Source organism: Cricetulus griseus (assembly GCF_003668045.3).
Source record: "Cricetulus griseus strain 17A/GY chromosome 1 unlocalized genomic scaffold, alternate assembly CriGri-PICRH-1.0 chr1_0, whole genome shotgun sequence".
Lineage (NCBI taxonomy): Eukaryota > Metazoa > Chordata > Mammalia > Rodentia > Cricetidae > Cricetulus > Cricetulus griseus.
The window spans coordinates 260,843,339-260,912,736 of NW_023276806.1; the positions used below are offsets into that span (position 1 = coordinate 260,843,339).

Consider the following 69,398-nt stretch of genomic DNA (forward strand, 5'->3'; position numbering starts at 1 on the left):
AAATCCCCTTGTAAGGATGAGCCGATGTCACGTGGTTTCCCCTCCAAATCCCGGGGCTACATTCAGCAGTTGTGGGACGGTGACTCCTAGCCATAACTGCAGCTTTTGCCTTTTTCTTTTCTGTTTTTCTTCCAACTCGAAGGAGACCGTGGCAAGCCTAACTCGGAGTCAAGGTGCTGCGCAGGAATGTTCACCTGGGCCACACCTGCACAGCGGGCAGGCCCAGGATCCTGGCCAAGTAGGATTTAAAATGCCTGTGAGACTTGGCTTCAGGCTTCCTTTAACAGCATCTTGAACAGTTGTAAAACCAGCTTCCTGTACCATGAATTCCACATGCTCAGAAACTTCACTCAGGCACTGACAGCGGATTCCCTTGGTGGGGACGTCGATCCTAGGCGCTGGGTGGCTGGGGAGTCCGATTGTGTGCCTGGGGACCTCAGGTTCCGGAACTGCTGCACAGGCATTTGTGAACTGGAGTGCGCTCCGCCCTTCTAAGTGCTGTAGCGCTTCTCTCTCTCTCTCTCTCTCTCTCTCTCTCTCCTCTCTCTCTCTCTCTCTCTCTCTCCTCCCCCCCCCCCCCCCGGCAGCCACCAGAGAGGTAGCCAGGTCCCCGAGCCTGTCAGTCAAGCGTTGCACGGGGGGCGGAGCCGGGGCGGGGCGGGAAGAACCAGGCGTACTGTCGGCGGCACAGGGCGGGGACAGGCGGCAGCGGCTTGGAAGGCAGAGCGGCGGGAGAGGAGCTCGGGCTCCGGGTCTCCGCTGCCACCATGGCCACCGTGGACCTGGAGAAGTTGCGGATGTCGGGGGCTGGCAAGGCCATCGGAGTGCTGACCAGCGGTGGCGATGCGCAAGGTAATGGGACGCGAAGGCGTGTTTATGGATGGATCCCGGGTTTCTGCCTGTCCTCCGGCCCCTTCAGGTCGTCCGCCGTCCCTCGCTCTGGGATTTGGGAATACGAGGCCAGCCAGCCTCCTCCGATGGCACCACGAATCCAGGTCCCTGTCCCCAGACTCCACCCCCAGGTCACTAGCGTACGTGCTGCAGGCCACGGGCCTTGGCATGCCCCGCCCTCGCGCTGCCTAAGTCCGCCCGGCTTGGGGGTGTGTCCGCGCAGCAAGCAGACCCAGGGCACCCCGCAGCTCCTTTCTGGGCTACACGTGTCTGGACCTCACCGAGATGGCCCCGGCCGAATCCCAACAGCCCAGGAATTTGAAAGGACAAGGGACCCTGTACCCTCTCCATGCGGCCTCTGACTCCCACTCTGTCTGCACCGGGATGGGATGAGGGCAGGACAGGCTTGCCCACATGCCTTCTCCTGAGTTGCTTCCTGTCCCTTGGCTGGAGGCCTAGGTGGAGAACAGAGTACATGGAGCGGGAGTTAGGGGTGGGGGATTTTGGGGGTATTCCTTAGCGAAGTCCTGTTCTCACTCCCGTAACAGGCACGCACCACATGGTATTCGCACAGGGTCCACACAGCCCCTGCCTGACTTGGTAAGGCTATAAAAAAGCCTGGCTTGGGAGGAACTGCTTCCTCCCAGCCGCTTTCTTGGTGGCCTGGTTCCGTGCTGATTGCCGAAATCCAATCTCTGGCTGTAGTTGGGCACAGCCGAAGAGCAATACCATCCAGTTGACCCTGGGGACGCGGGGGGAGCTGAGGAAGACACGTGGGGCTTCCCGGGGCTTAGCTTCCCTGAGTCCTGCAGCTGGGCTTGGTCATTTCCTTCCAAAGAGTTTAGGAAATACTGATACACACACGCCTCTCAGTACAGGCTCCTAGCCGCCCAGCCCTTGCCTAAGAGAGGTGTGGGGATATGGAAGTCGACTGACACATTTTACAAGAATGGTTGCAAGCCCAGGAAGTCAGAAAAGCTCATACTGACTCCCAGCCTGTTAGAATTCTCAGATCCCTGTTGCTTCTCCAGGGGCTGGCCAAGGCTGCCAGTTAGTGTACCTCCTTCAAGGCTGTGTAGGGGCTACAAGAGAGGTCCTGACTAGATCCACCTCACCGGTTAGATAGGGTGTCAGTCCTGAATCAGATATGCAGGGCTCCTGGCTCTGGCAGGCATAGGCTATCCATCTAGGGCTCCTGTCTGAGCAAGGGAGGCTCCAGTGTCTAAGGGATGGTAATACTGAATGTTCTCTGCGGGTGTAGAGTTCCTGCTGCCTTCTTTCTGGGGAAGCTGCCGGGCCAGGGCCTCCAGGGTAACAGACATGTAGTTTTGGAGTCTGGTGGAGTGACTAGGGACAGGAGGCCCTTCCTGGTCAAGTGAAGGTAGGCAGAACCTGTGTACATTTTCACTTGGGCCCCGGGGCAAGTTTTCCTGGAGTCCTCTCTGGGTAGGGCTTGTTTATATCAGTGGACAAGGGGCAGCAGCCGGCATCACAGCAGAGTGGCTCCATCTGTTGTCTGAATTCTGGAAGCTGCTTGTGGGCATGTTCCCCGGGGCTGTCAGCTGGTGAGTTCCTCGTGCCTTCCATGTGCCCTCAGTGCCCTCATGAGCCCTAAGTGGCATTGCTGACAACAGCCGGAGAATGGGTACCTAGAGGTGTGCTCTCACAGCCCTATCTGCATGCATTGAACATGTGAACACCAGTTCTCCTCATTAGTGGAGGCAACTTGGGCCCAGACCCGGAGTCCTGGCCTGGCAAGAGATGGCCAGCTCCTTTGGCATGACCTAGGCACTTCCTCCGGCCTATGAAAAGGTTTCTTTTTTTCCCTCTTAGCCAGGCAGGAAGACCTATCCTTTTCAGGCCCAAGTCTCTTCCCTTCCTGTTGGCCAAGAGTCCTGTTAGGGAGCTGAGGAGGGCTGTTTTGTCCACCTATGTCTGTTTGTTTGACCAGAGTAATTTGTTTAAAAGTTACGGATAGGTAGAAAATAAAATAAAACCTATCAACCAAACAGTAGCACCAACAAACCAGCCTGGCTGGGAGGCCAGCCTCGGTCACATGCCAGCCTAGGCACTTCAATTGTCTGGCCATCTCTTCCAGCTCTTTCCCTGTACCTAAACAACTCAGCCATTCTGCCTTTCCCTGTGGTAAGTGTAGACACTGATTTCCTGTTTGTGTTGCGAGCTGCCTGCCCTGCTGGGTCTGGGATTGGACTCAGGCCTGTTAGCTGATGAGTAACACTCTGATAGGCCCGGGATATCTCTTGGTGCCTGTAAAATACCTTGTTTCCCCAGAGGTTATATCTGTGAGGTTCTTTTTTGCAGCAAATGTATAACCAGGTTTTGGAGCTGCAGAGGGCACTATGAACACCAGCTGACAGACAATTGCCTGCCCTCTGCTGGTGGCTCTTTGGTGGGGCCTGGTCTTTGCCCAGTTTATTTTGAGAAGGAAAAGCAAATTAAAGGGCAGTAGAAAAGGCCTTTTAGCTGGGTGTGGTGCCTCAGGCCTGTAATCCCAGTAATTGGGAGGCTGTGACAGGATTGCTATGAGTTCTGGACTAGCCTGTGCTAGAAAATGAATTGTGGGGGGACAGTGGAACACAGAGGGTGGGGCCCAGACCTCTGACACAGTCTAGCATATAGAGCAGGAAGGTGATATATATGGGCACCCAAGATGCCACCTCTGGCTGTAGCCTGCCGCTTGGGCCTCAGTGCTTAACACAAAGGGTCACTGAGTGCACCAAACTTAGGGGGTCTCCCTGTACTCCAACCCCAGACTCCCAGGCCCTCAGCACAGTGATTGACACTCTACAGAGTGGTTCAGCAATAATAGGAACTGGCTGGGCTGTGGTGGCACACAACTTTAGTCCCAGCACTTAGAAGGCAGAGGCAGGAGGATCTCTGTGAGTTTCAGGACAGCCAGGGTTACACAGAGAAATCTTATCTCAAAATCAAAACAAAGAAACAAAATCAAAACAAAAAAGCAGGAACCTTTTGCCAAAGGAGCTTCCTTGTGCTCTCCCAGGGCCCATTGCAAGGGCTCTGTTCCAACAAGGAGAGCAGTCTCTCCGTGGATGCTTGGTTTGGCATCTGTATTGTTTCTAGGGCTCAGTGTAGGTTGGATTTTACAGTGTCTTAAAGTCATTTATATGAAAGGGGTACACTGGGCTGAAGAGATGGCTCAGTGGTTAAGAGGTCCTGAGTTCAATTCCTGGCAACCACATGGTGGTTCACAACCACCTTGAATGAGATCTGGTGCCCTCTGCTGGCATGCAGGCAGAAGACTGTATACATACATACATACATACATACATACATACATACATACATAATACATCTTTAAAAAAATTAAAAATAAAAAAAGAAAGGGGTACACTGAATCTGTTATGGTAGCATAGCCTTGTAAGCTGATACTCCACCCCCCCACCTGGCTGTCATGAGATGAGATGACCTTGTCAGCTAAGACTGGCCTTCACCGGAGCATGTAGCTTCTCCCTGGAGCTAGAGATGACGAGGGATTAGACTCTGGGTCCCTGCCCTTTAACATCTCCAAACTCTATCCCAACTATTGGGTCTCCTAACCCACATACCAGGGCCCTGGACCCTTCCTCTGGGCCTGCTGGCATGAGCTAAGGAGAGGGAGGAGGCATGGTGGTGGCTGCCTCGTTCCCACTCAAGTGAGAGCAAGGGGAGCCAGCAGCTCATGCCCAGCCTCTGATGTGGACGCCTGAGACTTTCTAGGCTTTAGTGCTCAGCTATCTGGGTGTGTGGGATGTTCCCGGCGCCCTCCCACATCAGTCTCAGCAATAATATTTCCATCTGCTCCTTTTGGACCATTTCCTCTTCCCGCTGTAGGTCCTGGGAAGGTGTGAGGCAGAGCAGAAGCAGTATTTCCAGTCTGAGATTGGAGGATGGGGGGGGCGGGGGACAACCTCTCAGCTAGATATATCCAGTGACCCTTTGTGAGGCCCGGGCATGTTTATGGCCAGAGGGAACAGCATGGTCCTTGTCACCTTCCTTCCCATAGACTATGCTAGTCTATGGCAGAGGTCTGGGCCCCATTCTCTGTGTTCCGCTCTCCCCATATTTTATGCCTAGGCTCCATGGTTAGCACCTGATTCTGTGGGCCTGCAAGAATGGGACTCTGCTGACCAAGTCCAGGGCCTTCTGATTGCCATGGTCAGGGCAGCAGAGGCCAGAGACTAGGATGGAAGGAAGCCAGGCCCACTTAAGAGCAGCTGCCACTCTCCTCCACCTCTTTCTAAGTATCCAGGGAGTATTTAATGCCAGACTCTGATTTCCTGGCGCTGGGCCCACTGGGATGGGGGTGCTAAGGGAGTGTCCAGTTGTCCCTGCCTGGACTGATGGCTGTTACTGATTCCCTCACAGGTATGAATGCTGCTGTCAGGGCTGTGACTCGTATGGGCATATACGTGGGGGCCAAAGTCTTCCTCATCTACGAGGTAAGGCCATGTGCAGTGGGGGTGTGGTGGGGAGAGCCTATGCAGAGGTAACCTGTGTGCTCCTAATACAGGAAGCACGTTTTTCTGTGGCACAGGACGGTGTGTTCCGTTCCGGTCACCTTGGAAGCTTCCAGGTGTCTGGGCCTGGACTAACAGCATGTATGTTGTCTGGGGGAAGGGGTTTGAGCCACTGCAGCTGTACAATGAGACATATTTTGGAGTTGGTGCCCACTGATACTTGTACCACAGTCAACACCGGCCATCGTTCAGACCTGGCAGCCTAGGTTATGGAAAGAAGGTCACTAGGAGACCAGCCAGGACAACAAGACCAATGGGGGAGGGGCCAGGCCCTACCTACACCTGCTGTGACCCTTGCTGGCCAGTAGCACAGTCCATCTCCCCAGTCTTAGTCAGCCTAGAGCCTTAGGGACAGAGGACCCAACCCCCTGGGCCACACTGTCCTGGTTTGTTCTGTCATTGTGGCTGATAGGAGGCAAGGTGTGGGTGAGGGGCTCCCTGGTGTTGCTTCAGGTGGACACAGCAGTCTGTGAGCCATTTTCTCTTTTCCTCTCCCCACTCACTCCCTGGGTCTTGTCTTCTTTCTCTCCCACAGGCTCCGGAATTCCCTCATGTTACCTTGTGGTTATATTGTTTTTACCTTTTGTACACAATGTATCCAACCCCAGCTCTGACTCTTCATAGGACTTCTGCCCCTCCCTCTCACTGCTGGGTGTGTCCTTGTCCCTTTGCCCTGGCCCCAAGTTATGGCAGGGCCATACCCAGTCTTCTGCTCTGCAGATGTAGGGGAGGGAGAGATAGTGGGGGCCCCCTTGGTATAGGAGATACTACTCCCTCTGAGTGCAGGCTTCAGGCTTGGATGAAGGGGGGACCCTGCCAGAGATCTCAGGCACAGGAGCCTGGCAGATGTGGCTGGTGACCTGAGCAAATGGGGGCTCCAAATGGGAAGATCTGGGCCCAAGACCTCTTTCCTCAGATCCTAGCTTCTTTTGTGAAATGGGAATATGGTGTGTGCCTTTAATCCCAGCACTCAGTCAGGTGGTTGCGCCCACCTTTAATCCCAGCAATTGGGAGGCAGAGGCAGGCTGATATCAGTGAGTTCAAGGATGGCCAGGACTGTTACACAGAGAAACCCAGTCTGGACAAACAAAAACAAACAAAATCCCAGCACTCCAGCTGCAGAATCAGGAGGATATCTGTGAGTTAAGAGATCAACTTGATCCACATAACCAAATAAGTAATAAATACATAAATACATAAATATGAAATATGTCGTTATGGGTAGAGGTGTTTTTGTTTTTTCGAGATAGGGTTTCTCTGTGTAGCTTTGGAGCCTGTCCTGGAACTTGCCCTGGTAGACCAACCAGGCTGGCCTCAGAGATCCACCTACTACAGCCTCCTGGGTGCTGGGATTAAAGGTGTGTGCCACTACCACCTGGCTGAAGTTTTATAGTTTTATGGAACAAAGAAAGTCATAAATCAGCCGGGTATTGGTGGTGCACACCTTTAATCCCAGCACTTGGGAGGCAGAGACAGGCAGATCTCTGTGAGTTTGAGACCAGCCTGGTCTACAAGAGCTAATTCCAGGACAGCCTCCAAAGCCACAGAGAAACCCTGTCTCGAACCCCCCCCCCAAAAAAAAGGAAGTCATAAATCAAGGCAAGTTTAACATACGTTGCTGGGTACCTCAGAGAAGCAGTTACAGTGTGTTGGGAAGCTTTTCTATGGGGCTCGGGAGCTCTCTGATACAGTCTTAGCTTTTGGGTCAGTGGAAGCTTGTGGTCTGCTAAGCTAATGAATTCCCAAGGTTTTTATCTGCTAGACACAGGATGTTAGTTCTGACATTGGATGGGCAAGGCCACATACGGTGATTAGCCTCTGGACCCGCAGCAGTCTGACCTCTCTCCACATCCCTAAAGCCCTAACCGATTGGTCTCTGCATCTACAGCTGCTTCTCAGGAATTCTTGTTGACACTTAGAAGGTGATTTTGTTTTATCAATGGTGTCTGAAGTCTTCCGACTTGCACATTAATGGCCCTACTTTTCCTTTTATGACTAGAGGTGGCCTGGCTTGAACTATGAAAAGCTACTTTCTCCTCAGACAGGGGTGCCTTGTCCACCCGTGGCTCCTGAGAACATTCTGGTTAGATCCCAGGAGTGAAGGCAGAGCTGCTCCTGTGGCTGCTGTGGCCTGAGCTAACCCTCTGCTGTGGTGTTCATTGCCCACCCTCTGGGGCCTTACCACTTAGCAAAGGAAGAACACAACCCAGAGGTGAACTGGACAACCTAGCCCAAGCATGGCATGCCCTCTTCTCCCTGGTGTTGGAAGGCCAGGGGTGCCCCCAAGGAGTTTGGAACTGCATGGTAGAGGCTGTCCATCTTGTCTTACTATCTTTTTTTTTTTTTTTTTTTTTTCGAGACAGGGTTTGTCTGTGTAATTTTGGAGCTTATCCTGGCACTCGCTCTGTAGATCAGGCTGGACTTGAACTCACAGAGATTCACAGCCTTCCAAGTGCTGCGATTAAAGGCATGCACCACCAATGCCCGGCAATGGCAACTCTTATAAAGGAAAACATTTAATTGGGGCGGCAGCTTACAGTTTCAGAGGTTCAGTCCCTATCATCAGATGGGGAACATGGCAGCATGCAGACAGACCTGCTGGAGAATCTGAGAATCCTTTATCTTGCAGGAAACAGGAAGTTGACTGACAGTCACATTGAAGGAAGATTGAGCAAAAGAGACCTCAAAGCCCGCCCCCCACAGTGACACACTTCTTCCAACAAAACCATACTTCCTAATAGTGCCGCTCCCTTTGGGGGCCATTTTCTTTCAATCCATCAGACTTACCCATGCCCATTGTGTATAAAACCAGATAGTGCTGTGTGGTAGAGGCACTTGGCATCTTGCTGTGTGATGAGCAAAGCAGAGGTCAGTAAAAGAAGCTGAGTTGCATCCCCACGAGAGTCTGATACATAACCTCCAGGACGGAAGACAGTTAGTGTCTAGTACTGTGGGGTGCACTGCCCTGTACTTCCACTGCTGTGCTCTGGGGTATTGTCTTCTCTTGTTGCCCACATATCCATGGGACTTGTGAATTCAACCCTTGGGTTTGGTCCACCCCCCCCCAAAAAAAATGTGTGTTCCCATGGGGAGACGTTACATACACTACATGTGTATGTCCATGGCAGCCTGACTTCTGCCTTTGAAACTAGGTGTCACACTATGTTGTCACATAGCAGGAAGTACTCACAGTCCCCTCAGTCCACAGCCAGGTCATTTCTACCACTCACACTGGACATATCTCTTCTGAAGGACACTGGGCTTCCCTAGGGGCTTCTGTGTCCTGGCCTTGTCTCTCTGATTTGAGTGCAATGACAGGAACTGAGCTTGGGGATAGTCCTCAGCTGTCTGCTTGCACCACAGGCATGCATTGCGTGTTTTCCTCTGTAATAAAAAGACTCCTGGGCATGTAGAGCATGCTTGGAGTCCCACCTAAGCTGCTGGGCCTGCGAGTAGCTGGGCTGACGGTTGGGCCCCTTGAGCCAGCTGACTGCTAGTGAGCACAGAGCTGCAGGCTGCTTTGGGGCTGGTATCTCATCTGTACTTCTTTGCTTTCAGGGCTACGAGGGCCTTGTGGAAGGAGGTGAGAACATCAAGCCAGCCAACTGGCTCAGTGTTTCCAACATCATCCAGCTGGTGAGGCTTGAAGTCAGGTGGCTCCTTCCCACCCTGGCAGTGTGTGAGCATGTGTGGGTGTTCTCACACACAGATGCAGAGATCTCATGGGTGCACAGACACAGAGAGATGTCTAAATAACAGACAGACACATACACACACCAAGAGGCAGTAGTCTAGACCAGGGAGGCTGTGGGTGGAGACAGGATGGGTCTGTTCTGCCTGGTAGGTGGTGTGTGTCATGTGTGTGTGTGTGTGTGTGTGTGTGTGTGCGTGTGCCCACACACATGCATGCACATGCTCTTTCTAGTTATAGGATTTGTGGAAACTCCCCAAGCCCAAGGCTTTGCACTCAACAGAAAGGTCAGAGTGGGGGGAGTCACACAAGTTTCTAGAGACTTCCCTCTCTAATTCTGTGGACGGTGGCATCTCTCTGATGTGCCACCCCACCCAAAGGCCCCTTCCTCTTCCATGCAGGGCGGCACCATTATTGGCAGTGCCCGCTGCAAGGCCTTCACTACGAGAGAAGGACGCCTGGCAGCAGCCTACAATCTACTCCAACACGGCATTACCAACCTGTGTGTCATTGGTGGGGACGGCAGCCTCACGGGTGCCAATGTCTTCCGTAGCGAGTGGGGCAGCCTCCTGGAGGAGCTGGTGAAGGAAGGTGAGTCTGTGCAGAGCTGGCCTTACCTGGCTCTGTGGGTGGCTGGAAGTCACCCTCCTCCTGGATAGCTTCTCATGTGGGATGGTCTGCTGGTGGTGAGGTCAGCATGAGCCCAAGGCTCCTGGCCTTGAGGAGCCTTCGAGGTCACAGGTGGTGCCCGAGTTCCAGCATAGCACGCCCTGGCTTGTGATGGCCTTGCTTGTAACTGATTCCTGAGAGAGTCTGAATTGGGACACAGACTCAGTTTGTAGAGGCGTAGCTATGGTTTGGGTGATGTTTGACTCGAAGTCCCAAAGTTGCTGCTTGGAAGGTGACATCTCAGCCATTCTGTGCCTCCCGTGGGAAACCTGGAGCACAGTGCCCCTGTGGTCCCCTGGAGGCTCCCAGTTGGGTGATGAGGCATTTGAGAGGCGCTGAGCTAGGTTGGGTGTGTGTGCTGCTGGGCTATATCCCTTCTTATGTAGGTGGTGGATGAAAAGGGTGTGGTGGCTGAAGCAGCTGGCCAGGTCATGGCCCTCATCAAGCCTTTGTGTCTCTGGTGCAGGTAAGATCTCGGAGAGCACGGCTCAGAAGCATGCACACCTGAGCATTGCTGGACTGGTGGGCTCCATCGATAATGACTTCTGTGGCACCGACATGACCATCGGCACAGACTCGGCCCTGCATCGTATAATGGAGGTCATCGATGCCATCACCACCACTGCCCAGAGGTGAGTGGGGACTGGCTTGGGGTCTCTGTCCCCCTCATGGTAGTGAAGTTGGCCTCATGGGGGCTGCCACAACAGGGGCAGCTGTGCTGGTAACCAGTGGGCTCTAGGCCAGTGCCTTCTGCTCAAAGAGATGCCTGGGATCAGCTCCCACCCTTCCAGGTGTCAGGGGATCTTGGCAGTGCACCCTAGCTGTCAGAGGCTACTGCACTCCGGGATGGTGGTACACCTGAAGGAGGTTCTCGGGCTCCAACCAGGGATCACTAGGTTTGGGTCAGTACCATGCTCTCAAGAAGGTTGAGAACTGTCTTAAATGCTGATGGGTGTTTTCTAGCCCAGGGAGCAGGTAGCCCTGGACATGAAGGGATGGGCGCTGTCCTTAGTCAGCACCCCTATCCTCTTGGAGTAGTCTGGTGGGTGAAAATGTATGGCCTACAAGTCCTGGCATTGATATTTCCACCCATTTCATCTCCACAGCCACCAGAGGACCTTCGTGCTGGAGGTGATGGGGCGTCACTGCGGGTGAGAAGGACTGTCGTAGTCGTCAGGGAGTGGTGGGGCACCTCAGGGCTGCGGGGGACAGTGGGATAGGGACACACAGTGTCTGGCATGCACCAGTTGATCCTCTAATGTTATATGAGTATGAGGGAGCCCTGGCGGGCAGCAGGGACAGAAATAGGGAGGAGGTCCTGAGCGGGCTTGGCCCCTCTGCTCCTCCAGATACCTGGCCCTGGTGTCTGCGCTGGCCTCAGGGGCTGACTGGCTGTTCATCCCTGAAGCACCCCCTGAGGATGGCTGGGAGAACTTCATGTGTGAGAGGCTGGGTGAGGTAAGTGGCCAACAGGGATTTCCACTTCAGTCACTAGAGCATCTAAGAGGCAGGTGTCCCTGGAACCCTGTTCATTCACTCACTGGTTCAGCAGCTGGCACCCTCTGGGGAGCTGGGCGGTCATAGTGCTGACTGTTGGATGCGCGTGCCTTTGTGAGAGTCTTGGCGCTGACCTCTGGATGTGCTTGATAAGGTCATAGCACTGATGGCTGGATGTGCCTGTGGAAGGGCCACACTGCTGACTTTGCATGTGCCAATGTGAGGTCCATCGCTGGGCACACTTGTGGTCTTACCCACCGTGGGCAGAGCCAGTAGACAAAGATGTTCAGGCCACTGTCTGGATTCATCTCTGTGGCCAGTGCAGGGAGCATGGCAAATTTGTTTCTTGGAGTGCTGGCGCTAGATCTCATTCTCTGAGAGGTGGCCTCATAAGCCAGGGCCCACAGCTATGACCCTGTAAGAGAGGTAACCCAAAGGGTTACCCTGTAAAAGTCCAAAGGGTAGGTGAAGGCTTGGGGACTTGCCTACCAGGTGTGGGCTCCCCTGAGGGTGGTGAGTTCTAATCCAGGAAATAAATATCTAGAAACATTTATGGGTGATGTCTGCCAGGCCCTAACTGGGGGGGCGGGGGCTGGAGGCAAAAGAAATGGGGTGTCTGGTAGGAGAGATCCTTCTAAGAGAGCTGGGGAAGGTGGCTGATCCCTTGGTCTTGAGCAGGCTATCTGGTACATGGCTCTTGATGAAGCAGAGGTGACTGTGGCATAAGCAGGTATACTCTGCCTTGCAGAGATCCCATACAGACAGGGTGGGGCCACTTACCTGTCTGCCTAGTAACATATATGTGTGTGTGTGGTCATACACACACACACACACACACACACTTATATATATGGTTTCTATATCCTAAGAAGCCTGTGTTTTGAAGGAGAGGCAGATCTGTGTGACCAGCCTCAGGGCAGAGCCAGCCGTCCCTGTCCCCAGGGAAGATAGTACCTCCTCCTGTGTCTATGCATCCTATCCAGGCAGTAGAGTTTCCTGGGGCCATGATCTGTTTGTAAAACCTTCTCAAGTGAAGTCAGAGGCAGGATGGAGGTGGAACAAAGTAGGCAAGGCCTAGCTGCCCCTTAGAGGCTGCAGTGCCACGTGGGGCCTGAGCATCTGGGGTCTGCGTGCCTAGCTCTCATCTGCCTGTGTAAGGTGATGGCTTTCTGTGAGCCTCAGTTGTTTTCCTGAAGATGCAGGTATTTCCTTCCTTGTCCATTGCTCCAGCTCAAGGAAGGGGAGGAGCCTGACTATCACACTCTACTGCAACCTTGGCCTGAAGGTCTGGCTCCCTGCCAGCGTCACCTCCTCCATGCAACTCTCTAATGCCCTCTACTAGCCCTAGGCCTCTCACAAGCTGCTTCCAGCTTCCTGAGGCAGGAGGAGCATGAGTTCTATGCCAGCCTGGGTTGCAAACAAATTCTAGGCTATCCTTGGCTGTATCATGAGACTTTGTTTCACAAGCTGCTTCCACCCTGTTCTCACTGAGACTCTGGGTGTCAATGCAGCCTTGTGGGCTTGTGCATCACAGCAAATCTCATGAAGGTCTGTCTGTCAGATCACTGAAGGGAGGAGCCGAGGAGTGAGCGTGCTCTCTGTGATGGTTAGACTAGCATGTGACACCAGGGAGAACTGTTGTTCCAGAGTAGAGAGTGTACTAGGACCCCTGGGTATTGGTTGGCATTGGAAATTTCCCTCATTAAAGGATGCAGAAACAGCCTGAGATGGGATCTGAGGGTCCCTGGTTAGCTGCCTGCAGGCATGGCTATATCTGATCTGCTCCCTGTAGACACCCTACCCAGTATCCACTCATCCACTGTCCCCACTACCTTAGCCTATTGCTTGCTGTCCCCTGTGAGCACAGTGTGGTCTGGTTGGCTGACCTCAGGTCTACCATGCACTCCAGATCTGCTTTCCTCTAACAGAGGTGGGGAAAGGTACTGTCCTTGCTCAAGTGAGTTGTAGACACAGTGTCCTAGTCCCCAGTGAGGCTTGCTGTCCCTAATGGCCACATGCAGTGAGTGGTCCATGGCTGGAGAGTGAGCCCAGTGTCTCTGATAGACGCGGAGCCGCGGATCTCGATTAAACATCATTATCATCGCAGAGGGTGCCATCGACCGGCATGGAAAGCCCATCTCGTCTAACTACGTGAAGGACGTGAGTACAAGTGCCTCCCAGGGCAGGGCAGGGCAGGGCAGGGCAGGTCCTCTCCAGTCCCCCAGCTGCAGCCGTGTGCTGAAGTTGGCACTGGGAGATGCTTCCTCATCCTGACATTGTTGGTTGTGGGGTGGCCGGCTGGGGTCTCCGGAGAAGCTGAGGACTCAGGTGTGGTCCAAGGCACTGTCTTCCATATTGTGAGCCCCAACCCTTTGGGTCCTGACTTCATTCAGTCTGTCTCTGGCTGGGCCCCTCAGCACCCCAGTGTTAGGTCTTAGCTCTGTGAGCTCTCCAAGTGATGGAGTTATCCACCCTGCACTCCCGACTCAGCACCCAACAGTGTGGATTTGCCAGATGTTTGGCACACCTATAATCCCATGAGCCAGAAGGAATGTGAGTTCCATGCCAGCCTGGCAGCCATACAAATTCTAGGCCAGCCCTGGCTGGATAGTAAATTTTATCTCAAAACAAAACTAAACTAAACTAACTGGAACAAAACTAACACCTGGGCCTGAAGAGCGTTCCTCTAGCCTCTGGTGGTGGCGGGCATCCCTTGGGGAAACACAGCCCCTGCCTGGTGCCCCTACCTTTGCTCCCACCTCTGCCAGTGATTGTGAGCCTGTATCTTCTGATTTGTTCTAGGACTCTAACCTATTTGCTGTTCTCTCTGTACCTAGGCACCCAGAACCACTGGTGTCCAGTGGACACTGAGCAGAGGGGCCAGAGAGTACATTCAGTGTTGAATAGCCAGGGCTGCAGAACATGAAACATAACCAGTCATGTATGCACAGATATGCCTCCCTATGCATACACATACACACTCCCAGACACGCATGATCTTCACATATTCATCACACTCACCTGAACCCCATACTCGGATGCTGTAGCGTGTTTCCTAGACTCAGGACTGTTTGTAAACCTAAGTCTACGTGGGTGGACCATGGAGACTGGGCCCATGGACAGCCGAGCAGAACTACTGCAGGAACCTACAGACCGTCTGGTCTTTTTGGTTTTTCGAGGCAGGGTTTCTCTGTGTAGCCCTGGCTGTCCTGGAACTCACTGGATAGACCAGGCTAGTCTCGAACTCAGACATCTGCCTGCCTCTACCTCCTGAATGCTAGGATTAAAGGCTTGCACTACTGCCTCCTGGCTGATCCTCCACTCTTTTGACACATAGCTGGTGGTTCAGAGGCTGGGCTTTGACACAAGAGTGACCGTGCTGGGCCACGTGCAGCGAGGAGGGACGCCCTCAGCCTTTGACCGAGTCCTGGTATGTTTACAAATTTCTGCAGGGACATTGTGTGTGTGTGTGTGTGTGTGTGTGCTGAGGGACTGGGCTGGCTGTCTTTCAGCTGCTCCAGATTCCTTCTGAGACCACACTACAGAATAGACATGTCAGAGTCAAAAGGAAACAGGTTCTTGGCCATGAAGGCCCATGCGTGTCAAAGATGGTGCATGTGAGGGCTGGTACTCTATGAAGAGCCATGGCAGAGGTCTCCTGACGGACAGGACTATGTAGATGGTGCTGGCTTGGCCCCTGTGTGCACCACATCTACTTTGCTAAGCCAAGAGCTCCAGTGCGCCATCTTCCTCAGCCCTATGGAAGAACTGGCCACCGACCCATGGAAAGGGGCCTCACTGTCTCATCCAGGCCTCTCCTGTATCCGACATGAAACTTGAGTCTCTAGAGAGGCTGGGGAGTCCGAGACTTGGGCACATAGCTGATACCACCCCACCAAGATCTACAATGTCCTGAGATCACCATGCCCAGCCAATGCCTTGGATACTGGTGGGAGTGCAGGCTGCCCAGGCAGAGGCAAAGGACAAAGGGACATCTCACTACAGTTTGGCTATCACCAGAGTGCCAGCATTTTTATACCAGTTCTGAGCTCAAATGTCTACTGGGTGATGCCAGAGGCTACCTACCCGCTTGAGGAGAAACTCTTCCATGAGTCCTTCATTTTTGTTTGTCTGTCTATCCTCTCTGCTGTACCACTATCTGCAGCTGTGGTTTGTCCCCTGTAGCACAGTGCTTGGAATTTTAGGTGTACCAGCCTGTCAGCCCATGTTTATCACTCCTATAAATGAGAAGAGTGTGACGCATGAAGCTCCAAGTGAAGACTGTTGGGGAAGGAGCCCTGGCTGTAGTCCTTCCCTGCCACTTTCGGTCCTTGAGCAAGAGACCTTGAGCAAGCCCTCTCACCAGACCCAGGCTGTGGGGACTTTGCTGGGAAATGGGACCTGACTGGCCCTTGTTGTGACTATTGATCATGCCAAGGCACCGTGATCTGAGAACCTGGACCAGCTTTGAAAGCCGGGGTGTGTGTATCTGCAGAGGGGCTCTATTGGTTTGCAGAGCAGGTGGGCGACTGAGTGCATGTGTGTGCAGTGGGGTGGGCTGTACCAGCCTGAGCCATGCTGTCCCCTCTTGTGTGCAGAGCAGCAAGATGGGCATGGAGGCTGTGATGGCATTGCTGGAGGCCACACCCGACACACCAGCCTGTGTGGTCAGCCTCTCCGGGAACCAGTCAGTGCGGCTGCCTCTCATGGAGTGTGTGCAAGTGGTGAGTGACACTGTCCTTTCAGGGCCTCCTCTAAGTCCTCTGCTTTGGTGTATATTATGGGGTGGGAGACAGGGGTTTTAGTAGAGGAGGAAGGGGTTTCTGGGCTTCAGAAAGCCCAGAGAAGGTGGCCAGAGGGAAGTTTGGAGGTAGACAAGAGTAGTCAGGGAGCAGGGAGAGTGAGATCTCAGCTTCCCGGGGGCAGTGACACTAGGTAGTGGCATTAATTAGGGATTAGGATGGGAAGGAAAAGGATGGAATACTGGGTATGGCTCTGGCAGGTGTGGGGAGGGGGGTTCATTAGAGTAGCCAGAGCAGGGACTCTAGGATGGAGTACAGGTGAGGGCAATAGCTGTGAGGCCAAGCAAGGAGATGCTGGCTTTTGCTCAGGGGTGATGGTGGTGGTGGTGGGGGCGCTCTGTGGCTGGGGGTAGACAGGGTACAGTAGGAATGCTGGATTCAGGAGGGAAGGTTGGTCCTGACCCTCTTAGGAAATCTACCATGCCTGACCCGGCTTCAGGCCATGCTGGCTATTGGTTATGTGTCTGGGAGGTGGGGGTGGGGTGCTCCTATTCCCAAGGCTCTGGCCAGGCTCTGAGGGGTTTGATGCACAGTGAAGCAGGTGAAGCAAAGGACTCGTTTGTCCCTAGTTAGGGGAGGGCTCATGTCTTGGGCCTCCTGAAAACTGGGCTTAGGACATGAAGGTGTGGGCTAGGAGTCCCTTCTTGAGCCCAGCAAGCTGCGTCTGTGTGCAGTCCAGCCTCCTTGACAGCCTGGCTCCCTTTTCTCTTTAAGACAAAGGAAGTGCAGAAGGCCATGGATGAGAAGAGGTTCGATGAGGCCATCCAGCTCCGTGGCAGGTAAGGGTAGCTGTCCTTTAGGGCAGAGGGGAGGCAGGCGTGAGCATGGAGCTGCATTCTCTGACAGTGCTCTGCAAGCACTGGGCCCCACTCCCCTCGGCACTCTGTACTAGTACCCATTGTCACAGGAGCTGAGGGGAGGTAGTCCCTGTGATGACGAGGCCAACCGTGAGGTGTGGGGCTGCTGTGCCAGGGAGGGACCTACAGGGGATGTGTGGTACTGCCAGATGGACAGGGAGGGCCAGCAGTTAATGTGGACTCTAGTACTTGGTGGCACGGGGTGTCACCTCCTACAGGCACCTGGCCCTGTAGGCCTGACTAATATATTCTGGCTGGATGCCCAGGCCATGGGCTTTGTCACATGACGGACACACCCTTGTGTCCTGTTGGATCTCTTGTGGCTGTTAAAGATGCTCATGTGAGATGTAGCAACAAGACAAAGCTGACTGCACGGGTTCTGGATCCTCAGGGTCTGAGAATACACTGAGTTTCAGAGTCACACGCGTGCTGGTGCCCCGCTCTGACTGTTGAGCTGCTGGCCCCATGCCTCACTAAGTTCATGGCTATGTGTGGCCGTGGGGATGACGTGGGGCATTGAGCTTGACCGTCTCCTTCCTTTCCAGGAGCTTCGAGAACAACTGGAAAATTTACAAGCTCCTTGCCCACCAGAAGGTCTCTAAGGAGAAGGTGAGGAAGATGGCAGAGCCCATGGCTGCAGTGGTTCCGCCACTGTCTGCTTCATCCTGCCTCACTGCTGCCCTGCTGCCTGCCTCACAGGGAGCTGAGTTCCCTGTCTGGGGTTGGGGTGTGGCTGGCAGCAACTCCTCCTTAGGTCTTAGCCATGCACTGAACACTAGGCTCAGCTTTGCTTGTGGCTGCTAGACGGGACCCAGACTGTCACAGGCTATTGCTTCTCAAGGACTGTTGAATGACGTGGCCCCATGGGACTTGGGGGATGGTGCCGGTGCATTGAGCTGTTCCCCCACAGCTGAGACCCTGGGGAAGGATATCTCTGGAGTAAGAGCAGTGAATGAAAGGGCTGGGTCCTGCTCCTCCAGGGACCAGGATGGGGCCCACTCAGATACTCTGAGCTGGCACACTGGGTCATATGGATTTATCACTTTATATCAACATAGCACCAAAGCCAGTGCTCCTGATCTGGCTTGATACAATGTAGCTGCTGTAAGACTGGGTGGCCCCTCTCCCACCATGGCTGTACCACCTGTCTGAAGGGCTGATGCCTGGGGGCTATGAAGCAGCTGTTTACCCAGCCCATCAGGCTATGCCTATGAGCCTGGCTATCACGTGGTATCTATCCACTTACCATGCCAGGGGACCTCGAGACGTTTGCAGGACTTGTACTCTCTCTCGTCTAGTCTTTCCCAGAACTTTCTGGAATGAATAGGAAAGATCTATTACTTCCAAGGCAGTTGACATGGTGGATGGATAGCATTCGGGCTGGCTAGGGATCCATCTGGCCCTGTGGCTTACATTTCTGTCATTTCTCTTTTTTTCTGCAGTCCAATTTCTCCCTGGCCATTCTGAATGTGGGAGCCCCCGCTGCTGGCATGAACGCAGCTGTACGCTCAGCAGTGCGCACTGGCATCTCCGAGGGACACACGGTGTACGTTGTGCATGATGGTTTTGAAGGCCTGGCCAAGGGTCAGGTAGGTGTCATGGTGATGCAGGTGGTGGCTGGGGCCATGGGTTCAACACTCACATTCAAAGATCCGAAGGGTGTTGGGTGTGTAAACACAGCAGTCCTATTTGGGGACATGAAGAAACGTGAGAGGCCACAGGGAGGGGCTGGCTGCCCTGGTAGTGGAAACTGTGGGACTCTGTCCTCTTAATCAGCCCTGAGACCTTGTCCCCTGCCTGAGGAGTCAAACTGGTGAGACCTTGGGCCACCTTCCTGAAGCCATGTTCTTCCTGGCAGGTTCAAGAAGTGAGCTGGCATGATGTGGCAGGCTGGCTGGGGCGCGGTGGCTCAATGCTGGGGACCAAGAGGTGAGTAGCTGGTTGCTGGATGGTGCACAGCCTTAGCTGATGGGACAGACAGAGACTCGTCCTGAAGTTCAAGGCTGGCCCCTTGGGGCTATATCCCTGGACCTCCTAGTGAGCTGGCCAGTGTCTCATGCCTGCCCTGCAGTGTGGGGATACCCAGCCGGAAGGCAGCTGGAGCAGAGGTGTTCTTTATGAGAGATGGCCTGTTCCTTCTGGCTGTGACTGTGGTTTTTATCTTAAGGCCTGGTGGTCTTAGGATGGGTTCAAGATCCTCTACAGAGATGGCATGGGGTGGTGTGGTTACATTGTGTGATGGTGGGAAGCTGTCCTGTCCAAGTCTGTGGAGCTGCAAAAGCTGGAGAAAGTGTCCCTTCCTGTCACCACATTAGCCAGAAGGGACAGGCAGAGGCTTGGCCATTGCTTGCCAGTGCCAGGTGAGGTTATCCAGTAAGCACCCAGGCCTCGAGGTCACATGGAGCCTCACTGAGGAGCCCTTTGGTGATCAAGGCCAAGCCACCTACCTATTTTCTGGGGTGAGAGACACTCTTGTTTTGTGAGCTGCATGCTCCTCTTCAGGCTTATGTATCTCTCCAACCACAGGACGCTGCCCAAGCTCCACTTGGAGGCCATTGTGGAGAACCTCCGCACCTACAACATTCACGCCCTGCTGGTGATTGGCGGCTTTGAGGTGAGGCTTCTCATCTTGGGTCATTGTGGGTGCTGCTGTAACCTAGGGCCAGAAGTGTAGTCTCAAACATGGACCTTGGGCTGGGGCAGCCAAAGGGTCAAAGCTGTCAAGTGTAGGGTTGGGGCTGTGGTTTTTACCTTCTGAGTGTCTGGCCTAGCGTTCTGAGTACAGCTAGCCTAGTGCTAGTAAGTCACGAGCGAGAAGGAATAGAGGCCTAAGAAAGGAGTTAGAGGGAAGAAGAGGAGGGACGAGGCCTGGAAGGTTCACTGATGCCATGCCCTGCTGCTTGGTAAGTCCTTGCCAAATGACAAACATGACATTGGGTGGCTCTGAACTGCGCTCAAGCTAGAACCCCCTGGTCCTCATTAGGATCCTGATTTTCTAGTATCTCTAGACAGCTTCAGACTTCCATCCAGCTTCTAGGGTGGGGGTAGATTGTACCAATCCAATATCAGACATAGCCATCAACAGGGCCAGGTGGAACCCTGCCTCACCTCCTCCCACCTCCCCCCCCCCCCCCCCCCCCCGCCCTGCAGGCCTACGAGGGTGTGCTGCAGCTGGTGGAGGCACGGGGGCGGTATGAGGAACTCTGCATTGTCATGTGTGTCATTCCGGCCACCATCAGCAACAATGTGCCTGGCACTGACTTCAGCCTGGGCTCAGACACAGCTGTCAACGCTGCAATGGAGGTGAGGTGTTCTGGAAAATGCAATCAGCCCATGTATGGGTGACTTCGTGGGAATGCCTGCCCATGGGAAGACAGTGATAAGTGTTTCTTGGCTACTGTCTGTACCCTCGGGGGCAGGCACCCCCAACTGTGAGCCCCTGGATCTGTGCACACCCAGTGGAGGTGGCCCAGGCTCTGTCCTCTCCAGCTGTGTGGGTATCTTGGGAGCCCTTGGTACTAGATAAAATTGTTGCTGCCTTGTGATCCTGTCATGGGTCCTGTGGTCTGTGGGGGGTGAGAGGAATGGACATAGAGGATTCTAACTGCCTCCCTACCCTTTTGTTTTTGAGAAAGGGTCTTATTCTGTGGTGATATATTATTTATGAACTAATAAACCCACTGAAGATCAGAATGCAAACTTAGCCATAGAAGCCGGGCAGTGGGGGCACACATCTTTAATCCCAGGACTCAGGAGACAGAGGCAGACGGATCTCTGTGACTTCAAGGCCACCCAAGGCTACAGGACAGTGAATCAGTCTTAAAAGAGTAACAGAGCTCACGCCTTTAATCCCAGGACTGGAGAGTTTATAAGGAGCTCAGTGCAGTCTCAGAGGGCAGTCTAGGATTCTGAGGCTTGGTGGAGAGCAGCGCAGTCTGGAGATGCAATTTGAGGTTCATTGGATAATCCCTTTGGTTTGAGCATGGTAGAGGCTGGATGCTTTGCTTCTCTGATCTTCAGCTGTAACCCCGATATCTGTCTCTGGGTTATATTATTTGTGTTATATCTTTCTGTAGCCTAGGTTAGATTAGAATTCACTATATAGCTCAGGCTGGCCTTGAACTTCAGTAGCTCTACTTAAACCTCCCGATTATAGTAGTGAGCTGCCATACTGGGCTCGAGGACTGACTGGCCCGCTTGATCCCTCCAGAGTTGTGACCGCATCAAGCAGTCAGCGTCGGGGACGAAGCGTCGTGTGTTCATTGTAGAGACCATGGGGGGCTACTGCGGCTACCTAGCCACTGTGACAGGCATTGCGGTGGGGGCTGACGCCGCCTACGTCTTTGAGGATCCTTTCAACATCCATGACTTAAAGGTGAGCCTGGCCCCACCCTTGTGCTCTGCAGCCACCTGAGCATCTGACCAGGCCCCTCCTGAGACACTCGGAAGCAGAAGGGAGTCCCTGCATGATTGACAGCAAGCTGTGTCTTAACATCCTTGCCTCACCCTCCCACCGAGGCTGCTGGGTGCCACCTGCCCTGTTTTCCTTCCCACCTCTTAGCTCACCTCTTCTCCTTCGTAGGCTAATGTGGAGCATATGACGGAGAAGATGAAGACAGACATCCAGAGGGGCCTGGTGCTCCGGTGAGACTGCTGCAGGTGCCGGGCGGGGAGGGCACAGTGACTGCCCTTCTCGCCTATCCTGCTCTACCTGTGCCTGGCCTGGGGGGCCTGGACATGACGCAGTCTCGATTACCTTGTGTGCCTCCATAGGAACGAGAAATGCCACGAACACTACACTACAGAGTTCTTGTACAACCTGTATTCCTCGGAAGGCCGGGGTGTGTTCGACTGTAGGACCAATGTGCTGGGCCACCTGCAGCAGGTACAACTCCGAGGGAGGTTCCCCAGCCCCAGCAGTACTCACCTACCGGGGTTCCCATCTCCACCCGCATTTTCTCCTTGGGGATCTTGGGAGGCCCCTTGAGGGACAGGCTATCCTTCGTGCATGCCCTGAGAAGGTGCTTGCCAAGCGTTTTTTTTTTTTTTTTTTTAATTCTCCAGCACTCTGGGGAGTGGGGGTGGGGTGAATGTCTCATCTTTCCTTCATGGAGAGAAGACCCAAACCTGGCACTTGGGCCCTGGACTGAGCCCTCATTTTCTGGGAGACAGCCCAAGCCCTGGTCATCCTGTATTCCCTCGCCTACTAAATAAACCCTATTGCCTCATGGTGGCTTTCATGGGGCCTGGGGTGGGGCCATTGCCTATGGCCTATGGATCCTGAGTCCCAGGGACCATTTCTGGCTTCTGGAATGGCTTCTAGGCTGCACTTTGAGGCCTTCCAGGTTATAGGAAGAGGCTAGGATGAGGAGGTCAGAAGTGGCAAAGTGGTCATGCTCACTGCCAGGACACAAGGAGACAGTCATGGCTCATGTGCTGGCTTAGGGCCCCCTTTGTGTCCAGTCCTCTTTGGAGCTTGGCCAGCTCCAGGGATGAGATTTTGCCTGTGTTTCCAGGGTGGTGCTCCAACTCCCTTTGACCGGAACTATGGGACCAAACTGGGGGTGAAGGCCATGCTGTGGATGTCAGAGAAGCTTCGCGATGTCTATCGCAAAGGTAGGTGGGGTGAACTGGCCCGGCCTGCCCTCTGAGGGTCTCTGGGGGCCTGGTCTTGCTCACCACATGTCCGTCTCCATAGGGCGGGTGTTCGCCAATGCTCCCGACTCAGCCTGTGTGATTGGCCTGCGGAAGAAGGTGGTGGCCTTCAGTCCCGTCACAGAACTCAAGAAAGATACTGATTTTGAGTAAGCCCTTTTGGGACTGCATGGAGAAGGGAGGGCGCTGGGAGGCCCAGAACGTCCCTGGACAGGGTCCTTGTCTGACTTTAAAGAACAGGAGTCTTGTGTGGGTGTCTTAAGGACAACACAGGGCAGTCTGAGAGGGGTTGTGATGAACAGGCTGGTTAGCCCATGGCTCTTGTACCTCAGCAGCATTCCTCCCACCCCCAGCCAGAGGAATGGGGTACCTAGATGTGCTCACAATGACACCTCGGGGTTTAAAGGGCTGCGGGATTTTGCTTGTGTGACTACCCACCCTTGGTCTTCTCAGGCATCGCATGCCCCGGGAACAGTGGTGGCTGAACCTGCGGCTGATGCTGAAAATGCTGGCACACTACCGAATCAGCATGGCAGACTATGTGTCTGGGGAGCTGGAGCACGTCACACGACGCACCTTGAGCATAGACAAAGGTTTCTAAGGCCGCCATCACCAGTCTTCCTGCTTTCCCGGACTCTCCCCTCCAGTGCCAGTCATGGATCCCAGCACTGAGGGGAACTCACAAGGAACTCGGAGCCCATGGCTGGAGGGTGGGGTCTGGGGTCTAGTGTGCTGCTCTGGGGCTTCACTCCCCTCGCCACCTCTAGGATAGAGCACCCGGGGAGCCCTCACCTCCAGCCCTGGCTGGGCAGGCCCACATTGCCTCTCCCTCACTGGCCAGCTGGCTGCCTCACCACATGGCTAAAAAGAGCCTTTTTTTTTTTTTTTTTAGAAATAAATTCACCTGACTAGAGCCTGGTTACCTGGGTATCATGACCTGAGGAGTCCTGGGAGAGGGTTGGCAGGACTCATGTGCAAGACAGTCGTTCTGTAATATCAGATGGTAGGGAACCTGCCTGGGGGGCACTACTGAGCCTGAATGGCTGGGGTCTCAACCTGTAGACTCTGGGTCCTGGCTGGTTGCTGACCCCCCAGGCCTACAGCAGAGAAGCCCGTGAAGGTCAGAGCCCTGTCTACCCCCACCTTGATCCTGCTCCAATCCACTGATCAGGGTTTTCTGTGTGAGCCACGTCTAGGTCCATTCCCTCAATAGATGGAAGCAGTTTCCTGTCTGAGGGTATGGAGGTCAGGGGTTGTATTTTGGCTTTGTGGGCCTGTTGGCCACATGGGGGTGGTGATTTCCTTGGGTAAGGATCTCCCTATGGGCCTGGGACTTTTCAGGCAGCATTAGGGACTAGGTAAATTGCCAGGGCTTCCCCTTGGCTGCCTTAGTCCCAATTTAAAGGGCAGTGGGTCTGGCTGAACTAATGAGGCCAAGACAAGGACAAGCACTGACATACAAATGGCTGCTGGTCCTCATGCTGCTCTTTCCCATATCTTGGGCCCTGAGAGACAGAACTGGGAAGCCATCCTCCTGTAGAGGGCAGATGGCAATGCAGCAGGGCCACCTTCACTCTTGGTGCCCAGGTTACTGGGGACAGACAGCAGCAGTGGCTTATTACCCAGAGCTGACCTGTCTTGTCCCTGCGCTCTGCTCAGTCACAAAAAGGGTGTTTCTAAGCATGGGGGTCAACTGTTTTAGGGCTTTCTGGATCTCGAGACCCCTGAATAAGTCTTAGGGTGATCAGGGAACCCCAAAGCATGACTGCTGACAGGGTTACCCACTGCACCAGCCCTCCGCAGCAGTGCTTGGTGGCAGGGTACACAGTGTTCCTGAGTCACCATCGTGTCACACTGGTCCACGTAGGGGGGCTCACCACCTCACATGAGGAAGGATGGCAAAGCGACACTTGTCACTCTTCTCCCAGGAGCATAAGTGTGAGACACGGAAACATCTAAGCCATTGTCCCAGCAGCCATCAGAGTCCCCACCATCCTGTGGCCTCACATCGTGATGTCATCTAGTCTGATGACATGAACTGGGTGCTTCCACCTATGGGGGTGTCTGATCGGGGCACTTGGGGACAGGGCAGAGCAGACCATCCCTGACCTCTGTGAAGACTAGCCGGGGTCAGGGTCAATGGAGCATGCTACATCAATGGCTTGGGTCACACAGGTGGGCCCTTTCAAACCCTGCTGGCTTGCCCAGCCCGGGAAGGGGCAGCATTTATAAAAGCTTCATCTTCCCCAAGGCTAGGTGCAATGGCCGTCTACTCTCCATAGCGGCTGCTGTGCGCAGCTTTGCACTTCAGAGGATTGACGTTTCTCCCTAATGGGTGTTCTCATTTTGCATTTGAGTGAAGGCTCAAGTACAGAGTAACAGTGAACCTTCAGGAGCATAAGTGGGAGACCAGGCCTGGCCACAGAACTCGGTTGCTCTTCACAGACTTCAACAACTGTGGAAAACTATAGTATGCCTGTGATGTCATGTTGCTCTGTTCAGGAGTACCGCATGAATACAGGGGCTGCTGGGCAAGCGCTGAGATGCCAAAGGCCAGCCCCATGGGTCACTGCAAGGCTGCTGTGTCCTCCATCTCCCAGGCAACATTCCAGCTGCTTCCACCTGGCAGGAGTCCCAAGAAGCCAGTGTCCTCAAGGCTGCTGGGAGAGGAATCCAGGAGTGATAGGTGTCACATTACAGGTCCCAGGAGGGTTTGTGTCTTGAGCGGGCTCCAGAGGATCGGAACCAATGGAATGTATATATACTGTAGAAGTGGATTCTCCAGGCTGGTTTACACAAATGGACTGGGTAGCTCAATAATGGCCAATTGCATGCGGAAGAGGCTGGGAACCTGGTAGCTGCTAAATTTGTGTGTGCGTGTCTCAGCAATCTCAATCTGCTGCTTAGTGTCTGGATTTTGGATTCTGATGTCAGTAGAGGATGGTGACACCAAGAAGGGCTGGCAGGCAGCATTGCCTTTTTAACTGGAATGTTTTATATCTGGGCTGCCACCCTGGAGAGCCTTCCCTCACTAATCCTTCTTGGAAATGGCCTCTGGACCATCATAAGGCCTCTCACTACTTCTCCGGCTCCCCAGCTTATAGGTTGAGGAGTCCCTGCTGGCTGACACATGGGGGACGCATGCACTTGTTCCAGAGACACCATGTATACCCACAACTGTTTAGTGTGTTCTCCCTCCATTCATGGCAGCTCAAGGTCTGGGGACAACCAACAGCAGGCTGTAGTTGGACACCTGAAGATTAGAGTAGCACCCATCAGACCCCTGTTCAGTCTGGGTGTCTGCCAAACAGGGGGGTGGGGTGGGTCTTTGCAACGGAGAGGCCTCAACAAGAGATCCAAACACAGGACCCGAGTGGCTCATTTCGGTCACTGCCAGGTGGGGTCAGGTCATTGTCCTATGCCCTGGTTCTATTAGCATAGGACTTAGCTCTCAGTTTGGAACTGCTAGATTCAACGTTTATCTGCTCAGCTGCATGGCCACTTCGGGTCCTGGTGACGGCAATGGCTTTAGGTGACACTCAGGATACAGAGCAGCCACCTCTTTCCTGAGCTCCACCTATCTAGGAGGTGACACTTCCGGCCTCAGCTCTCCCTGCTGTGAGTTGGATGGGAGGGTACCCCACCTTGTGATGCCAATTGCTGTTTTGCTCAAGGGGCTACACCTGGAAGATTCAGAGCAGGGGGCTGAAGGTCATCTTGCTCAACTCCAAGTAAGGCTACAGGCTGTGCTGTGGCTTGTCCCCAGTCTGGGCGGAGAAGGCTGGAGGTGGGGATTAGGGATTGAGGTCTTATCACAACTGGCACAATTTGCCCATCCCTGAGATGTGCATGAGTGTGCCACAGGAATGAAAGCCAGGATGTTACAGGCAGGTGGTGTGGTCCACAGGGCACCTATTAACATTTCCAGATTCTTATGTCCCAGAACAAGAAATTGGACCAGGGACACGGGTAATGATGGAGACAGTTTATTAAGAGAGAAAGTCCTCCCAAGATTGGAAATGGATCAGAGGAGGAGAAGGCCAAGGGCCCAGTGGCCCCTGAACCTTCAGCATTAAGATCCTTACAGGTCACCTACAGAGCCAGCTACTGTATGCAGCAGGCTTCTTGGGCCATGTCAACCATGGTGGCAGCGGTGGCTCCAGGCTTTTTGTTCATTGTTTTACATATGCTAAGCTCCATTCCTTTTTTTTTTTTTTTTTTTTTTTTTTTGGTTTTTTGAGACAGGGTTTCTCTGTGTAGCTTTGGAGCCTATCCTGGCACTCGCTCTGGAGACCAGACTGGCCTCGAACTCACAGAGATCCACCTGCCTCTGCCTCCCGAGTGCTGGGATTAAAGGTGTGCGTTACCAACGCCTGGCGCTCCATTCCTTTCTTAGCTCTATTCTCTTGTGGCAGGTGTAAGCCCACCCCAAGGCACCCCTGGATTGGTGGGTAAGTTGCAGGCCCTACCCCAATTGTTCTAACAAAGATAGCTTTATTGATGGCATCTGACACCTCAGGATGCTGAACAACTCTAGTTACCTAGGGTGACATCCCTGTCCTGGAGAAGAAATAAAAAGGACAGTGTCCTGTCCATCCTTGCCCTGAGAAGAATTCATTCTCCTAGGCTACGGTGTTTGACACCTGGGACATGGTGCCTTGTAAGATATCATTCCGGGCACACCCTGAGGATAAGCTTGATACAGGGACACGAGGGCTCCCCCTAGCGGCTGAGAAGCAGCATGGACCTTGAGGTCAGGGCCCTGCCTGTCACTGAGATGCTGGCTTCTGGCCCAAACAAAGTGCTTTATTGGAGGGTATGGCTTGTACAATCCTCCCTTGAAGAAGGGTCAGGCAGTGCCCAGATACTCAAGGCCTCAGCTGGTCAGTCTCAGGGACCATGCATGTGGGCAGCGCCTCTGCCAGCCCTAGGCACAAGAGAGGGGTCTGGTCAGCTGTCAGCCACTGCTCCTGCACTGGTCTGGTGCTGGGAACCCAGAGGGAGGCTTTCCAGGTGGAGCTGTTTCCACAGGATATAACAGGGTACTAGGCATATAAGTCACTCCATATCCTCCTGGGGTTCCAGCCTGTGCAGCGCCTGTAGCTGGCTGCCCACAGTCTGCTGAACAGTCTCTAGCCCCTCTGTGTCCAGCTCCCGCAGCAGCAGCAAGATGGCAGTCAGGATGTTCTGGGGACAGAGAAGATGACATAGAGCCTGGCTGGTGGCATCCTTTATAGGGTGGACAGTGGGGCCTTCCAAAGCAGCAACTTGGGGAGTTTGTGGCACAGACACTGGTGCACTACTTTCCTACCCGGTTCCAGCCAGCCTTGGGTCTGTGCCCTACCTTCAGATGGAGAAACTGAGCAGAGAGGCTGAGGGCCTAGGACAGCTCAGTGTGGTACCCTCTCATACAAAGTGGTGAGAAGGAGTGTTTCCAGCCAAAGACAAGAAGACCTCGTGCATGGCTGAGGGGGAGCACCTGTGGCTCGTTGGGAATAACAAGCCAGAAGTGAGTAACTTCTGACCCATGATCTCTGCAGCCCACTAAGGCAAACCGCTTAATCTACAGATGCCAGCCCCAGGGCAGCCCGCCGGAAGGTAGGCCTTTCTCTGTGGGTGGGTGTGCCTATTCTAGTTGCAGGCCAGAGGACACCTGGTAGGTACCAGTAGACAAATGCCTCTGGCAACTCTCTGTGGAGCAACCAAGGACCTGGAGAGGGAAGGGAGCCTGTGGGTAAAGACCTGCTCTTGGAATTGAGTTTGACACAGGGGCCACAGTGGAGGAATCCTAAGGGGACAGTGACCTCGAGGGTGGGGCTCCAGCATGCTGTAGTGGGAAGCAGAACTGAGCCTCATGTACCCCCCTCTTCCTATGAACCTAGATCTGGCCCCGTGTTATTGTCACCCCTTGGAGCCTGCCTTCTGCTGTCTGGATAGAGGGGCAGGGGCCACTCACCCTATTCTTGTGACTCCTCACAGTCTTCCTTTGTGAGAAGGAAGGAGATTGGTCTCCAGCAGTCTGGCCCTGGACTCTGCTGGTAAGAGGGAGGCAGAGAGAGTGTGATGGTTAGAGGGCTGTGGGCACCACCATCGACCTGTCAAATCCCACCAAGTCACACTGGCGAGTGGTCCCAGCTCAGAGCAGGAGACAGAAGGCAGGCACCCTCAATCTAGGCACTTTATAATGGCACAGGAGCTCAGTGTGCAGAATGGGGGCCCAGAGCTACTGGGAACAACTTCTCTGTGCCCAAGGCTCCCCTCCTGCAATGCCTTCTACCTAGGGCCTCAGGGAAGGCACTGCCACAGAAATGACCCTGGAGGGGTCAGAGCAGAAGAGTGGCCCATGGTCACTCCCACAGTGTTCATCTCTAATGCCATCCACAGATGGGAGATAGGAGGCTGCATCCATCATATAGAACTCAGCTGTGGCCCTGCTAAAGAAGCCACAGCCTTCCTAGGCCATTTCTGACCAAGTGCAGTCACAAGTGGCAGAATGCCCACACTCAAGGCCACCCGAGGAGCACGGCCGTCCATATGCTGCTTCTGCCTCTGCATTGCCCTTCCTTCCCGGCCACTGGCACTGTGTGCACCGGTCACCTGAGCTCACATCCCTCCCTGAAGGAGACAGGAAGCCTCCCTCTCATGGTCTGAGGATGCCCCTGGAACAGTGGGTCTTGCTCCCTGGCAGGCTCACTCTGTTTCCTCTGTGTAGCTCAGCAGGCCCTGGCTGGTCTCAGTTGTAGAGTTGATAGAGTTGAGGGTGTAGGAAGGCTTGGGACAGCCATTGCCTGCGTCCTTTCTGTCTGGGGCGGCAGTGATCTCATCTCCCTCCATCAGTGCACGGGTAAGCTCTTCCTCCGTCACAGCTTGTGGAGAAGGACAGAAAAGGTAAGGGTGTCAGAGGCCCGTGCTGCACAACTCCATGCAGTGCTGGCCTCCTCGGGGCTTCACTCCTGCTGCTGTGTGGATGGAGGCTGTCCCTAGGGGCAGTCAGTCCTGTCCCTTCTGATTTCCAATCCCAGAGTGTGTGTGTGACACTTGGCAGAAGAACAAGGGGTACTTGTGAACTTGAGGTCCAGCATGTTCTAAGAACCAAACCCCAAGTCCAGATAAATCTATGTGCTGCTGGGGTTGGGTCCAGGCCTTGCACATGACATGCTAGGAGGCTCTCTGCCATTTCTCCAGAAATAACCACATTTCCGTTCCCGAAGACACATTTTAGGAGGAACGGGCTTTTACAAACTCAACTTCACTTGCTCTTGTTTGTTAAGTGTCTGGGAGAAGACGATTGCATGTAACTGATGAGGATTAGAAACTGGCTGTCGAGAGCATAATGGCCTGGTATCAGTGAGCAGGACCCTCCACCATGACAGAGGGTCCTGTAGGCACAGCATCGATGGGCATGCTATGGGGGCAGTGGGGGTGTCCTCCATGTGGCTCCAGAGGCCTGGCTGCCATGCAGCCGAGCCCGCTACGTGCTGCCCAGTCACCACACTGCAAACCCTCATGGAGGGAGGCAACAGGAGGACAGACTGTTGAAACACCCAAGTCCAAGGTGGGTTTAACAGATGGGAGCCCTGTGGCTACGAAATGCTGCAATGGCATATCTGAAAGGGGACACTTACAGGACCTGCTCCTGATGACACTATGTGATGGGCATAAGCCCATTCCTCAAGCTGGGAGTTGCAGAAGACAGGGAGGACGGGTGCTTGGAAGTCCCTCAATGGGGACCACCTCAGTTGCCAGTGGGCGGACGTGCCAGCCCCTTCCTACCTTGGTTGTCTAGCTTCTGCAGGTGGGGTAGGTTGCGCAGCACAGTCATGCGGTAAAGGTGCGGGCTGGTGCCGCAGCACGGGTTCTCGGCCAACCATAGCACCCTGAGGTGTGGTAGGTCCTTTAGGTAGAACAGTTCGTCCAGGCTGGGGATACGGTTCCTCCTCAGGTACAGCTCACTCAGGCGTCGGCAGCCACGTACAGGTTCCAGGGTGGAGACACTGTTGACACTGTGGGACCAGCACACTGTTAGAGACCCATACAGTCTGGACCTTCATGGGCCAGGGGCCTCCACCTGTGGGTCTGCCTCAGCCATGAGTATACCAGCAAAAGGTCTTGGCCTTCGAAATGGGTCAAAACCAAGTAAGTTGGGGTTGGGGTTGGGGAACAGGCAGCACTAGGAGGAGCCCCTTAAGTTGAGACACCATGTGGGCAGCTCCTTGGCCTGGGGCTCTGTATTCATATGGAGTCACTGAGGCAGATAGGGTGCTTCACCCACCTTTGTAGGTGACACTGAGTCCCCAAGGGACACACTTAGCTCTACAGCAGGCACTGGCTAAAACTCAGCAACAAAGCCCACAAGCTCTACGTCACACGTAAATCAGCTCTGACTCCCAGAATCCCAGGCTAAAGACAAACAAGATTTTAGGGTGATTTCCACCATCCTGTAGGAAAGGGAACACAACACAGGAAAGGAGAAACAGAGCATTCAGGAACCCCCAAAGTCCCTATCAACACACTAAATCTTTACACACTGTGTTCCACTCAACAATGGCCAAACATTCTACCTCCCAGAGCCAGGGCCTAGCCTGCTGTGCTAACCCCACCCATGCTCACTCCTGCAAGGCTGCTCTGGTATGTTAACATGCTCTGGGAAAGGACACCAGCACCATGCTAACCTGTAGAATGCCCTCATGCCAGCACCTAGCAGGCTGCAGGGACCCTAAGTGTCAGCCCTATCCTGAGTCCTAGAATGGTCAGGGGGAGAATTTAGGGATGGAGGAGCAACTAGAAGTGATGGAGTCAGGAAGGTAGAAGAGATAGGGCACTGGGAGGTTCTTGGGGACAGATGTGGCCATGGGGAGGACTGGCCTGCATGGATTACTGCTCATTATTAGGAAACCTGACTGACCACAGCTACAAAAGCACAGATTATTTCCTGGGGTGGATATGACAGCAAGCAGAGTGGTGCCCTTAGGAGACCCAGGTAATTCCCTGAGAAAGCAGATATGAATTGTAGGAGAGCCATGCTCTTGTAGTCCCATTCCCCCACCCTTTTGTCTCCAGAAGCTGCCATCTTAGGCTGCTGGGAGTCTCCCGGTTTCCTATTTATCCTGAACCCAACAGGAAGGACATGTAGCTCCCCATAGCTTCCATACCCCAGGTCTACAGTGACACAGGAATCAAGTACCTGAGTGTGATCACTTCCAGGCTGGGCATCTCCCGACATATGGAAATCTAGGGAGGGAAGAACGGAGCTGGTGAGTTAGGACAGTCCCACAGTCACTTCTCAGGTCAGGGAAGACATCTGTCCTGGGTCCTATCATCTGCTCTAATGGGGCCAAGGGGTATAGCCTTGCACAACCAGAACATTCAGACGAATCAGTGCATGTTGGTCTCTGTGGCCCAGCCTGCCCTCAAAGTGTTCTTCACTGGGGTGGGTATTTCAGACAGTTCTAGGACATTCAATGCCCTCTAAAGACATCTGGCTGGGGATGCTGGTTTCAAAGATTGTGATACAGAACCTTTTCTCTAGCTGCTCCTGAGGCACAAAGAAAGGATAGACACCTTGCCTGCTAGTGGAGCTGGGCCCAAGTCAGAACAGCAGATACATTTTGGCTACAGCAGATCAGACCTGGGCCATGAGCTCCACAGACCCAGCTTGGTATTCTGTCTAGCCTCTGCCTGCCATTGGGGTGAGGGTAGGGGCTCATCCTGAAGCTGGGTCAACTGAGAGGAGGCCATGCAGAGAGCCTTGATGATGTCTGAGGAAAATCCGGACTCTTCCAAGAGCAGAGCTTTCACTTTGCCCTCTTCTGTGTAGGACCAGCAAATGACATGGCACTGGACTCATAACCATAGTTCTGTAACTTGTATCTATTCTTCTGGAGAAGAGGCATCTGGGAGATGATTGGATCAAGGCATAACTTACATCAGTGAGCTGGCTGCCCCTGGAGAAGAAAAAGACAGAAACACTTTAATCTTCTTGCGTGGAAATATCAAAAATCCCCAAGTGACAACTGACTGAACATCTAAAGTTTCTATGATCTGAATGGCACAGTGAGAAAGGCTGGCTACCCAAGTCACAGGGAAGGTATCACAAATGGTTAGGTGGATTTCTGACAACACTACATGCTTGGTGCATGGGGGTACTCTGTCTGCAGGGTGCACCATTTACTCCTCTCCGGCTCCCATAGAAGGAAGTTGTTTCCTCTCTCAGACATGAACAAAAGGGTCTTCATAAGAGGCCAAGTTCGAAGGCTGATCCTGCAACTTCTGAAGCAAACTTCACAGGCCTGCAATGAGGTTGTTGTTTCTGCCTGTGCAGAGGAAGCCGTGCCATGTGGCTCAACAAAGGAAGGCATTATTGAAAACTCAGGACAGAGGAACTGTGGTTCAACACCAGATGTGCCAGGGCAGAGAAAGGCTTTTAATTAACAAAGTCCACTCCTTCCAGTAGCGTGCTGACACCAGTAAGAGTGAGGGGCCGAACCTGTGCCCCTTCTTGGTGCTCTGGCCACAGTGTCCCAGGACCTGAGTCCCCAGAGAATTCTGTAGCTCTTTCACACCCCACTAATGCAAACTCCTCCATAAGCCTTACTCTTTCAGACTTAGTGTGACCCAGCCATGCACCTGTGAGTGCACTCATCCCATAACATCTAAGTTCCAGGCTGTCACTCAGTCCAGGTCACCCTCTCCAGCATCTAGTGACAAGGAATCACGACTCTACGACCTCAGTTCTCTCTCCCTGTAGACTCAGCACCTTTGTTTTCGGATACCAGACACAGTCACAGAGGGTTAGTGAAACCCCCTGGGCGAGATTAGAGGGAAATTCTAGCTGACAGGCGAGGGCGACTTCACTCCGAGGCACTGGCCCGGGGGTTGGCCTGCAACCGGGCTGGTTTGGGGGAGCAGGCGCCCTGGGGCGGGGTGGGGGAGATTCTGGCCAGCCTCACCAGCAGTTGAGCTTCCGCACGCTGTGCAGCTCCGAAGCTTTGGCTCGGGACAGGACCATTTTTCGCGTTAGCTTCATGGCGGCCGCGGGGCCGCGACCAAGGGGGCCGCCTTGCTGTACACTCGGCTAGTGGGAGAGGCCTTCGCTGCGGCGCGTCTCCAGGGGCGGGGCCCGAGTCTCCAGGGGCGGGGCCTGAGCTCCGATTGGCAGTCAGGAGAGAGGGCGGAACTGCGCGGACGCAATGGCACGGTCCGGCTTCCGGGACAAGAGGCTCCGCCCCGTCCCTTTGATGGGGGGGGCGCCGGTCTTGCGCATGCGCAAGGCTCTGCGGCCTCTGGACCTCCCGTCGCGAAGGAGGTTGGCCGTCTGCTAGAACCCCGGGCTGCAGGGGTGTGAGGTGGGCTGGCGGGGGCGAGAAAGGCGCGGGTGTGAGAGACTCGGGGCGCCCGCCAGGTCTCGGGGGCGTCGGGAAGGACGGAGCTGCCACCGTGAGAGCCGGGCCAAGCGGGAAGGATGGCGGGGTCCTCGTGGGGGATTCCCGTAGACACCCCTCCTGGACCGCTTGTTCCGCATCCTCATCCCTAGGAGGTCACCCTTGCGCCCAAACCGAGGATTTGAGTTACAGCTAACCTACCACCGGGCAGTGGCTCCTGCTTGTAGTTGCTTCACTCAGAGGCGGAGGCAGGAGGATTGCGGGGGCCAATTCCTGGTCATCCTGGGATACAGAGTGAGACCTTGTCTTAAAAGACAAAGCCAGGCAGAGGCCGGAGGACCTCTTGAGTTTGAGGCCAGCCTGATCTACAAATGTGAGTTTCAGGACAGCCAGGACCACAGAGAAACCCTGTCTGGGTACGCGGCCCCCGCCCCCGCCCCGCCCCCGCCCCCCGCCCCCGCCCCCGCCCCGCCCGCCCCCGCCCCCGCCGGGAGGAGGGGGCGGAGCTGGAGCTGGAGGAACCGTTCACAACATTAGTTGCTTTTTCAGGGAACTCGGGTTTCTTCCCGGCACCCGCCCGGCGGCTCACAACCTTCTGTAACTCTAGTTTCGGGAGATCCGGCGCCCTCTTATGGCCTCCGCGTACATCAGACAGCTCGATTGCAATGCACACATACGTGCGAGCACAACATTCACATGCAGAAAAAAAAAAAAAAAAGATCTTTAAAAACAAAAGCCCAAACAGAAGATAGACTACGTTTTTGAAAGTCTCCTAACCCTATGTCTGCGATCACTCAGTGTGCATCTTCAGTATCACAAATGTTTAGGAGAGCCTGGCTCTGAGTTTATGATTTATTTATTTATTGGTTTTTTGAGACAGGGTTTCTCTGTGGCTTTGAAGGTTGTCCTGGAACTAGCTCTTGTACACCAGGCTGCCCTCGAACTCATAATGATCCGCCTGCCTCAGGCTCCTGAGTGCTGGGATTTTTTTTTTTTAAGATTTTATTTAATTATTATGTTTGTATATAGTGCTCTGTCTGCATGCCAGAAGAGGGCACCAGGTCTCATTACAGATGGTTGTGAGCCACCATGTGGTTGCTGGGAATTGAACTCAGGACCTCTGGAAGAGCAGTCAGTGCTCTTAACCTCTGAGCTATCTCTCTAGCTATCTCTCCAGCCCTCTGAGCCATCTCTCCAGCTCCCGAGTGCTGGGATTAAAGGCGTGTGCCACCAACACCCTGTCTTGCGCTGAGTTTATTTTTAGGTTGAAACTTCTATATATAATTTCCTGGCCTACAGATTACAACGGGACAGGTATTGGGGACCTCAGGCCCTTCAGAGGTGACAGGCTGTTCTTGATGAAACTTTTCTAGGACTCCCCTCTGACTCATCTTTCCATCTGACCATCCCCGCCTGCTTTTTACCAAAAACTGGTTTAAGGGGCTGGAGAAGTGGTTCAGTAGGTAAAGACCGTGGCTTCACAAAGCCTGGAAACCCGACTTTGCTCCCTGGAACCCACAGTGGAAAGAGAGAACAGACTCCTAAGACTGATTTACCCTCTGACTCTCACATGTGCATCATTCTTTCCACTAAAAACAATAAGAACTGAGCAGAAAGATACAAAGACCAGCTCAGCCTAGCCAATGCGGCAGGAAGGTTTGTTTTTTAATATATTTATTTTTATTTTATGTGCTTTGGTGTTTTGCCATGGGTGTCAGGTCCCCAAAAACTAGAGTTACAGACAATTGTGAGCTGCTGTATGGGTACTATGAATTGAACCCAGGTCCTCTGGAAGAGCAGTCAGTGTGCTCTTAACCACTGAGCCATCTCTCCAGCCCGGGGAGGAAGGTTTTTATAGGCTCAGGTTAGCTGATCTTAGAGAGGTCCTCTGGCCACTCCAACGGAGGCTGTGCATAAAGGACGTGGATGAGAGAAAAGTGGCTGGAGATGGCAGCTGACTTGGAGCAAGAGTGTGTGACAGGAGGAGGCGGGCGTCTCCTGCTCCCCTTTTGTCCTGGGAGAGGCCTAGGCCTGTGGTGGAGTTGTGCATATTTTGTACCAAATGCCTGTGAGCTGAGGCTGATGGGAAAGTATGGAGTTGCTGCCCTGTTCAGCTTGGATTTGACTTCCCTAGTTCTTCCTTCTTTTACCTAGACAGGAGTGGCCAAGGTGCAGGGGTGGTACAGGCAGAGAATGGGTCAGGCTGTGGGCCGAACCTGGTTCTGCAGCTTTTCCAGTCTTGGTATCTGGCCTTTGCCGATTGATAGCCCCACTGAGACTTCCCTGCAAATAGGCTATTCCTGGAGATTCTTGATAGGGCAAGGGTCCGAGGAGAGAGGCCCTGCTGCCGAGCTGTGGCAACACAGAGGTCTGGCTGAAGCAGCGCAGGGCCTTGGTTTCAGGGCTGTGGCTTTTCCTGCCCTTACTCTTAGGTCTCAAAGCCAGAACTAAGGAGGTGCCTACTTAACATATCAAAATGAATCTGGCCACCAGGTTCTCCCAGCATCCCTCAGTCCCTCACCTGTTACAGGGTTTGGCTGGCACACCCTGCCCTCTACCCCAAACTTCAGCTCAGGGGCTGGGCTGCCCTTCTCCATATAATGCAGCCATTTGGGTTACCTGGCCTCTTTCATCTGCTCTCCTAGCCGGTCTCTCTCAGCCCAAGCAGTCCCTCTTGGTTGGCTCCTCTCTGACTCTCTCAGAAGTCCCTGCTTCTGATTATGCTCTCCCTTTTATCTACAATAAACTTTCTCCTGGGGCTGGAGAGATGGCTCAGCGGTTAAGAGCACTGGCTGTTCTTCCAGAGGTCCTGAGTTCATTTCCCAGCCACCACATGGTGGCTCACAACCATCCGTTATGAGATCTGGTGCCCTCTGCTGGCCTGCAGGCAGAACACTGTATACATAATAAATAAAATCTTAAAAGAAAAAAAAACTTTCTCCTCCACCATGCCTAGCAGCAGTCATGTCCTTTGTTGTTTTTGATTTTGTTTGTTTTTTTCCTTCACTGAGGAGTCATGGCAGCTGACCTAGACAGGTGTCCCCTTGAGCTCCTGAAGTATGGCACTGTCTCCCTGAAGCACTGCTTCTCTCAGATCTCTCTGGCATCTTTGCCAGAGAGGAGGGGGAGGCTTACCATGCAGCCCGTGGGTCTTCTGCAGATGGTGTCATATTTGGTGGCTGCTGGAGGACCTGCAGGTTAGTGGAAGGTCCTGATGGCTTCAGCTGAGATTTGTAATGAGAGAATCCTAAGTTCATAGTTCTGGGGTGCACTGCTGGGCCTTAGCAATGTTCCCAGGACTCCCTTCCCTAACAACTCCAGGCTAGGTTTGACCCCAAGAGAAGCAAACAGCAAACACATGTGATCTGAAAGATGGAGGAACAGCAGCAATGACCACATGGAAGGGTAACTGGTGAGAGATGGTAGCATGTAACAGAAGTTCTCACACTGCAGCCAACAGTCTGTCCTCACATGTGTGCACTCCCAGAAGCACCCTGTCTGGTCCTGCATCTACAGCTGGGGGGACACTTGGTTCCCCAGATCCTGAAAGTACCCTTGTCCCTTCGAGGGCTGCTGAGGGGCTTCCCTGAACCCTGCAGTTTCTCTTCTCAGACTTCCACTTCTCTATGCTGTAACGACTGCATGAAGTTTGGAGCTTGTAACAAAGGTCTCACTTCAGATGCAGAGGAGTGTGTTTTCTGGCAAAGAACCTGGCACAAACAGGAAAGCGACTCCAAATCACTTAGTCTGAAACTGAAACCCTGCCTCCCCTTCCTGAGAAACCTGAGTAGTGGCTTCTCACCTTTGGTCAACCACAGTTTTCTGTTCTACCAGCATAAGACCACTGTGGTTGGCTTTCTGGTATGAAGTTGGCAGTTTCATATCTGGCAGGAAGAGTGCTTTGTCTGGTTTCTCAAGCTCACATCTGGGGACTGGCCATTTCTGGGTCATGTACTGTCCCTGAGCTGGCTGTGCACTACCCCACCTGTAGTCTGTAGTCCTTCAAGGGAACTAACTGCACTGTGAGTGTCTTGGCTGTCAGGGGAACAGGCTACTGCCAGCCCCACGTTGCATTGCTGTGAGCAGTGAGGCCCTTCTTTGAGTTTGTTGGGGTTCATTACGGGGGCATGGGTGGCCATTTACCAAAGCTGTATCCATCAAGCTTCCTGAACGAGTTTCAGGCAGTAGGTCAGTCTCTCCTCTGCAATTGTAGCTGGCTATCTAACCTTGGGAAGGGGCCCGTGAGTCTTGTAACTTTCTGAGTTTCCTGAGTTCATTTCAGGTATCCTTTGCTTTTTCAGTCTCATGAGCTTCTTTCCTCCCTTAATGAACAAAAAATTCAATTCAGTTGAAACATTTACATAACACCTGGGGTCCACCTCTCTTCTGCCCCTGCAGAAGAGGTGTGTGGCTGTTGTAGAACGCCATCATCGTCAGCTCAATTGTGCCTATTTGCAAGAGGTCGCCAGGAGTAGTCTTGTTGACTACTGATGTTCTCTCATAGAAAGAGGATCCAACGACCCTCCCCAGAGAGTTTAGCCCTGCTCCCAGCCATTTATGTTCTACTTTGCCCTAGTTACATGAGGCCTTGTGGTCTTAGGATGTGGGGGAGTATATAGACATGGGAGGTTAATGGAAGTTTCTCCATCTGTGAGGGCTTTTGGGGAAGCTATCATCCATGCTGAGTGAAGACATTACAGTGTAGCTTCTTTGGTGCCCTGCCTGCCTTCATGATCCCACTAACCTCTTACCTCTGTCAGTAATCCCAGCAATGTCACTGGCTCCCCCAGTTGACTTTGGTGAAATTATACTTTGGTTTGAGGTTAGGACCATATGGGGGGGGGGTAACATTGTTTACATCTTCCCAGGGAAGGAATTCTCCACTCAGTGCCCATCCTGTCCAGCCCTACTCCTTCCTCCTCTATCTGAAGGGCCCCCAAACAATGAAACTATGAGCCCAGTCCTGGGTAGTTGTCAACAGAGGCCAGCAGAGGGCAGGTTACAGGTGCCGCATGGGTCCTGGGAGCTGAACTGGGGTCCTCTGAAAGAGCAGCAAATTCTCTCGCTGTCTGAGCTAGCTCTCCAGCTCCACACAGCGACTCTTTTCTGAATCAGAGGCCATCTCTGGTCTCAGTGGTTACATGGGTCAGGTACCTCTTATGGTTCTAAACCACTGGAGGACTTTTTGGCACTTACAGCCTGGGAGCTGAGGACCATGGCTACCTGTGCTGGCTCCTGCTCTAGAGTCCTGTCCCCAGGACAGGTCCCCATAGGGGACATCTGGCAGTGCCCAGCTACCTTGACTGTTCTCTCCTCCCAGGACCGGTTCAGAAGTTGCTGTGGAGGCTTGACCTTCCCGGCCTCTCCCAACCCCAGTGTGAGGCATCCATCTCAGAGGGTAGGCAGGCACAGTGGACGACTATACACGTGTTCCCTGCATACCAGTTTTGAGCCTCACATACAGCAGGGGATAACCTCATCTCATATAGGAAGGCTGCGTGCTCATGTCTTGTATCCATATTGCTTATTAAAGTTGGGATTTTTGTTTTGTTTTTAAGATTTTTTGTTAAAAGACAGAACTTTTTTTTTGTTAGATTCTGTATCTATTTTTAACTATGTGTATATGTGCCTGCCTATGTATGGGTATGTGCTGTTGACGTCCTATACTGAGAATGTCCTATGACCTTTTTGGCCCTGTGGTCAATCCAGCTCTCAGGATGGCATTGTGCCTGTGTTAGCATTCAGCAGTATGCAGTGAGTGGGGAGCTCCTGGGGGACACCAGCTATTTCTCTTACAACTTCCTGCAGTGCTATCTCATCACCGAATTTCTCAAGCAGTCCTTTTGCTGAGATGCTTCTGGAATGCAGAGGACCCGTTGACCCCTCGATGAAGGAAAGTGAGGATGTTCCCCACGCTCAAGGCTGACTCTCCATATCTGGCACTCTGCCTGGTTTTTTTTTTTTTTTTTTTTTTTTTTTTTTTTTTTTTGGTTTTTCGAGACAGGGTTTCTCTGTGGCTTTGGAGGCTGTCCTGGAACTAGCTCTTGTAGACCAGGCTAGTCTCGAACTCACAGAGATCCTCCTGCCTCTGCCTCCCGAGTGCTGGGATTAAAGGTGTGCGCCACCAACACCCGGCTTCTGCCTGGTTTTTGTAAATAAAGTTTTATTGGCACACAGCCATGCTCATCCACTTACACACCCACCATGGCTGCATTTCCTAACACAAAGGCAGAGTCAGCACTGGGGCAGAGCAGTTACCGTACTCTAGAGAGAAAGTGTGATGCTCTGGGCTCAGACCTCTTCTTCTTCCCCAGCCTTCTTCCTCAGTTCCTGCTTCTCATTCGTGACCTCCGTCAGATCACCACATTTCTGTGGTTTTCTTTTTGCTGCCCAAGCCGGGGCTTTTTGTCTTGGGCATAATGTCCATGCCTTAAGAATAAAAATAAAAATAAAAAAAACTTCTTGTGCTGAATATTTCTTTCGTCAGAATGAGGCGACTTTCTGGCGAGATCAGCACATGCTGCATCTCAGTTTTATGGATGGATATTTCATAAAATGCCATTGTGATGGCATCTCGGAAGATGTGATATGGCCTTCCTGTAACCTGTGGTTCTTCTCTAAAAGAGAAGGAGCCACTCGGGGCCACACAGCACAGACACTTCATGGGAGATGCATGGCTCACTGGCCATTTCACCTTAGATGATGTCCCCACAGGGGCCCCAGGCTACTTGGAACCAGAGGCCAGTGTGTTCATCAGCTGGCCATGCTGCAATTACTGTCTTATGAAATATTAACTGCCCATAGTGATTTCAGTTAGTGAGATGTCTTGGGGAGGCAGCATAGGTCCATGTGCAGCTGGCATGGGGGTATCCACTCCTTACCTCTTACCCTAGGTCTGGGCATGTCTCCTGGGCGTGGCATCTTGTTCTATAACCTACCACTCAGTGAACTATGGTTGCCAGGTGCTAGGAACACAGCAGCAGACAGGGAAGGGATCTGGGTGTCCGGGCAGCATGCAGGCAAGCAGGGCAGCCACAGCACTGATAACCATGTGTACATTTGCCTGGCCTGTGACCCACCTTGCCACTGCTCTGGAGGAGAGACAGCCCCTCCCATTGTATTTATTTCTAATAACATACCATAAAAAGCTGTGAAGTGTTGTCCCTGCAAATAGTTCATCTTTGCCATGGCTCCATGAAGACTGGGTTGCTCCCCCCCTCACAGGGAGATGGTAGACAACCTCAACGCTGAGCATCAGCAAGCTGGTTGGTGTGGTGACTCCCCTGTAGGCTTTACAGCAGACAGGGAAAAAAACGATCCACAAAGAGATAAGAATGAAACTCAGCTCAGTGTGATTTTATTGTAACTGGGGTTGGACCAGTGCTTCTAAAGTCTGGCCCAGATCATTTTCCTTTAGCACAGCACAATTTTTGGAAAAAGTATTCAGATAACAATTAACTCTGTCCCAAGTGCACAAAAATTTATGACATGTTTACATTGAGATACCTTACAAAGTACAGTTGGCTTCTTAGGAATGGGTACTGTTGACTCAGAGATAGTACTCAAGGTTTAGGGACTAGGAAGTTTGACTGAGGTAAATATGAGGCCAGTGGGTATCCTGGCCCTACGATAACATAGAAGCCGTTCAGGCTGTTGTGAAGCACAAGTGACCTCACTCATAAGAGTGGGTTTTATGGTCTAAGAGCAATGCTCGAGATTTAGGGGGAAATGGCTTGGATAAGTAAAAACATAAATTCTGAGAGATAAGGCAGAGCCTGTCGCATCAGACAGCAAAGGATCACCAGGTTGTATATCGACATCATTCTTAGCCTTCCAGGAAGAGCAGCTTCACACCTCATGCTGTTGAAGAGGTGAGCTGTGTGTTAAACATCCCTGACTTCTCCTGTGCTCATCTGTGTGCACAGGGCTCTTTGCTCTCTACAGCTTGGCTCATCTGGGGTGGGGAAGCCATAGGCCAGCTGCAGAAGGATGCTGTATCAGGATCTGGACAGGGGACTGGTACCCTAGGGAGGAGATGAGGGAGGAAGCCGCTGGCCAGGCATGACTTCCTGGGTAGATCCTTCACTGTCTAGGTCATAGGTCAATCCTCTTCACTTTCCTGGCACTGAGGCCCATGGCTCATTGGACATTGCCTACTGGTGTTGGGAATGGAGAAGGCAGAGTGTGATTTGGGGATGAAAGAATGGCTGAGGAAGTCACAGCCGGCTTCTTAGGAGTCAGTGTGGTTCTTGTCACTCTCAGGAACCAGGCACAATGCATGCAGGATAACTGGGGGGTGGGCATCTTTGGGTCCTGGAACTAGCCCTGTTGCAGGCTCAATTTGGGATTCATACTTTGGGTTCTTCCTGTTCCCTCTGCTGTGTGACACATTTGGAGTGACATGTGTGTCAGCCACACATCTGAGGCTGACATTGCCCTCAGATCCAATGTCACTTCCTGGGATTTTTTTTTTTTCCTTGTCTTTTTTTTTTTTTTTTTGCTTTGGGTGCTTCTAGTGTGAGGGTAGCTGCAAGGGGCTTCTGGCAGGAGGGTTCTGAGAAAGGTGTTATGTCGGGTACTTAACTGGGCTCAGGTCGGTCCAACAGGGGTCCTGACTCTCTATCCCAGGCTGCCTTTGTGGTTCAGGACTTAACGCTTTGCTGAAGATCTGACCCTCAGACCACAAATGCTATTATTCTGAGCATCTGTCACTAGGTGTCCTGAGAAGGCTGGCTGATCGGCAGGTGGAGCATCTCGGGGCGTGGGGAGGGGGGGCAGCACATGCTTGGCTTTCTTAGTTGCAGTTGCCTTGCAATCAGGCTGAGTGACGCAAAGTGCGGGGCGGGCCACTCAGGCTGCGCCTAGCCCTGAGATGCGGGTCAGGGCTGCCGCGGCTGTCCTGCGCAGCTGCGCAGAGTGACGCTGGGGTGCGCGGCCTCTGAGCAGGTACCCGGCGCTGGTGAAGGGGTGCTGACCCAGCATCTGGAGAGGAAATGCGGGTTCAGCTGGGGGAAGGGAGTGCTGGTTGCAGGGGCTCAGGCGGAATGCGGGGAGGGTGCTCCTTAGCCCCGGGAGGGAATGCGAGGTGCAGGGTCGCGGGTTGCTATGTCCTTTGAGTATGGCTGAAAAAAGTGCAAAGATTAAGCCTTGGACCCTGGTGCAGGCATGGCCTGGAGTGCGGTCTGCATTCTGATGCAGAGATTTCTGCTTGGGTGGGGGGAGGGTGTGCCCTGGGATTGGGGCATTAAGTTGGGGTGTTGAGGGGCTGCAGGGTTTGATCTGCACCAGGTACAGGCTCTGGAGCTAGTACATGGCACAGGCTCATGCCATCTGGTGTGGTCTGCGCCCACACCGCGGTACAGCTCCCAGCTCTTGCTCTGGACCCTGACAGGGGACTGGAGCATTGATTAGCTCCTGTGCTCCGGTGCCCTTTCCTGTGTCTAGACGTTTATCATAACCGAAGTATACCAGGCTGGTATGTCCAGGATGGAGGGGCACGCAGAGAACTAGCGGGAAGCCTAAGTGCCACAGAGTTTACAGTGAGCAAGGCAGAGAAGGTGCCACATGTCCCAGCCACCAGCCAGGGCTCACAAGCCCCTCCCCGCCCCACACACTAAAGTCTCTTATGTCTTCTGGTATTTCTGTGTGCTGGGATGGGTGGGGTACCCAGATACACCCTGGGTCCAGAGGTCCTGAGCTCAAATGCCAGTTTGGAAGACGTTCCCGGAGTCCAGTTGCATTTGGCTATACATCCATTCCTAATGAGAGGTTGGGCTCAGTTGGTGTGAGGCTGTAGGGAAGGGTGTGCCACTGCCCACCCCAGCCCCATATCTGAGCCCTTTTCTGTCTCTACTAGTGCCTGGGTGTAGAGCTCAGATTTGAAGGCTCATCCCATGTAGGGGTCCTACTCTGTCCCTGTCTGCTGTCTACTAAAGGTAGACCAGATGATCCAGGTAGATTTGTAGATGTCATGTACATTCTATATCCAGGGGTATAGGCACTGCCAAATCCTCTCTGTATGTCTGTCTGTCCATTTATTCTTTAACCTTTGGAGTGCTCTGGACACACACCCCTATGCTAACTGCTTATGGAGATGTAAGCTAGTGTGGGCAGAGCTTCATGTAGGTGTCATTGACTGGGTAACCCCACTGAAGACTAAATGGGCTGAAAAAGGTCATTGTCAGTCCTGGGTCATCTATAGCCTTTTACTTCTTTTGGGCAGAGGATGGGGAGGGAAAGGGTCTGAGCCAGGGTCACAGTATGGCCTCAGGGCAGTTATGGGTCCAGGGGAGTGGGTATCTCAGGGCTGTTTGCAGCTGGGTTTCCAGGACATCTGCAGAGACCCAGTGGCCGTATTGAGACAGCAGATGTCTGTGAATCTAGATTCAATACCTCAGAGTCCTTAGGACAGGTGAAGGCATCAGACACCCACGTCTACTTATGCCTACTGTGCTCCTGGCATTTGGAGGGTGGACTATCTCAGGGCAGCTGCCTCTAGTCTAGGTCTCTCCACACTGGCTGCTGCATTGGCTTCTGTTCCTCTCCTGTCACCTGGGCTCCTTTGTTTCTCTGTAGATGGGAGACAAGGTTTGTGGCTACTGAGTGTACAGGACAAGACTCCAAAAAGTCCTAAAGGGACAAGCCATGTCCTGTACTCTCACAGTTCTGCAAGAGGGCTGGCCAGTTTTCATCCTCACATCTTCTGGTGAGAAGTTATTCCTGGGGACAAGATGGGGGTTGGGGAGGGGATGTCAGATCAAGGGGCCAGAGCATCTGCCTGAAGCCAGCAGCTGCAGCCACAGTTCAGCCCCAAGAGTCCCAAGGAAGGAATGTTGACCAGCAACTGGGCAGAGAAACAGCTTGGGGACCTGGTGCTGGAGAAGTGATGTTCAGTGCAGGGAGAGGTTGAGGTGTGTGGTTGGATTTTGCCCCTTGGCAACCCCTCTTCTATGCCTGCTGGAGCAGTAGAATGAGGGGCAATTAGCATCACAAGATAGCATTAGGAGGTAGCCCTGCAGGACTGAATGCCATGGTTTTTCTTTTTCTTTTCTTTCTTTCTTTTTTCCTTTCTCTTTCCTTTTTCTTTTCTTCTTCTTCTTCTTCTTCTTCTTCTTCTTCTTCTTCTTCTTCTTCTTCTTCTTCTTCTTCTTCTTCTTTTTTATTTTTTTGAGACAGGGTTTCTCTGTGTAACCCTGGCTGTCCTGGAACTAGCTTGGTAGACCAGGCTGGCCTGGAACTCAGAGATCGGCTGCCTCTGCCTCCTAAGTGCTGGGATTAAAGGTGTGGGCCACCATGGATTTTCTTGAGTTGTTAACTAAGGAAAACTGGCAGCTTTTTGTGGCCTCCGCAAAGCAGAGCCAGTAGGAAAGGTGTGCCCCAGCAGGTTGGCTGTCATTAATGTCTGACTTCTCAGGACGCAGTATTATGGTACTTCCCAAAACCTACTCTGTGGCCAGTGGAGGCTTTTGTTTTCCTTTTGGAAAATGAAAGAAGTCAACTGATTTCTGTAATCACGAGATGCAGAACTACAGGGCACACACCAGGGCATGTGGCGGCCACAGGAATTTGTCTCCCTTCACTGGTCTGGATGCGCTCATTCAGGGAGCTGGTGAATGGTGGAGCCATTGAGACACCTGAGATTGCAACCATTAGGAATGGGTTCCGAGGGTCCTCAGATGCATGTGTGCTTGTAGATTGTCCAAGGTGATAGAACTCCGGAAGCTTGGAGAGATGTCCAGACTGACGAGGGGAAATAGATGAAGACTCCACAGAGGAAACAAGTGGGTGTGTCTCTCAGAACCGCAGCTTCGTCTTCCTCTTTCAAATATATTTTAATACTTCTCTCTCGGGGTGTTTCTCCAGAAACCCTAGCCTCACAAATGAGCAAAGACTTCCCTCGAGGCATCTAGAGATCGCTCTTCTGGGGTGAATATGGAACCACGGAGGATGGAGTCCTTAGACAGGAGAAGAACCATCTCTGAGCAAGAGGAGGGCTTTGGAGTGGAGGCCAGGATGACCACCGATCTGGGCATGGTCCCCAATCTCCGGCGAAGCAATAGCAGCCTTTTCAAGAGCAGGAGACTTCTGTGCCCCTTCATTGAGAAGGTAGGCTTCCACCCCTGGCTGGCCATTGGTTAGGTCACCCTGGGCTAGTCAAGGCAGTCAGTGACCATACAGTAGGCTCATTTCTTACCTGGGTCTGCTATCCACTTAGAATGCTTTTTGGGAGAGGAGAGCCAGGATATGGTATAAAGCCAGCCAGACTGCTTACTGAGTATTGCTCAGCTGCAGTTGTTTCCCCTTGTCTACTGCGTGGGAAATGGCCAGGCGACACTGAGGCCCCATGCTAGATGCTGGGAGCCCTCACTTCTTCCCTGTTGCACAATAACTCTAGCTCCTCTATCTTTCTGTGGAGTCCAGGGGCAGCACCGCAGGTCCCAGGCAAGTGTCACTGGAGACTGGAAGGTACATTTGAGTATGTGGTCAGGCAGGCAGGCAGGAGGGTGTCTTCAAAGCTGGGTACCAGGTTTTCACCCCAGATGTTCTTTTCATATCATATCCTTCCCAAGGAAAGCAATGTGGACATATAAACTGTAAAGTGCTGAGCACAAGTATCCCCAAGAGAACACCTTTGCAGAGTCTCATCCCTGTCTCCTGAGTACACACCCAGATCCCAAGCAAGGGAGCTTTTAAATTTTGGGGTGGCGTTGGGTCCCTCAGTGGAAGCTGGTCAGGGAGCAGGTGTCTAAGGGAGACCTGGGGGTATGTGGCTTCATACTGTCAACATGCTCTTTCTGACTCCCAGCAAGAAAACCTCAGCTCGTGGATCCCTGAAAACATCAAGAAGAAGGCGTGTGTGTATTTCGTGGAAAGTTCCAAACTCTCTGATGCAGGGTAAGTGGCATGGTTTTGATTAAGGTCTCTGGTCCTTGTCTCCTGATGCAGTGTGAATGGTTAATCAGACCCACTTGTGCGGCCTCAGCCAGGGCCAGTTAAGGAGCAGCTGGTGCTCATGCCAGGCTGAGAATCCCCAAGTCTCTCCATCTCATCTCAGGAGACACTTGGGAAACATGCCCAGGCCCTCTCTTTCATGTCCCTAAGAGTCCCTTGGGGTATGGAATGTGCTTTGCAAATAGGTTGGCCTATGGCAGAGGGTGACCTGTACAGAGTCTTGTGGCTGTGCAGCAGGGACGTTCAGATCAAGCCTGGTGGGCCAGGTCTCCTTTACATGTCTTCGGAACTTCTTGGTTTCTAAAGAGTCAGGGATCCAGGAACTGTTTGGACCCAAGGGAAGCTCACAGGTCAAATGTCCTTAAAAGCCATATCATAGGGTCCTGCCACTGCAAGGTCTCTGGGCCTCCTTCTCTCCCTTTACTCAGCCCACAGTGAGAAAATGGTTTCCTCTAAGACTAGATAGGAGATGTTAGTGGTCACTCTAGGCAGCTGGATATTGTTGTTCCCCAGGTGGGACTGCCTGCAAGTTGGGACAGTCAGAGGGACTATGGAGCAAATGGGGACCCATCCCTGTTCCTGGGAATGCAGCACCCTTAGACACTGCTCTCTGAGGTGGGGGGTCCTTGAGACAGAACTGGGTGATGGTTCATGTTGGCAGCCCCCTCTTTAACCATCTACTTTCTTCTACTCCTTTCCCCATGGGGAACTCCTGTTTATTCCTCAGTGCCGATGGCAGACACCACCTCTGCGGTGTAGCTGCCCTGGATCCCACAAATGTACAGGATATAGCCTCCCCCACACATGCTTGTGTCTTTCTTATTCCCACTGATAGCTGTGCTGTGCCTGGGGCCCCAGCGCTTGTCTCTCCTGCTCACTGCCCAGGTCCTTTGGGAACTGCGACCAAGGTGCTGAGTGACTTTATGACTTCCTGGGCCAGACACACAGATGGCATCTGGCCCTTCTGCTTTGAATGACATAGGGGATGGAGATGCCCTACACTGTGTTCAAACTGAGTGATCATGTTGCCTCTGAGCCCTGTGAGCTCTCCAGGTGTGAGTGGTGAAAACCCAGGGGCCTGGAGGCTTTGGGGCCCATTCCCTGGCCTGGTTTCTCTTCAGGGAAGAGTCTCATTGCTTCTGGGTCATAATGGTATAGCTTCTGGAGGGAGAGGTCACCACCACGGTGCCCACAGCTTTATGCCAGGAACCCTACTGTACTTAGGGAACAATCATTTTCCAGCGGACTTCCCTGAAAAATAACAGAACAAAACATTGTCTGTCCTTCCAGGCCATTCTCTAAGCAATGCGATGGCTCCTGTGGTGTCTGCACTGTAACCCCTGGTTCACAGGAGAGTGACTGTGCACTCTATACAAATGCTATGACTGACACATGGGAGGGATTTGAGTGTCCTGGGAATTCCATATCTGTGGAGCCTAGAATCTATCTGTTCTGTATGGACACTGAGGAACCAACACAGAAAGGGACCAGGGGCTCCATGTGGGAAGAACAGCCCTCTTCATGCATCAAGGAGACCAGGGGAAGGGACATTGGCCATAGCTTCTATGTGACTCCCACATGCTGGCTTTGCTTGGATCCTGGTAATCAGTCTCACTCCCTGAGGCTAGGCAGGGCCCAGAGAAAAAGTAAATACTGATTCAGTTGATGTGGTCTGTGTGAGCTTGTGGGTCCCCAAGACCACCCTACATGCCCACTGAGAGTTAGGATGCTCACTGATGGTTTTCCTTAAAGTGGAGGGTCGTGGCTGTAAAAGTCCCTTCTCTAGTTGCCTATGTTGGGGTTTCTGCCTTGGAAGCCAAAGAGAGCCTGTCTTAGTTCCTGTTTATTTCCATGAAGAGACACTATGATCAAGGCAACTTATTAAAAGAAAACATTTAACTGGGGGCTTGCTTAAAGTTTCACAGGGTAAGTACATGATCGTCATGTAGGGAGCATGGCGGCAGGCCAGGCAGGCATGGCACTGGAACAGTCGCTGAGAGCTCACATTCTGAGACAACAACCAGGAGAGAGAGAGAGAGAGAGAGAGAGAGAGAGAGAGAGAGAGAGAGGAGAAGAGAGAGAGAGAGACAGAGACAGAGACAGACACACATACACAGAGAGTGAGAGAGAGAGAGAGAGAGAGAGAGAGAGAGAGAGAGAGAGAGGCTGGAAAAGGGTGTGAGGGTTTTGAAACTTCAAGGCACATCCCCAACGACACAGTTCTTTCAAGAATCCTAGAAACTATCCTAATCCTTCCTAAACAGTTCCATCAACTGGGAACCAAGTATTCAAACATGTGAGCCTATGGGGGCCATTTGCATTTGAACCACCACAGAGCTTGTCTGTACTGACAATTGTGTGGCCACCTAGTTGCAAACCAGAAGGAACACCAGTGTTCAGCAAGTGTCATATAGCAGAAGGATAGACCTGGTCAGTAGGGGTCCTGCTCCCAGCCTCCAGGTGGAAGGCAGGCTTCCTGGCAGGTGGAGCCCCTTCCCACTCAGTCCCATGGTGCTGCGGGGGGCACTTGCTTTGAATCTTCCCTTTGCTCCTGTCCCTAGAGAATGTGGCTCTGCTCTGTTATTGGTCATGGGGCAGGCAAAGGAGCGGAGAAAGTGGCCAGCATCCTTCCTATCAGGGCAGAGCTTAGGAACTGTGTTGATTCACCTACACAGCCACCAGTTGCTTTAGGAACTTCCTTTCTCCGCTTGTCCTGTCAGGCCTGGAACCTTTACTGCCTGACTCCATCATCCCCCCTCGCTTCTTAGTCCCCCAGTACCAGTGGCCACCCTCAGCTCAGCATGGATGTCTCATGTCCCTTTGGACCATTGCCACCCCAGACCAGAAATTCCCCCACGTGGCTGAGCATTTCCTTCCAACTGTGGGCCTCTTTCCTATCCCACAGCCTCATCTATAGAGTGCAGAGGTTGAAATGGGGTTGGGAAGGGTTTCAGCATTCAAGCATGGGTACTGAGTGAGGCTAGGATCATCACATCTGGGAGAAGGACTCGGAAGCATTGGGTATCTCCCTAGAGCTCGCCCCTCCTCTCAGCGTGCCATTCTTGTCCATGCCCAAATAGGTTAAGACTGTGTAGTTATTTCATTTCTGGTTTGTCTGACACAGTCGGTGCAGCTTTCTGTTCTGGGCCAGGATAGAGAACACCTTGGGTGTGTGTGTGTAAAAGCTCACGCCATCAAAGAGAAAGAAGAGAGAAAAGAGATGGCTTGGTATTGCCTGATGGCATCCTCAGCATCACCAGGCCAAGATACAACAGCCAGGTCTTAGCTCAGGGGCACGTTGCTGCCTTCACTCTAAGCCTAGCTAGGAAGATCCTTAAGATCCCTGAAAGCCATACGTGCCTGGAGTCTCTTTCAGGGGTCTGTATGATTTTTCAGAGTGGGGCCAGGGAATGTAATCTCTCGTGACAATGATGGAGAAATTGGGATGGAACTTCCAAACCCTGCAGCAACAGTGGCAGGAAGATATGGTTGCCTCTCCTGGCCCAGCCATCGTCTCCTGCTGGTCTGGGTCTGAGTCCGTCTGGTTTAGATGCGTCCTCTGCTTCAGCCGTGCTTCGTCTTTTGTAGGGCTTAGTATAGTTTGCCAGCCTCTTCTGTTTTGTACTGGGCTTCTGTTGTATGTGTTCAACTTCTAATTTTGAAAGAATTGCAGATTCAAAGGAAGATATGCCAGCCCCCTTGTCCGGGTAGCTCTGTTTTCATAACAGTGGTGCTGTATCAAAACAGAAAGTTCAACCTTGGTCAGAGTGCACGCTGCCCTTTCATCACACGTTAGCATGTGCAACCACACAGGCAGGATGCATACGCCACAGATAGCCCTCTACTTGCCCTTGTGGTTACACACACCCTTTCTCACCCTCTAGCAACCAGTACACACATCTTCACATAGACTTCCTATAAACCTGTCATTTAGAGAAAATCACGTGGGTAGAGTCATGAACCTCTGGGTCTGGGTCACACAGATGGCACCACACGGTGGGGGTCTGTGCCTTTTGACATGCAGCCCTTGAGCCTCATTCATGTTCCTGCATCGACTCTTTCACCATTGAGCAATTCTTTAATTATAAATATTTGATGTGAGACTTTGTAGATAATAACCAGGTCCTGGTTTTTGTTCATTTGTTTGTTTTAGTTCTGTCTGTCTGTCTCTCTCTCTCTGTAAACCAGGTTGGCTTCAGACTCACAGATGTGCCTGCCTCTGCCTTGCAAGTGCTAAAGGCGTGTGCCACCATGCCTGCTGTGTGTTTGGATCACTTACATTTAATATAATCATTGCTGCTTTAGGGCTTGGATGTGCCACTTTGTTTTTGTTTTCCGTTTTCTTTCTCTTTCACTTCAGCTTCGTTGTGGCTGCTGTGGTTATTGAAGTTACTTAGCAAAGGGTGTCACAATCCAGGAGTGGTGATATGCTGAGAGTCGCCGTAGAGTGTAGAAACATCTCCTTTTACCAGTCCTCACTTACAATTGCTTAGAATACCATGTTTGACCCAGTTCAACCATAAAACACCCTTTTAAAAACCCAAGAGGAATGGAATGTATTTACTCACGTTTTCTACTCTTTCTAGTGTTTCATCTTCCTCTCTGATATTCAGATGTCTTCATTTGCCCTTTCTCTTCCTTTCAGATAATTTCCTTTATAAGTTTTTTGTTTGTTTGTTTTTTAAACAGGGTCTCATGTAGACCAGGTTGACCTTGAACTCCCTATGTAGCTGAAGGTGACCTTGGATTAAGATCTTCTTGCCTCTAGCTCCACCTCCTGAAAACGTGGGTCACAGGGGTGCATCCCCATGCCTGGTTCTTGCAGTGCTGGGACTGAATCCAGGCCTTGGAGCATGCCAGGAAACACCCTGCCAGCTGGGCTACACCCCACCCCTTTAGTCATTCTTTGGGCTTGTTCTACTGTTGACAAATCTCCTTAATGGCAGTTCAGCTAAGAGCATTCCTCAAGTTCTTCAGTCTCAAAGGATAGTTTTGGTGGGTATAGAACTCTGGGTTGTAGTTTTTAAATCTTTCAGCACTGAACTTCTTCTTTATGGCTTCTCATAAAAAGTATGTTGCTTTTAAGCTGGGTGTGGTGGCACACGCCTTTAATCCCAGCACTTGGAGGCAGAGACAGGTGGATCTCTTTGAGGCTGGAAATGGCTCAGTAGTGAAGAGTATTAGCCGCTCTTTCAAAGTACCAGGGTTCAATTCCCAGGACCCACATAGTGGCTCATCTCTGCTTCTATCTCCAGTTCCAGGGAATCTGATGCCATCTTCTGGCCTATCTGGGCACCAGGCACACATGCAGGCAAAATACTCATACAGATTAGAACAAGAACAACAAAACCAAGAAGCTTGGAGGGGAGAGGGATCAGCAGGTGGCATTTTGGTCTCACTGTTGTCCAGCTTTTTTTCTTGTTTGGTTTTGAAAGTTTGGTGATGTCATCTCTTAACATGTGTCTCTTTGGGTTTATACTGTTTGTGGCTCACTCAGATTCTTGGATCTGCAGGTTTGTTTGTTTATTTTTTGAAGCACACATGGGGAAGTTGTGAGAACCTGTGTAAGAAAACTGTGACTAGGATGAGGTGACGCACACCTTTTATCCCAGCACTCAGGAGGCAGAGGCAGGAGGATCTCTGTGAGTTCGAGGCCAGCCTTGACACTCAGGCAGGGTGTCTTGTCACTGCTAGGTGGTATGGATGTCTTGGCTCTCCTCTGGCCCCCTGGTGTCCCTGTGGAGAACACCAGAGGCATTTCATTCCTGTGATAACCTTGGAATCTTCACAGGAAGGTGGTGTGTGAATGTGGTTACACCCGTGAACAGCACGAGGAAGTGGCCATCAAGCCTCACGCCTTTCAGGGCAAGGAATGGGACCCGAAGAAGCATGTCCACGAGATGCCTACAGATGCCTTTGGCGACATCGTTTTCACAGGCCTGAGCCAGAAAGTGGGGAAGGTGGGTTGCATTACACCCGGAGGGTGGGGGGAGAATGAGAGTGGGCATCTAGGGGCATGGAACCCATTACACACTGAGAAATGGCACAGGGTGCTGGGCGCTCTTCAGGCAAAAAGAGGGAGCAGAGGGAGGAGTACAGAGCTTCCTAAGGGAGGCATGAGCTCATTCTTTTTTTTTTTTTTTTTTTTTTTTTTTTGGTTTTTCGAGACAGGGTTTCTCTGTGTAAATGCCCTGGCTATCCTGAAACTTACTCTATAGACCAGGCTGGCCTCGGACTCAGAGATTTGCCTGTCTCTGCCTCCAAGTGCTGGGATTAAAGGCGTGTGCCACCACCGCCTGGCTGTGAGCTCATTCTGAAGGGTCCACTGTCTTTTTGGGTCCAGGGGAATGAGGAGGAGAACTCAGGACCTAGCACGGATGTGGTTGGCTAATGAATGGTGGTGAGGGGAGATGATACAGCTGCAGGAGGAGGTCCTGTCCTGTCACGGGGCCTCAGGTCAGGAAGAGAGGCGTGGAGAGGTCTCACTCTTACTCAGAGCTACGAGAGGCAGAGCCATGGTGGGTTTGAAACCAGCTGATCCCTAGTCCAGGTTTCTAACCTGACAGCCTCCTGGCTCCAGCTGCTTCTCCAAGGACACTGACAGAGACAGTCCCAAGCCTGGGACAGTTAGTGGTGGGGGATAGTATTCTTGTTTTACCAGTGAGTGGGATACTTGTTGAGAACTTACAAGGTATGTCCCTTCCTGATTGTGTGTGTCACCTCCGTGTCATTTTCTTGTCCCGTGACAAAAGGCAGTTTCTAGAGGAAGGATTTATTATGGCTTATGGTTTGAAGAGATACAGTCCATTATGGTGGAGAAGACTTGATGGAGTTCCAGGTGCTTGAAGCTGCAGGGTGGGGGATGAGCCTGCTGGTTGCATCTTGGTGGGTCAAGAGATAGAGATAGCTAGAGAGATAGATGGGAGACGAGGAGGAAAGCTGGGCTGTCATCATTAAGTTCTGCTCCCTAGCAACCAGCAATCCACTTACTTCATCCAGAGGGTTCCACAGCATCTCAGTACCTCCAACTGGAGATCAGATGTTCAAACACATGAGCCTGTGGGGGAACATTTCATATTTCAATCGCAGCACCCGCAATGTGGGTCCACACCCCCTTTCCTTCTGGATTCATGTGATTTACAGTCTAAGAGCAAGACTGTGAGAAGGTGGTCCTGGACACCGGCTCAGCCCTGTGAGAACAGCCACTGTGAGGGCTGACGGGCAGTAGCCGCTGTGGTATCAGGTAGCATTCTTTTTTTTTTTTTTTTTTTTTACTTTTATCTGCAGTTATTTTATGCTGAATTTATTCCCGTGCCGTAAGTTTTTGTTTCTTCAGTTTCATCTGGGATATATTTTTCTTCTGTGCAACCTCCTCTTCTGGCTTTGGAACAATCTGTTCCTTTTCCATGAGGATCATTCGATGTGGCTGGGGGGAGCTTATGTTTGGGTTAATCCGGCCGTGAGCTCTGTAAATTCATCGAGGCATCTTAGGTGCTTTGTTCACCTGGATGTGTTCGATGACCAGAGAATCTACGTCTAGACCCTTAAGCCCAGCATTGCTCTCTGCATTTTTAAGCACGTGCAGCAAAAATTCAGCACTCTTTTTCAGCCACCAACCCTGTGTCCAACCCCACTGTTTGGCCTGGGCATACCTGCGACTCCACCATTGTACCGCCGGGATGGCACACATTTCTTCTTCAAAGTGACATCTTTCAGGCATTTGGTGGCTTTTTGGATATGCATACCGTTGATGGTTTCACAGGTATTCTTAAAGTGAACCCAGAGATTTGAACCTCTTGACTTGCATGATTTTGTAGGGTTTTCTGGGTCGAGAGAGTAGCGAACCATCTTCACAGGTTACCTCAGGTCACTTACAGGAAGAGGAAGTGCAAGGGCTATTGGGAGAATTCATCACATAGCATTCTTTTTTGTTGTTTGGCTGAGTCCTGTTTGCTCTGGAGACTCCTAATGTCCCTTTGGATTTGTGTTGTCCTGCCCATTATGGGCCCTTCAGGTAGATCCTAGTCAAGCTGGATTTCCTTACACAGTTGATGTAACCAGAGTGGAAAAGTCTACTATGAGATGTGGGCTTCAGTGTTTGCTTGGCATAGATGGGTCTCTGGGTTCCATATCCAGTGTGTGCGAGCAAATGCATGCTTGCACACATGCACACATGCACATGCTCGTAGACACACACACACACACACACACACACACACACACACACACACACACACACTAAGTCCACCAGGAGCTTAGGATGTTCTGGAGTGTGAAGCCAGGGGGCTTCCCTCTCCTTCCCACCCAGGGCCAGACAATGTGTACACCAAGCAGGGCCAGCAGAGGGTGGCCAAAACCGGGAGTGTGAGAACAGGATGCAGATGGGATAGAGGTTAAACCACAAGGAGGAACCGTTGCAGAGAGAGGAGGTGGCATAAGGAGGGTGTTTGTGGGTGGTGGTCTGAGGCGCTCCCTAAGCAGAGAGAAAGTGGAAAGAGGAAGTCTGGTAGAGAGAGCTGGGCCTAGGGGCTTTGTAAATAATAGTCTGGTTTTACTTAGGGAGCCCCTGTACTTGGGTCTCTCCTCTTTCTTCTTACAACTCATGTCTTGACTATCCAGTGAAGGCTACTTTTCTTCCTGGGTGAGCTCAAGGTGTTCAGCCCCAGGCTGAGATGTGATAGAATATTATTTTCAGGTGTGTGACTTTTGTTTATGCTGTATTTGTTTAACTCCGTGAAGCTGTGTTAGTGTGTCTGTGTAAAACACCTGATGGCCCTAATAAAGAGCTGAACAGCCAATAGCAAGTCAGGAGCAAGGATAGGTGGGGCTGGCAGGCAGAGAGAATAAATAGGAGGAGAACAGAGGAGGGGCAACAGAACAAGGAAAGGTGGGTGCTGGAGCCCGGCCACCCAGCTACCCGGCCACCTGGCTACCCAGCAATCCATGGAGTAAGAGTAAGATCTTCAGAAGCAAGAGAACAGGAAAGCCCAGAGGCAAAAGGTGGACGGGTTAATTTAAGAAAAGCCGACTAGAAACTAGCCAAGATAAGGCAGTGCATTCATAAGTAATAATAAGACTCTGTGTGATTTACTTGGGAGCTGGGTGGAGGGCCCCGGCCTCAGAAGACAAAAGAATAAAGAATAAAAAACCCAACACTGAGCAGGCAGGGCACAGGTGACCCCACTCTGTTGAAGTCATTCTCTCAAGGTTCCTTCATTGTCTTCTGCAGGGTTCCCTGTAGGGTTCCCTCGCCCTGCAGGGTACCCTCATTGTCACTGCAGGGTGACCTGTGCCTTGTAGGGTTTCCTTGCTGTGTCTTCTGCAAGGCGCCCTCACCAGCTCATGATTCCCCTGCAGTATGTCCGGGTCTCCCAGGACACGCCCTCCAGTGTCATCTACCAACTCATGACCCAGCACTGGGGCCTGGATGTCCCCAACCTCCTCATCTCAGTGACTGGTGGGGCCAAGAACTTTAAAATGAGGCTGAGGCTGAAGAGCATCTTCCGGAGGGGCCTGGTCAAGGTGGCCCAAACCACAGGTGAGTGACATGAGCATGTTCCTTGATGCCCAGCTGCCTCTCAGCCCACACTATGTATAAACTGATGTTTATAGTCGCATAGCCACTGCTAGATTTTTTTTAATGGATTTATTTTTACTTAGCGCCTGCATACCTGCATGTCTGTATCTGTGTCCATGTCTGTCTCTCTCTCTCTCTCTGTGTGTGTGTGTATGTATGTGTGTGTGTGTGTGTGTGTGTGTGTGTGTGTGTGTGTATAAGCTACATACGCTCCAATGCCTGTGGAAGACAAAAGATGCCATTGGATCTACTGGAGCTGGAGTTACAGATGGTTGTGAGCCTCCTGACATGGGTGCCAGGAACAGAACTTAGGTTCTCTGGAAGAGCAGCCAGTACTCTTAACTGCTACTGAGCCATCTCTCTGGACCCTAGGTTTTATTTTAATGTCAGGAGAGGCCTGCAGAGAGAAGATGGGAGTCTGTCCCATTGTCATCTTTGCAATGTGGGTGCTCAGGTCTCAGAAAGTCATCAGGAAGATACTGTCACAGCAGAGTGTCTCCTCCTTAATCCTGCTTTAGAGACGTATCTGCCGATAGACTTGAGAGTCGGATGATGAAGTCCCATGCTAGGAGCACAGTGGGACTCTGGGTGTCAGTACTGACTTGGCAAGATGCACATTGGAGCCTAGAGGCAAGGTCTGTCTCTTTCCCCAGGGGCCTGGATCATCACTGGGGGGTCCCACACTGGTGTGATGAAGCAGGTGGGTGAGGCGGTACGGGACTTCAGCCTGAGCAGCAGTTGCAAAGAAGGAGACGTCATCACCATTGGTGTAGCCACATGGGGCACCATCCACAACCGAGAGGGGCTGATCAATTCCAAGGTGAGTAGTTACTCCAGAGTGAGCCTGGGTCAGAGGAGGAAGGCTGGGAGCAGAGGGAGAGAAATCCAACTCTTTACAAAGACTGCAGGGAGCGTGCTGGGTGGTAGCATGAGTGTGTGTGGGGGGGAGTGGTGCTGCAGGGCACAGTTCTGACTAAGGTAGTATAATACCTCAGATACAGTGAGCAGTGTGGGCAGCTAACATGGACAGACTTAAGATTACAGGAGGGGCGTATGCAGAGATGGCTCAGAGGTTAAGAGTGCAACTGTTCTTCCAGAGGTCCTGAGTTCAATTCCCAGCAACCACATGGTAGTTCACAACCATCTGTTATGAGATCTGGTGCGCAAATATACATGGAAGCAGAATGTAAATAAATAAATACATAAATAAATAAATAAAATCTTTTTAAAAAAGAAAGTTCTTTTTAAAAATAAGATTACAGGAGGGGTCCATGTGCTGATTCCCAGCTGGGGGTGCATCCCAAGAGTTGCTTTGTTGAGAAATGGGCTTTGAGGAAGGGAGTGACTGACCAGGACCACACAGCCAAACAAGCATTGGGGTTAGACTGAGCCAGCTATTTGGCCACAAAGCATGAGCTTTGAGCTTTAAACACCTATGCTCAGAGGCCTCCAGCCTGGATTTCCACACAACTGTCGTTTCTGGCAGTCAGCAGCAAGTTGGGCTGCCCTTTAATGCTACACCCAGAGCTTGGCTCAGCAGCTGCTTAAGAATGGAGACTTGAGTTTGTAACTCGGTTCACTAAGTGGGGTTTTCTAAGGATACATTAGATCTGTCCTAATGAGGACACGGATGTTTCATTTACTGTCAGGGAAATCTGGGGACAATATAGTCTGTGACTAAAGAAAGTTTCTTGTCACTGCTGACAAGCGTGTGCCTGGCCCATCGGACAGTCTCCCTGGCTCAGCCGTCCTTTGCCAGACACAAAGGACAATGTTGGTCTTTCTTTTGTGTCAGAATCATGGAGTGTCTCCCTGGGTAGGATGGACTAACTGTTCAGAACCCTCTGGTTGTTACACTGTTCCATTCTCTGTGGACAGTAGAGAAGGTGTGTGGTCCAGCCCGTTAGTCTCTTTGGGGGGTGCTGTGAAACATGGCCACAAACCTGGTTGCAGAAAAAAACTAATTTATCTATCTATATTTAGATGTTACTTTCCCGCAGCATGGACACCTTATCACGTAGCTCCAATGAAGATGAGGCTCTACACTATTCTGGGGGCTCTGATGAGGAACCTTCCCACCCTTTTAACTTCTGTTGTTTCTGGGAGTTCCTGGGGGCCCCATCCAAATAATTCAGGTTAATTTTCTCCTGTTTAGATCCTTAAACATCACAGTTGCAAAGGCCCTTTGTTTAGATAAGGGGCACTACTAGCAGATTCTTGGTCTTAGAAATTGGTGGGTTTTTTTTTGGGGGGGACATGATCCAAGCCATTAGACTCCCCCATTTCCAGAATTCAGGTATAACTTTTTACCGACCTGTGTGAGTCTCCCCTGGTCATCCACAGGGAGGTTTCCCCGCTGAGTACATGCTGGATGAGGAAGGCCAAGGAAATCTGACCTGCCTAGACAGCAACCACTCCCACTTCATCCTGGTGGATGACGGGACCCATGGCCAGTATGGTGTGGAGATCCCCCTGAGGACAAAGCTGGAGAAGTTCATATCAGAGCAAACAAAGGAAAGAGGAGGTAAATATGCTTCTGAGGGCATCTGGGGCAGAAAGAACCGGGGCTGTCCCTGTGTCAGAGCCACAGCCCGCCACGGCCTGTGTTGTACGTGAAGGTGAGATCACAACACACCCGTGTTGGTTTCCTGGGTCCCTGTCTGCTGCTTCATGGGGACCTGTCTTCTCTTGCTGCCATGATCAGCGGAAGGGTGTCGGTGCAGGCTTGTCTGTTTGCTGACAGTTAACAGAACCATCTACATGTCCAACTAGAGACAGTTTCAGGCTGGGAAGTGAGGAGATGGCAGTTTGACTCACAGCTTGTGGGGAGAGGGGTGGGAGCACCTAGTGTGAGAGGTGTGAGGAGCGGCACAGGGAGCACGGGGAGGGTTCCGGCTCAGCACCTGGGTTGTTTGGGATGATTCTGGGCAGCATGTTTCAAGCTTCTCTGTGCTTCCTGAATCGGGGTCCCCAGTGAGGCTGATCATTACCGTCCTAAAATCACCTCCCCCAGGGCTGGATGGCATAGAACTTGCATACCATTAAGTTCCCAGGGGGATGTGTTACCTGTGTAGGGACCACACTGGGAGAGCACTCTTTTGACTAGGAGAACCCAGGGTGAGGTGTATGAAGGCAGGGACTTTGTTGGCACTGGTGGGGGGGGGCAGCTTTGTTGCCCAGGGGAAGGGACTCCTCATGTTACCTCTATTTCTCTTGCCTTCTGGGTGGGGTTGAGTAGAAGGGCAGAAGACTCATAATCTGTGCCCCACCCCAGCCCAAGCCAGATGGGACAGTCCCCTCCTAGAGGTTCCTTGGGCCAACTTGGATTCTGAGGTACCATAAAAAGAGCAGCAGAGAAAGGCAGGCTGGCTAGAGTGGTCCACTGGGTAGAGAGGATGGGGTTCTGTTCTTGCTCTTTCTGTACAGGAATTCAATCAGGATGGGATAGGATGCTGGTGGAAAGATGGAGGGGGCAGTCAGGCACAAGATTAGGGATGTGGTAGGAGCAGGGGAAGGGGGAGTGGCCGGGGGGAGGGGCAGGGAGAATGGTCGGGGATAGGAGTGGGGCAAATGGCCAGGTGGTCTTGGGTTTGCTATTTTATGGTCCGTGAGCATTTGCAAGCCATCATCGTTTGCCTTTAGCAGCTGCCCATTATCTACCACTCGGCCAAGCAAGTGCTTCCCACATGACTAGGGTGGAGTTGGTTGGGTGAAGGAAGTGGCCTCAAACAGTAGGTCTGTGCTTCCCCCCAATATGCCTTCCCACGGACTCCATGTCTGCCTAGGTGTGGCCATCAAGATCCCCATTGTTTGCGTGGTGTTGGAGGGCGGCCCTGGAACCCTGCATGTGAGTAGAAGCTGTTGTGCGTCATGGGGCTCAGGCCCCGTTGTGGAGGAAGGACTGGTGGACGCCTCCGCTAAAAATCTGGCACCTTCACTGGGAACACACATGGCATGCTGTCCTCAGTATATGGAGGGGAGGGAAGCCACCACAGGACAGGGATGTTTCCAGGTGGGAAAGGACACACCCAATGGGTAGACCCTCACGTGGGAGAGGTGGCCTGGCTTTAGCCCAGGTCATGGTGGGGTTGCTGGTTCTCTTCTCCCAGAGAACTCTCCAGAAGGCTTTCACCCAGTGTCCCAGGCACTGCTCTCAGATTACAGACCCCGGCTCCAGTCCAGCTCCTGGAGCTAAAATCTGGAGTTTCCTCATGGTCCTTGTACCCCTGGGCTTTGGTCATTCAGGGTCCACACAGCATCCCCGTGAGTGGGTCTGGTCAATGACTGCGCCGTGAACCCATTTGCTACAGTGCTATTGGGTGTTAAGTGACAAGCCTGAGTCAGGTGTATCAGTGGCACACTCCTTGTGTGTCAACAACAGCTCTTTTGCCTCTTGAAGAATGGCATGCACTAAACCAGTGAGGGCTTCTGGAAAGTTCCAGCTTCATAGGCTCACTCTAGTAGCAAGTGGCATGCCGCCTTAGCTGTCACTGAATGATGCTGTATTTCAAACACGTCAGAGCTGGGTGAGGACTCTGGCCACCTCACACTTGGTTCTGGTTTTGCAGACCATCTACAACGCCATCACCAATGGCACGCCCTGTGTGATAGTGGAGGGCTCCGGCCGAGTGGCTGACGTCATTGCCCAGGTGGCTGCTCTGCCTGTCTCTGAGATCACTATCTCCCTGATACAGCAGAAGCTCAGCATCTTCTTCCAGGAGATGTTTGAGACTTTCACTGAAAGCAGGATCGTGGAATGGACCAAAAAGGTAAGACATAGGGGCTTACAGTTACCAGGCTGACTCCCAGACAGACAGACCAGGACTCCAGGGACCTGAAGTGAGTCAGAGTGGGTGCATGGCTGAATTTGTAGATGGCAGAAAACTTTGAGCCCCAGGACAGGCAGGGCCTCCTGGTTGGGCACTGGAAGGTTGAAGCATCTGACAGACATCATGCCAAAGGAAAGCTGAGGTTTGAACTCTTATTTGCAGAATATAGGGCTGGGCTGGAACATCTCAGAACTTGAGTGTGTTGTTCTGGGACCCAGAGCATGTTGGACTGGAGGGTTGTGGTGCTTGCGGGGGGAGGGGGGACCAGGAGGCACTGCAGCAGGAGGGGCCTTGGTTGGGATGCCAGTGGCAGAGTTTACGGGCCACAGCAATGAGTGGCACCACATGGTCCAGCCTTGTCTCCTCATAAGAGCACTAATGGAGCGGTCTCAGAAGTGCTCATCTCCCCAGTCCTGAAGCTGGGTTTTGCGGTGGTGTCTTGATGAGTTCTGCAGAGTGTGCAGTGAGTGTCTGTACCTTTGGTCCCAGAGCTCAGAGCTCATCCTCAGAGTTTTTATAGCATATGAGTGTGAGAAGTGTTAGCTTCCGCTGAGCTGAATTTAGGTCCCACCAGCCACAAGCCAAAGGAACACACTGGAGCTAGGCACAATGGACTATGACTCATGAGGGGCTTGGGCTGTGGCTGGACGATGGAGAACGATGAGTCCTCTGAAGGGGTGGCTCAGGGAAGCATGGAGACTCATTTAAATTTGCCAAGGACTCAGAGTGGCCTTGTTTGGTGTGGATGCTCTGTGAGATTATCTGGCAGGGAAATAACATAAATTTGGTGAGATTCTCATCCCTTCCCCACTCCCCACTCCCAAAGGCCTTTGCTTGCTTGTCCAGTGCTTTGAGCTGTTGGGTAGGCCGGGAGCCTTTTCTCAGCAACGTTATGAATTATTCAGGCAATTCAGAGAACTGAGTTTAATCTCTTTGTTCAAGAGTATTTTTGTTACATTTATTGTGTGTGTGTGTGTGTGTGTGTGTGTGTGTGTGTGTGTGTGTATACACTCAGGCTCACACACTGGTGTCACAATGCACACACATCATGGGGCAGTTGGACAACATTTTGTGCAAGTCAGTTCTTTCTTCTACTCTATGGGCCCTAGGAGATTGAAGTCAAGTCATCAGGTTTGCTGGCAAGCGCCTTCCTAGCTGAGCCTGCACAGACTGGGGAGTGTGGTTCCTTGTTGGGACCTCAGTCCCTTTTGTCCTTCAAGGAGGCAGAATACCTTAACTCTGGGTCTCACTGGCAACCATTTGCTGCAGATCCAAGATATTGTGCGGAGGCGGCAGCTGCTGACGGTCTTCCGGGAAGGCAAGGACGGGCAGCAGGATGTGGATGTGGCCATTCTGCAGGCTTTACTGAAAGGTGAGACTGTGAGCAGGGGGAAAGCAGAGACCAGGACAAGTGTGCTCATGATAAATGACAGCATCTCAGTCAGATGCTCTGGCCAGAGAGTGCTGCACTGGGCCATCACTGTAAACCTTTGAAACACAGCAAATTCCAGTAAGGTGAATGCAAACAGACCCATGCCAGTCCCATTACAGTCAAGCTTTTCGAAGACAGGAAATCTTGAGAATAGCAAGGAGAGGTGGGGGAGGAATTAAGATATTCTTAGAGAAATAGAAGCACAGGGAATTTATAAGCACTAGATCTGAGTTATAAGAAGTGCTCAAGGGAGCCAGCAGGGTGAATGCAAAGAACACCAGATAGTGAGAAAGGAGACACTGTAATCACGCCTCCTAGGGAGTGGCTACAGGTGTGCCTGACCATGCCTGTGAGGGTGTGGTCAGGGTGATGTGGGGAAGGTTTAAGAGTGAGGGGGCAAGCACGTGGAAGCCCCTTCTTCCTTTTCATCATGGGCTTGCTGTACTTACTCTGTGCCCTGCTGGCTGGCCAGGTTGCTCTGTAAGTAAGGCATCTCCCTAAATAAATACCCTTATATCTTTACCTGGCTCCGTGTTGGTAATTCTCTCACTAATAGTGACTCAATGTCATATGAAGGAATAAAAGTCTCAAACAGGCAAGTGTACGGGCAGTTATGAAAGCTGTGTCATTGTAACAGTGGCTTAGAATCACAGTGTTTGATTTCTTCACTACATCAGAGGTTAAGACAGGTACAATTACCAGTCTAAAAGCTAGTATTCTAAGCAAGAGATTCACTGCCAAGTTCAAGGCCAGGCTGGTCAAGATTAACCTGGGGAGCCTGCAAGATAGCTTGCAAAACATCACAACAGCAAACTCCAATTACAAGAGGGACTTAGAGTAGACAAGTGTAGAGGAAGAGGTGGAGCCAGGGCCAGAGATGGGGCTGAGGAGGGGCCAGGGAAGGCTCTGGGGAAGGGTTTTATGTGACATTGTTCCTGGGGATCTGAACAAACATCTACTCACCCCAGACAGGGAACCAATGACAGACCAAAGTACTACTGCCACCAAGCTCCACCTTGTGCAGTCATGGGGACCCTGGTTCTGATCTCCAACTCCTGAGCATGCGTGAGTGCATGCGTGCGTGTGTGTGTGTGTGTGTGTGTGTGTGTGTGTGTGTGTGTGTGTGTGTGTTTGTTGGCTTTTGGAATTCTGTTTTACAAGTTAGTGTAAATGAATGCTTTTTAGAAACCTGTATCTTCTTTTACTGTGAATTTTCCCCTTATGCTGTGACCCACCTGTCACAGAGGGGCAGGGCATGGCTGGGAAACGACCCAGGGTGAGGAAATGGGGTGAACTAAAGTGATGGCCAAAACCCTGAGATTCTCTAACAACACATGAAAAGTACTTTACAAAGTGGGTGTCTCAGGGAGGGCGTCACCACTAAGCTCTGAGTTACACTTTAAATTATTAAGGGAACTAGAGTCCCCAACCAACCCACAAGTTCCACACCAAGCCTCCCGTAGAGACACCTGACACACACTTTCACCCACAGCCTCTCGAAGCCAAGACCACTCTGGCCATGAGAACTGGGACCATCAACTGAAGCTGGCCGTGGCGTGGAACCGTGTGGACATTGCTCGCAGTGAGATCTTCACTGATGAGTGGCAGTGGAAGGTGAGGCGTCTGTGTAAGTGTGTGTGTGTGTGCGCGTGCATGTGTGTGCATGTGCATGTGTGCATGGGTGTGTGTGTGTGTGTGTGTGTGTGTGTGTATGTAGGGTTCCAGCCCTGCCTTGGGAATTCAGTGACCAGGTGTGTGTGTGTGTGTGTGTGTGTGTGCGTGTGTGTGTGTAGGGTTCCAGCCCTGCCTTGGGAATTCCAGCCCTGCCTTGGGAATTCGGTGTGTGTGTGTGTGTGTGTGTGTGTGTGTGTGTGTGTGTGTCTGTGCGTGTGTGCACACATGTGCATGTGTGTGTGAAGGGTTCCAGCCCTGCCTTGGGAATAGTGATCGGGGTGGATTCCATCCTTGAGGAGCGAGGTCAAAGGCGCTCCTTGTAGGGTCCTGAGCTCAGAACTCTAGTTGGTGCTGACCTAGCGTGACGGTCACTGAGCACTGCTCCCTCTCAGCCTGCAGATCTGCACCCCATGATGACAGCTGCCCTCATCTCCAACAAGCCTGAGTTCGTGAGGCTCTTTCTGGAGAATGGTGTGCGGCTGAAGGAGTTTGTCACTTGGGATGTTCTGCTCTGCCTGTACGAGAACCTGGAGCCATCCTGCGTCTTCCACAGCAAGCTGCAGAAGGTGCTGGCGGAAGAGCACGAGCGCCTGACCTGTACGTCCACTGCATCCCGGCTGCACATGCACCACGTGGCCCAGGTGCTGCGTGAGCTCCTGGGGGACTCCACACAGCTGCTGTACCCCCGGCCCCGGTACAGTGACCGGCCACGGCTCTCGCCCATGTCACATATCAAGCTCAACGTGAGTGGTGGTGATTTGTGTGCTAGTGATGTGGTTGCTGGTGTCGGGGTGCAGTGTCACGCTGGTGATGTGCAAAGCCTGGCTCCTTGGTGGGTGGCCGCTGTGTCCTCAGCTGTGTTATGAGCTCTTATGTTCATCAGAAAAGGAATTGCTGTGTGTGCGTGTGCGTGCGCGTGTGCTTGCACGTGTGCATGCCTACAATTTCAGCTCTCAGGAGGCTGAGGCAGGATGATAAAGAGTACAAAGCCAGCCTGGGCTACATAGTAAGGTAGTCACAAAGCGAGAGAGAGAGAGAGAGAGAGAGAGAGAGAGAGAGAGAGAGAGAGAGAGAGAGAGAATTCAAAACCAACTGACCAAACAAACTACCCCAAAGCAATGGGCTCTGCCCTGTATCCTGAAAGGCATGGACTGTGTGAAACCCTGCAGATCCAGGGCTTAGACAATAGCAACTCATTTTCTCACAGTCCTGGAGACTGAAGTCTGAGGACAGTGACAGGGCTGGTTCCTGCTGAGGCCCCTCTCCCTGTCCTGCAGGTGGGGGCTCTTGCTGAGTCTTTACATGCGAAGAGTGGGAAAAGGGAAGCCCCCCAGGAACCTCATTTTGATTTAATTACCTCCAGAAATGTCGATAGTAGTTATTTTTCTCACTGAGACCAAGTACCCCCAGAAAGCATGCTTTGGGAGGGGATCTTTGTTTTGACTCCGTTCCAGTGTACATCTTTTTTCCTCTAACGTGGGTGGAGGGGATCTGAACTCAGGTTTATGTGGCAAACTCTTTCCTGCTGAGCCATCTCCTCAGTCCCCAATCTCAGAATTACTAAGTTTCCAAGAGTGAAATGTGCTGTCTCTCTATGACTGCACAAGGCAGGACACACATTGCCCACCATTTTGGGGTTCTGATACTGGGGGCCTCTATGGGACATGGACTGTCCTCTGCCTACAGGTACAGGGGATGAGCCTCCGGTCCCTCTATAAGCGATCAACAGACCATGTTACCTTCACCATTGACCCAATCCGCGACCTTCTCATTTGGGCCATCATCCAGAACCGCCGGGAGCTGGCGGGCATCATCTGGGCTCAGGTACCAGGACTGGCTTAGTTGCAGACATGACAATGTTTAGACTGGTGATCTGAGTCAGGGGCTCACTTCCTTCAGCAAATGTGGTTCATGGTTGTGCAGGGACAGTAAGGTCTCTAACCTATGGAGTCTCAGAGCACCCAGTGGTGGGGAACAAAAACTTTGGTGGGAAAATAATTCTTAAAGAAAGAAGGGCTGGAGAGATGGCTCAGAGGTTAAGAGCACTGGCTGCTCTTCCAGAGTTCAAGTCCCAGCAACCACACAATGGCTCACAACCATCTTTAATGAGATCTGGTGCCCTCTTCTGGCCTGCAAGCAGAATACTGTATTCATAATAAGTAGATCTTAAAAACAAAACAAAAAAAATTAAATAAAAACTGACATTTAAAAAAATAAAGAAAAGGAAAGAAAGCTAAAGGCCCTCTTGGCTGTTGGGCTGAGGATGTGGGCAGTGTTGTTCTCTGTGACCTGCCCAGATCTTGCCATCTCCTGTCTGTTCATTATACCTGTTAGGGAGATGAGCTCATGGTACTCATAGCTCAGTACAAGAGGCCACCATCAGAGGGGCTATGTGTTAATGTGGGCTAACTCTAGTTGTTTATATGGACAGTCCATCTCTGCAAACTTCAGGTCCGAAGCATCTCTGTTTGTTATCATAAGTTTCTAGGTACAGGGTGGGTAAACCTAGTAGTCCCCCGGGTCCTCACAGTGGTCCTGTGCCCCAGAGCCAGGACTGTATTGCTGCAGCACTGGCCTGCAGCAAGATCCTGAAGGAGCTGTCCAAGGAGGAGGAAGATACAGACAGCTTGGAGGAGATGCTGGCACTGGCGGATGAGTTTGAGCACAGAGCTATAGGTGAGCTCCCCGGGGCACCTGCACCATCACCGTGTTCTCCATCTCTGTATGTCAATTCCAATACTGTTGCCTAGAGTCCCTGCACATGACCTGGATGTTTTGGGACAGTACTTATGTGTTAGTCTTACCCTACGTCCTGCCTTTGCTGAGGGTCCCTTTGCTGGCTTTCCGGTCATCCCAGTTGCTATCTCTTCTCCCCCTGCTCAGGCGTCTTCACTGAGTGCTACCGGAAGGATGAGGAGAGAGCGCAGAAGCTTCTTGTCCGTGTGTCAGAGGCCTGGGGGAAGGCCACCTGCCTGCAGCTGGCCCTAGATGCCAAGGACATGAAATTCATGTCTCATGGAGGCATCCAGGTGACTCCCCAAGGGCCCACTTCCAGGATCAGGTTCCCCCGGGGGCGGGGCAGGGGCACAGCCCTGCCTCTGATGACATGGCTGTTCCCAGCAGTGTGACTCTTTGAAGACTGGGATAGTGCCAAGCCATATCCTGATGGACAGGCACTTGCCTCCTGGTTTGGGGATGGGGAAACTGGCACACAGACAAGGAGGTGGCCGGTGGGTATGGAGGCAGCTGCTCAAACGTCAGGTGGCCCCCAGTGTACTTTCTAAGAGCTCGCATCATTGGGGGAGCTTCAGGAAGCACAGGGGGCAGTCTGGCCTTCATGGAACATTAGGGACTATGGAACATATTCCCTTATTACTTGTGTATCTGTGGAGCCCAGCCGCATGCTGTTACCCTGCCCATGGGACTCCATGTGTCCTGGGATGTGCAGAACCCAGAGACACCCAGGGAGGAACTAAACCCTGCCCCATGGTGCCAAAAATGGTATGCTTGTTATGACATCTTGGGACTGCATGGCTTCAGGACCTTGTGGAGATTGGGGGTCCTGAAGCTGGAGGAGGGATGGCAGGCAGGAGCGGAGTCAGAGCCCCATGTGATAAGCCGTGTTTATCCATCAGTTATCGTATGCCATGGCCTGGCTCCAACCTCCCAAAACCCTGATTGTTCTGCTGGCTGACAATGGGGTGCCTGACATACTGGCCACCTGTGACTAGGGGTTCAGGGCACAGTTATTAGGGGGATGTGACTAGCACTCATCCTTGGTGGCTGGGGGCTTGGGTGGGGGTCAGGCTGCTGGGTGCCCACTGGCCTGAGACCACCCTGTCCACAGGCCTTCCTGACCAAGGTATGGTGGGGCCAGCTCTGTGTGGACAACAGCCTGTGGCAGATCATCCTGTGCATGCTGGCCTTCCCACTGCTCTTCACCGGCCTCATCTCCTTCAGGTGAGGGGGAGGGGCCTGGGATCCTAGAATGTGCAGGAAGTAGAGGGGGCACCCGCCAGTCCTCAGTACCACCTTGGGTCAAACTCTTCCGTGCCCTGAGTTTTCTGCTGGATACTGGAGGATGGAGGAGCTGATGAGCCTGTCTTTGGGCCTCTTCTCCATAGCAACAGGGAGCATGGGGTAGATAGGGTACCCTTGGTGCTGCAGCCAGGCTGGGTGGAGGACTGAAGACCAGGTGTGGCTGTGCTTCACTAGTGGTCTCTGCAGAGCACAAGGGCTCTTGCTAAGATGCCATTTCTATTTTGCTAGATAGCATCTCTGGGTTCCCTGGGAGTTTAGGGGCAGATACCAAGCCCAAGACCAGGTGGCCAGTGGCAAGCTCTTTCCTAGCCACAGGCCATATGCTCTATCACCTTCTCATGTCCTAACTGTTGGGGATGTGTCCTAAGGGAAACGGAGGAGCAGCTCGGGTACTAAAGCAGTTTCAGTCTGCCCTACTTTCTGGACTCCCACCCTGCACAGACCCAGGAGGACCAGATGTCAACCTCACATCCTTCCAGGAGTCATGGGCAGTGCCATGTGATCTTGGTAGTGCCTCCCCTTCCCTGAGAGGACAGAGCTGCACCTGTGTTTCTAGTAGAAGCTGTGACAAGAGGTTGCATATTAGATAGTGTCCACGTGGGGACTTGGTCCCGCTGTTGGACTAACCTTTATGACAGTAATGGCGGCTGGTCCCCATTTGTGGGGGCACTTGAGGCCTGAGAACTCCAGTTAAGAACTAATGCTAAGAGCACAGCACAGGGGACCTAAACCAGGTTAGGCTTACAGCTAGGCATCAGCCCTAGATAGGAACTGTGAGGGTCACAGTTCAGCAGGATGCAGAGACTTGCTTCCTGGCCTTTTGGGTCTGTGCAAGGTTTGGAGTCTTTAGTGCCAAGGCTGTTGTGCTGGCTTGTCTAGAACTGCTATGCAACTTTGGGTACCAGGCGAGGTG

General features: G+C 52.3%; 2 protein-coding genes and 1 pseudogene across 3 annotated transcripts; 1 reads left to right on the forward strand and 2 right to left on the reverse strand.

Moving 5' to 3' along the window:
- Positions 1 to 672: 672 nt before the first annotated feature.
- On the forward strand, positions 673 to 23,491 carry Pfkl (phosphofructokinase, liver type). Its single transcript, XM_027394336.2, has 22 exons — positions 673 to 852; positions 5,278 to 5,351; positions 8,988 to 9,065; positions 9,522 to 9,711; positions 10,256 to 10,421; positions 10,896 to 10,940; positions 11,139 to 11,247; positions 13,351 to 13,446; positions 14,624 to 14,716; positions 15,885 to 16,010; positions 16,803 to 16,867; positions 17,491 to 17,554; positions 18,388 to 18,534; positions 18,804 to 18,874; positions 19,472 to 19,559; positions 20,096 to 20,248; positions 21,156 to 21,320; positions 21,528 to 21,589; positions 21,719 to 21,830; positions 22,462 to 22,561; positions 22,644 to 22,749; positions 23,054 to 23,491. Exons 1-22 carry the CDS (start codon positions 768 to 770, stop codon positions 23,199 to 23,201), a joined length of 2,343 nt encoding a protein of 780 aa, XP_027250137.1. The 5' UTR covers positions 673 to 767; the 3' UTR covers positions 23,202 to 23,491.
- Positions 23,492 to 26,570: 3,079 nt separating this feature from the next.
- On the reverse strand, positions 26,571 to 34,383 carry Cfap410 (cilia and flagella associated protein 410). 2 transcript variants are annotated; one of them, XM_027394338.2, is made up of 7 exons: positions 33,550 to 34,383; positions 32,526 to 32,544; positions 31,785 to 31,831; positions 30,374 to 30,603; positions 29,295 to 29,466; positions 28,557 to 28,632; positions 26,571 to 27,787 (listed from the first exon to the last, which is right to left on the reverse strand). In XM_027394338.2, the coding sequence occupies exons 1-7, from the start codon at positions 33,624 to 33,626 to the stop codon at positions 27,659 to 27,661; spliced, it is 750 nt and encodes a 249-aa protein (XP_027250139.1). In that variant the 5' UTR covers positions 33,627 to 34,383; the 3' UTR covers positions 26,571 to 27,658. The 2 variants fall into 2 exon arrangements, with proteins under 2 accessions (XP_027250139.1, XP_027250138.1); XM_027394337.2 differs by having other exon boundaries at positions 28,557 to 28,635.
- Positions 34,384 to 54,235: 19,852 nt separating this feature from the next.
- On the reverse strand, positions 54,236 to 54,838 carry LOC107979313 (annotated as a pseudogene).
- Positions 54,839 to 69,398: the final 14,560 nt, after the last annotated feature.

Bases quoted from the DNA above. Each gene is read 5' to 3' on its own strand.
- Pfkl (XM_027394336.2), top strand. From the start codon at position 768: ATGGCCACCGTGGACCTGGAGAAGTTGCGGATGTCGGGGGCTGGCAAG. The intron at 14,717-15,884 runs GTATGTTTACAA...TCTTGTGTGCAG, and splicing joins CAGCCTTTGACCGAGTCCTG to AGCAGCAAGATGGGCATGGA. The intron at 20,249-21,155 runs GTGAGGTGTTCT...TGATCCCTCCAG, and splicing joins CTGTCAACGCTGCAATGGAG to AGTTGTGACCGCATCAAGCA.
- Cfap410 (XM_027394337.2), bottom strand. From the start codon at position 33,626: ATGAAGCTAACGCGAAAAATGGTCCTGTCCCGAGCCAAAGCTTCGGAG. The intron at 28,636-29,294 runs GTGAGCCTGCCA...CCCTCTTACCAG, and splicing joins AGCTACACAGAGGAAACAGA to CAGAGTCCAGGGCCAGACTG. The intron at 27,788-28,556 runs GTGAGTGGCCCC...CTCTGTCCCCAG, and splicing joins TGAGGAGTCACAAGAATAGG to AACATCCTGACTGCCATCTT.